Below are 51,841 nucleotides of genomic sequence, written 5' to 3'. Positions count from 1 at the left end.
AATTTCTCCCAAAGACTAAAAGACGTTTTTATACATTTAATATTAAAAAGTATTTTTTATTTTTTTAAATTTTGTGTCGAAGTTGAACTGGGTGATTTTTTTACACTGGGGTAGTACTAAAAAATGAAAAACAAAATTCCTTTTCTTCTTAAAAGCAGACAAGATTCATTCTCATCTTCTCCTCATATTTTCTCCATTTGTTGAGTTTGAAGTTCTGCATTTTCAATTGTCAATATTGCTGAATATTTTTCCATTCTATCCTATGATTAATCCAAATTTAAGGTACGTGTGAGAGTTTACATTATTTGAAGTTGGAAACAAAATTTGTGGTTAAAGTTGGAATGGTTTATCTTTTGTTTGAAATAATGCAAATAATATAATTGTGGTCGATTGTTTCCTAAGTTTGTGTGGTAAAGCTTTACTAAATTAAAATCATCTCCAACGGTATATGAAAATGACGTTTCTTTTCCATTTGGTAGTTTACGATGATAACAATATTCAGCAATATTGACAATATTGTTTCCAAATTTCAACATCACTTTCCTGCCCAAAAAAAGAAATGGATTATGCCTTGTATTCTGTTATTGTTCCACTGTTTGTGTTCATTTTCTTTCTTCATAAGTGCTTCTTTACTACTTCCAAAAATCAAAATAAGTTACTACCATCTCCAACAAAGCTTCCAATCATAGGAAATTTGCATCAACTTGGATCGCATCCTCACCGTTCTCTCCATGAACTATCCAATAAATATGGTCCAGTCATGCTACTTCACTTTGGCAGTAAGCCAGTGATTGTTGCTTCCTCTGTTGATGCTGCTCGCGATATCATGAAAACCAACGATCTTGTTTGGTCAAATAGACCTAAATGTAAAATGGCTGATAGACTCATGTATGACTCCAAGGACGTGGCTTTTAGTCCGTATGGTGAATACTGGAGACAAATTAGAAGTGTTACGGTGCTACACCTTCTCAGCAACAAAAGAGTCCAATCATATCGTCGTGTGAGAGAAGAAGAAACATCAAACATGATTGATAAAATTAGGCAACAGTGTGATTCTGTGATAGACTTGAGAGATGTTTTAAGTTGTATGTCTAATAATATAATTAGCCGCGTGGCTTTAGGGAGGAAATATAATGATGAGCAAAGTGGAATAGATGCTAAGGCCACTCTAAATATGTTTGTGGAACTTTTAGGTACTTTTAATGTAGGGGATTATATTCCATGGCTTGAATGGGTCAATAGAATCACCGGTCTTGACACCAAAGTGGACAAGGTGGCGAAAGATTTGAATACATTTTTGGAGCTCGTGATTGAACAACACATTATTAGGAACGAGAAAGGAGAAAATCGAGCTGGTGAAGCTATAGACTTGGCGGATGTTTTGTTGGAAATTCAGAATGGAAATGAAACTGGCATTCCTCTTCAAAGGGATTCATTGAAAGCTCTTATTTTGGTAAGAGTAATTAAAACTCAATCATGTATGAATGTTAAAACGCAATCCACCCTTAGTTTTGTTTCTTTCTAATTATATTATTATGCATAGGATACGTTTTCTGCTGGCACGGATACTATATATACAGCGTTGGAGTGGACTATTACAGAGCTATTGATGCATCCAAGAGCCATGGAAAAATTACAGAATGAAGTGCGAGAATTAGCCCAAGGGAAAGCAGAGGTAACAGAGGATGACTTAGGAAATATGCAGTATCTGAAAGCAGTGATCAAAGAGACTTTCAGGCTTCATCCACCGATTCCACTGCTAGTTCCTCGAGAATCAATGGAAGATGTAAAATTACTAGGCTATCACATACCTGCAAAAACTCAAGTCATTATTAATGCTTGGGCAATTGGAAGAGACCCGTTGTCATGGGATGATCCAGAGGATTATCGGCCAGATAGATTCTTAAATAGTAATATTGATATCAAAGGATTAAACTTTGAGGTGATACCGTTTGGAGCAGGCAGAAGGGGCTGCCCGGGAACTGTTTTCGCTATTGTGGCAATTGAGCTAGCAGTAGCAAGGATTGTGCACAAGTTCAATTTAGCATTACCAAAAGAAAAAGAATTGGATATGACTGAATGCACTGGACTCACTATTCGTAGAAAATCACCTTTGCTAGCATTGGCTACTCCATGCTCTACTTAATTAGTTGATATTTTTGCCATATGAAATAAGTGTATTGGTCTGCTCTCTTATTTTAACATGTTTCACCGATAGTATGTCAAAAAAAATAATCATAGAAATGGATGGATTGGAATATTGTTCATTTTTCTTATTACATGGAAAAAAATTATATTTACTACTCATAAAATTTGCATCTGATCAAAAAGTCCAAAATTTATCCGGAAATGGGTAAAAACAATATTCCTAAAATATGCGAAATAGAACACTTATATCCTCCATTATATTTCGGGATAAAAAAAAATACCACATCGTTATCGTTATCACGCGAGACCACAAATACTCTCAATAACTACATAATTTTTTAGTGACGTGGCAAGTCAATTCCTCCACCTAAGCATTCTCAACTAGGATTCACTACAAAAAACCTTGATCTTTGGCGGCGAACTAATTTTTCAAAATAAATAACTTGCACTATCAATATTAAAAACATCCAATCTTATAATGAAAATCATCAAAACTACTTCTCGATTCAAATCTCCTACTTCATAATGCATCATTGGTACATTTTATAATACATATGACATAAAAATAAAATATATAGTGTCTTCAAACTCTTCCTTAATCGATATCATTTTTGCTATTTTAAAAACCAAGAAGAAAAAACACAAAATTAGAATTTAATGTGAAAAAACCTTTAGTGGTGATATTTTGGGCGTTTTGGTGACTTTGTCGCCGCTAAAGGTCTAATTCTTTTATAGTAAATCCTAGTTGACAACACTTAAATGGGAGAATTAGTTTCATTTGGCTTGCTATGTCACTAAAAATTTGGAGTATTAACTCTTGAGGATATTTAAAGTCTTTTAAAATAACATTGGAAACATTTTTTATTCCAAAATTTAATAAATGATATAAATAATCTATTTCGCATAGTTTAAAAAAGAATTTTGATCATTCTCACTAATTTACTTCATTTATCTCAAAAGTCCCATAATACTTGTCAAGAACATTTTTTAACCAAGTAATTTTAGCACGTGACCTTTTCCCCGTCCTTATATCTTGACTTTTTCTTTTTTTCATTTTTCTCTTTTTTCTTCAATATGGTATGGACCCCAAATTTGCTCCTCAAATAGCTATTTCAACAATATTTTGTGAAAAAAATGATAAAAGATGAATTTTGGAATATTATAGATATTTTTAGTATAGTATTTAGAATAATATAATGTAGTATTTAGAATAATTATCCTAAGAAATATCTAGATATTCAAGAAATATCTGAATATTCTAGAAAAGTTACCTTGAAAAAATATCTAAAATATTCTAGAGATTAAATATTTGAAGTAATCCATACACTAACCCAAAACAAATTAAAATGTAAAAGACTTTTTCCATAACAGAGTTTTCTCATCCGAAATACACATTCTTCCTTCTTAACTTTCTCTTATTTAGTTGAATCTTTCGATCTTAGTTAACGATCTTGGGCTAGCAAAAAATATAGCGGAGCTACAATGTCCTGAGTGTATTCAATTTGACACCCTTTGGCAAAAAATTATACCGTATATATAAATAAAATGCTACTTGTAACGACAAAATTGAATAGATTGGACACTCTGAACACATCAAGAATCTATGGCCTAACGACACGAGGCTATCCTATCTCTCTTATTTTACTATTAAGTTTAGTAGCTAATTGAAAATTTAGCTTATTTCTTTAATTTTCTAAGCTAATTAAATTACATTTTAAATTAGAAATCTAGATTTATTAGCTAATTTAATTTTCAGTGAATTTGACTTTTTATTTTTTTTTATTAAAAATTAAAATAAAACTTAAATGTAATTATTTAATTAAATGATAAAAAAAACCCTAATCTATATCCGGATTTTCAACTATACATTTTAACTTTACGAGAGTCCTATCACCGACCTGAATTGTCTAAAACTGATATTATTACCTCTCGGAATGTAGAGTGAACACGAAAAACAAATGTTAAAATTTTAATTTTTAATATCTTTTATAAATATATGTATTTCTATTTATTTTTCAAATTTATTGTCTTTCTTCTCTTTAACAACAAAGATCAAATTCTTACACCAAATTCACCATCGTTACTTTTACACAAACTTATAAACTCTCATATAAAAATTTAGAAAAAACAATCAATTCAATTAAATATAACATGTTTTTCAATCATCCAAAAATGAAATATGAATAAGATTTGAAAAAATAAACGACAACCTAATTCTTTTGAGCTACATAAGAAAACTCAATTTCTTTTGAGCTTGAATTTAACCTAATTCAACAGAACAAGACCCAATTGAAATTTCTTCGAAGTTTCAAAACTTCAACATTATTTAATGGTAGATTCTCCACAACTTCAAATCATTTGAAATTTTGAACATAAACTCAGAAAACACTAATCAACAAAGATCTAATGTAAAAAAATTCATAAACAAGAATCAAAGAAAATTTTAAACAACAAGAATCAAAGAAAATTTTGAAATTTTGGGACTGATTTTCTTTTTTTATGATATATTTTTTAATTATGGGTGAATTTTTTGAACTCTGCAAATGATGTTTGAATTTTAGTTTTTTTGAAAAAAGAAATTAATGATATAGCCGAAATTTGAGATGATTTCGTGAAGAATTGAAGATGTTGAAAATTTGGGAGTTGTTTATGTTTCTCATGTGTTCTTAATGTTTTTAAAGAAAAACAAACAAAAAATATACATTTGATCCAGAAACACCAATAGAAAAGTGTTAAATCTTGTTTAGTGTGTAAAAAATGACTTGGCAAAATCAGAGCTAAAAAAAATGGCAAGGATGAGCCTTTTATTTAACAGCAATGATATAAATAAACCAAAATTTTAATAGATACAAAAATGAATCTTTTCTAAAAATTCAATGACATATTTGAGCATTTTTTTTTTATAACAACCATAAAAGATTACCCGTACAAATAAAGAGCTCCTATACCTGGTAACAGGGATTAGGCCTCCTACAAAGTAAAAAACTTAATTACAAAGTAGAAGTTGAACAAAACTCCTACGGTTTTGTGTTTTCTTTGAATTACCTGTAACTGTAATCTCTCCATAATCTCCTTTTTGATTTGTGTTGCTGCCTCCTTTGTATACAGTCTTGCCTTTGAACTTTTTTCAATTCCTGGCTCACCGTATGTGATATAAGATTGCTCTACAGGTAGCTGCAATAGTTTCTTTCTTAAATTTCTTCTAGTGCGTCAACATTATTCTTTCCAATGTCTACATGATCCTATTAGTTTGCAACTCTATCCTTGTCCATTGTTTCACCTCTTCCCATAGCCTGTGCCCACTCACACTTGACGAATAAGTGTATTGTAGTCTCCATGACCTTCTTATCACAAAGACAGCAATCAGTGTCCTCCACCAGAATGTGTAGTTTCAGTTTTCTCTCCTGCGTGAGTAATCTTCCTTGTACAGTCAACCCACGTTATGAATGTATGTTTAGGTAGAGCCATAGAGGTCCACACTAGCTCAACTGTTCTCATACGTGGTTGTTGTCTAATTAGTAACTCCTCCGTTTGTGTGAGCATGCATCTTCCTTGGTTATACCAACACTGCATTTGGACCTTGATTGCATTTAGTTTCTTCCAATACCAGCAACAATCTGCAGGTGTTCTATGATTCCATATTGTTGAAAATAGTTATTTCAACAGAATTTTACATCTATGTCCATGTAATATTAGTCCCACACTCCAATTATATCACACTTTGTTGAGGGGAAAACACACACACCGTCAAATTGCTACACAAGGCTTCTTTTTGTAATCAATTACATACTTACCATCTAGTCGGATGGTGAAACATCAAACGTCAACAATTAATACATCCAGCTTGATGTTTTTGGAATATTAATATTACTTTTTACGGAACATGTTAAAACAGGAAATATTGAATACAAGAATATAAAAAAAAAAGAGAGAGATACCCAACAACTTTATGGACTAGTACACATATTTATTTCATATTGTGAAAATATTAACTAGACCATGGACTTGGAGTTGCCACCACAAGCAAAGGTGATTTCCTACGAACAGCGAGCCCATTGCATTCAGTCATGTCCAAATCCTCTCCTTTTATCCCTTTTGGTAATGCAAAATCGAATTTGTAGACAAGGTTTGCTAATGCTAGCTCATTCACCATAATGGCAAACGGAATTCCTGGGCAGCCCCTTCTACCAGCTCCAAACGGAATCAACTCAAAGTTTAATCCTTTTACATCAATATCACTATTCAAGAACCTTTCTGGCATGTACTCCTCTGGATGATCCCACAACAATGGGTCTCTGCCGATTGCCCAAGCATTAATAAGGACTTGAGTTTTAGCAGGTATGTCATAATCAAGTAATTTTACGTCTTCCATTGATTCTCGAGCAACTAGAAGTGGAACCGGTGCATGAAGCCTGAGGGACTCTTTGGTCACTGCTTTAAGATAGTGCATATTTCCTAAGTCATCCTCTGTTATCTCTGTTTTCCCTTGCCCTAATTCTCGCACTTCATCCTCTAATTTTTTCATAACTCTTGGATGCCTCAAAAGCTCTGTCATTGTCCACTCCAAAACTGTATACGTTGAATCTGTGCCAGCAACAAATGCATCCTATGCATTATAAAGAAACACAAATTGGGACAACCGTCCACACTAAGTAATATATTAGTAGTACGAATTAAAAGAAAAAATAAAACAAGACACGCACTGAAGAAGGAAAATTTACCAAAAGGATAGCTTTCAATGAATCTCTTTGAAGAGGAAAGCCAGTCTCCTTGCCATCTTGAATTTCTAGCAAAACGCCCAAGAAATCTTTAGCTTCACCTGCACTGCATTCTGCTTTCTTATTCCCAATCAGACGTTCTTCAATGACGCTCTCTAGAAATGCATCCAAATCTTTTGCTACTTCCTTTACTCTAGTGTCCAGACCTTTAATTTTATTGACCCATTTAAGCCACGGGATATAATCCCCAATGTTAAAAGTACCTGCAAGTATAAGAGTTTCTTCTAATAGATTCTTAACAGCAATTCCACTTTCCCCTTCATTGTATGTCCTTCCTATATTCGCTCTGCTGATTATGTTATTAGTCATACAACTTAAAACATCTCTCAAGTCTATCACTGAATCACATTGTTGCCTAATTTTATCAATCATGTTTGATGTTTCTTCTTCTCTCACATGACGATAAGATTGGACTCTTCTGTTGCTGAGAAGGTGAAGCACCGTGACGCTTCTAATTTGTCTCCAGTATTCACCATACGGACTAAAGGCCACATCCTTAGAGCCATAAAAGAGTCCATCAGCCATGCTAGATTTAGGTCTACTTGACCAAACGAGATCGTGAGTTTTCATGATATCACGAGCAGCATCGACAGAGGAAGCAATAAGAACTGGCTTACTGCCCAAGTGAAGTAGCATGACTGGACCATATTTTTGCGATAGTTTATGGAGAGAACGATGAGGAAGTGAACCAAGTTGATGGAGATTGCCTATGATTGGAAGCTTTGTTGGAGAGGGTGGTGATAACCTCTTTTGTGTGTTTGAAGGGCTAAAGAAGAACTGATGAAGAAAGAAAATGAAGGCAAGCAGAGGAACAAGAAGAAAATACTCCATTTTTTGTTTTACAAATTATGTAGTACTGAATACAAATAAAAAATATTGGCACTCAGTTACAGTTGGATAGCGTTATCTTTTGTGTCATTCAATCAACAGAATTGTCAATTTTGGCTACCCGAATAGAGAGGAGCATCCTTTACTTAAAATATTTGGATGCTTACGCTTAGAATGATACTCAATTTGAACTCAAATTAAATCGCGTCTTAATTGAGCACCCAACACCTATAAAGTCTAATTAGATATTTTGTTTTAAAAATATTCAATATGATTACATACTTTGTCTTCCTCAGTCTTAATTGAGCACCCAACACCTATAAAGTCTAATTCATGTTTGTTATTTTCCGAGAGTTCAAAAGTTATTTCAAAATTACGATTAATTTATAATTTTAAAAATTTAGTTGGTTTCCTACGTTTCTATTTACTTATAATAAAATATTTGTCTCAATAACTCTAATTTATTTATTTTTCATTTTCTATAATTAATGTTCTTCTAGTGTAATAATGTACAAATATTACTCTTATTATGTTATAAAAGTTTAATGTCATATTATTAACCCTCTTAATTACTGTGACTTTTTATTCTTAAGAATTTATTATGTTAAATGTAATATTTATTTAAAATGTGAAATATATTTTTTAATATTTTATGTTTAAGCCAAATAAAATTAAAAGAATTAGGAATTGTGTATGTGTCATTTTCTTGAATCTTTTTTTCGTAATTAATTCTCTCTTTTGTTCTCTTTTATGTTATTTTTAAATTTTACATTTTTTCCCAATATATGTTGTACCAAAAATAATTGGATATCTAAACCTAAGTATAATAATAATTATAATAATAATAAGTACGAAATTAACTAATTAAGATTTTTAAACTTTTCTTTATTTAAAATTTAATTATTAAAAAGTTATTAATACAAATATTAAATTAATCTAATATTATACAATAAAAATAATTAAAACATGTGATGATTGGGTCATGACGAGGACAAGTAATAGTAATTGTGGATAATGATTTATAATAGTGTTGGCTAACTATATAGTCATGAATACTAACTATTAATAGCAATCCGAGTTATACATTGCCGAAAAATTATACTAAGAATATAATTTATAAAATTACAAATAAGCATAAAAGAACGATTAGATTTAAAGTTTACATAAATATATAAAAATTATACTAAGAAAATCTCAAATAAAAAAGAAAAAAATGATCACAAGTTTACATTTAAGTAGTTCTAATATTACCCAATTCTTATTACCTTCACTTTTTCTCTATAAAATTTATTTTTAATTTTTAACTTTTCGAAGTTCACATATATTGATTTCTTAAAAAATTTCATATTTAATCTAAATATTTTTCATAGTTTCTCTTTTATAAAATTATGTGATTACAAAAAATTCTTTTTTATTAAAGTAATTATTAATATTAATATGTAATTTTATTTTAATCGTTTTCATAACCACGCGAAGAAGCGTGACTAAGTACACTAGTTATCTCATATGGGTAAACTAATATGGATATCCATCCATATTACCCATAATGAATCGAATATCCAACTCATTTAAAAATGGGTAAAAAACGAGTAATACATATAATACCCATTTAAAATGGATAGTTAAATCGATAAAATGAGTAAAGACAAACAAAAAAAGTAATAAAGGGTTGGATAACAAGAATTTTTATTTTTTATTTTTAAAAAAATCTATAAAAAACATGAAACCTTTTTTTACATTTAATTTGAGATATGGATGGTAAGGCTAGGTTGGGGGCCGGGGGTGGGGATGGGGTACTGGTAGGGGGTAAGAGGGTGGGGGAGGGGCTAGTAGGGGGTAAGGGGTAGGGGATTCTAGGGGGTGGGGTGATAATTTTTTTTAAACAAAAAATTTAAAAAATATTTATGAAAAAATTAAAAAAATTGTTAATTTTTTTTGGGATGCGGTGTTGAGGGGGTGTGGGTGGGGGGCTGGGGGTGTGGTAATTTTTTAAAAATATTTAATGAATTTATATTTTAAAAATTTAATGAATTTTTTTTTAAAAAAATTAATGATTTTTTTTTTGAATGGGGTGGGGGCTGGTAGGGGGAGTGGTGTGGGGTTTGCGGGTAGGGGCCAGGGGTGGTAATTTTTTTTAAAAAAAATAATTAAATTTTGTTAATTTTTTTCGGGAGGGTGGGGTGGGTGGGTGGGATGGGTGGAACTTATTTTTTTAATTTTTGTTTACATTTTCTTGGGAGTGATAGTGGGAGGGGGAGGGGGCTGGTATGGGTAGAGTTAATTGATAAAAATAAATAAAATTTTTAAAGCATTTAACAAGATCTCTAATATAATATGAGTAACATGGTTATCCATATTATTCATTGGGTAAACTCGTTTTACCTATTTAAAATATGAGTCAAGTTGGATAATTTTTCCATTTTTATTTAATGTATTTTTCGATCGACTCATATTCGACTCAACTCGCTCGTTTGTCACTATTAATCATAATTATTAATTTTGATCTTTTAACATTTAATTATAGATTACTTCACAAAATGTTTCTTAACTTAGATTTTTAACTTAAAAGCCACTTAATTATTAATATTTTTCGCAAAAAGACATTCAACTATAGGTGTTTTACTTTCAAACATACAATAACTCATTACAGTTTCTACAACCTTCTGCACACCACCAAACAAAAGTTCGGCCGCCAAATCTAGAGAAACAATGACGCTTCGGTCAGGTAAAAAGAAGAAGAAATTAACTTAAGTTTAATTATTGTATTTTATTGTCTTGGATAATAGAAGTTATATTGGTTGTTTGAGTTAGAATTAATGGGAAGTTATTGGGTAATAAATAATTAGTATGTAGTTTTTGGATTGGAAAAAAAAAAAGAGGAAAAAGAGTCAAGTTTTGGAGGTATTCACCACGTGATAGGTTCTCACGGGAAATAACGGTATATTAATAATATCTCATATGATTACTTAATGATCTTTATCATAGTTATTTGATTTTGATCTTTAACATTTAATTATAGACAATTTTTATAAAAAGTCTCTTAACTTAAATTTTTAGTTTAAAAAGCACTCAATTGTGAACAGTTTTCACAAAACGTTATTTAACTTAGATATTTTACTTTTAAAGTAACTTAGTCTATTTAATTATTTTTTTAATAAAATTTGTTGATATGGAATTTTTCTTAAAATTTAATTTTAAAAAACAATAAACATCATTTAAATGACTGATCCATGTATACCGATCATAACTAATCCGTTTTTATTTTTAATTTTTTTGTTATAAATAAAAACTACATGTCAACATCTTTTTTTTTGAAAAAAAATGATTAAATAGGTTTAAGTAACTTTGTAAGTAAATAAAATATCTATAGTTTGAATGATTTATTGAGATATTATTTCTAATTACATACAAGGACAGAGATATTAAATAGCTGAATAGAGATATTTTGTACGTAGATCGAATATTATTAGAATTCTCTCGCTCCCCCACTATCTGTTTGTTGTAAAGGAAAATGAAAATAACAAGCTTCTTTAGCAATCACTTATATCCCAACTAAACCCGACAAAACTTTACTTCGACATGATTTATTGATACAAAATAATATTTTATAACTTTATAAAATAATTTTTCAAAGTTGAGTAACCTTTTGAGATAGTACCTTGACTTAATAAACCCCCTGAAACTTAAAAAGATTTTTAATTTAGATACTCGAATTAAAAAATATTTTAATTGAACACCGTAAAACTTAATAAAGTGTTTCAATATGATACTAGTAATTCAAATATCAGAAAAAATATTGTGCGCGCTTTTATCTATTTATTAAATATTCCCTCCATTTCATTTTATCTATTACATTTTTACTTTATATTTGCGTTAAGAAATATATAACTTTACGTTTTTATTCTTATTTAATGATTTCTTTAGTCAACTTTATAATAAATGATGAATACATTTTCAAGATTAATGTACACTATCAAGGGTATAATAGACAAAACATGATAATTTATGCATAAATTTTATAAAATGACAAATATTGTGATATAACTATTTATATAAATGAATGACTTATAAAAATGAGATGACCAGAATAGTTAAGTTAATCATATAAAATTCATTTCGCTCGGTAGGCCATAAAACTCAAGCATAATTCCACTTGACGTTGATGCGTCAAACCAAAAGAGATGACATGAAGAACAAAACAAAAGGAAAGGTATTTTTTTTATATAGACATTTGTATTATCAGTATGCATTTGCCATATGCGCTCTTTCATTTCAGTAATATTGTCTCACATTTTAATTTTCTCATTTTAATATAATTTACTATGCTCAAGCAATATTTTTTAATATTTCCATTCTGATTTTTTTTTTTCATTTACGCGTGCAAAATGTAGTGTTGTGTTTGGCTATAATTGAGAATATGATTATGCGCGTCTTTTGTACTTGATGTGGATAATCGTATTATACTAAAAATAAAAATCAAGAAAGTTTAAAAAATTAAATTACAGAAACAATTCTTTAAAATTTTTATGGACTATAACACAACACCCTTTGTAAAAATAGAAAATTTGAAGAGTTATTAAATGCACTAATTTCAATAATGTGGATAATGAACCATATTAATGCTTCTAACTTCTTGGTGAAAAATAAAAATACAGATCTGAGACATTTTATTTCTCCTCATTCTCTTTCTTCCATTTAATTCCTACCTAAAGTTTTAAGTTTTTCAATATAAGTAATTGTTTATTTAAAGACTAATCTGTACAAAAAAAAAACATACATAAATCTTCCTTTTTGATTAGTAGAAATATATCTACAACAAATTTTGATTATTCCAACAAAATTCTACCTCTATGGCTCTGTAATATTAATTGAACACTTCAAAATACAAGGCTAGTTTTGCAATCAGTTACTATATCCTAAGTTCCTAAACCTGGGAAAGCTTTAGTTGGATAGTTAAAAATATCAAACGACAAGATGATTTATTAGTGTATGCATGAAATAACACATATTTTAGTTCTTTAAGTGTAGAATAGCTTGATGTTATAGGCATACAAGAACATGTAAAAAAAAAAAAAAAAAAGAAATCTTGCAAACAACAACATACCAACACTTATTTCATATCGTAAAATTATTAACGACTAGCTAGACGATGGAGTAGCCACCGCAAACAAAGGTAATTTCCTACGAACACTGAGCCCATTGCATTCAGTCATGTCCAAATCTTCCTCTTTCGGTAATGCAAAATTGAACTTGTGCACAAGCCTTGCTAATGCTAGCTCATTTATGATAATAGCAAAAGTAATTCCAGGGCAGCCTCTTCTGCCAGCTCCAAAAGGAATCAACTCAAAGTTTTGTCCTTTGACATCAATATCACTATTCAAGAACCTCTCTGGCCGGTACTCGTCTGGATCATCCCACAACAATGGGTCTCTGCCCATTGCCCAAGCATTAATAAGGCCTTGAGTTTTAGCAGGTATGTCATAGTCTAATAATTTTACGTCTTCCCTTGATTCACGAGGAAGTAGAAGTGGATTCGGTGGATGAAGCCTGAGGGACTCTTTGATCACTGCTTTAAGATAGTGCATATTTCTTAAGTCATCCTCTGTTATCTCTGTTTTCCCTTGCCCTAATTCTCGCACTTCATCCTCTAACTTTTTCACAACTCTTGGATGCATCAAAAGCTCTGTCATTGTCCACTCAAGAGATGTATACACTGATTCTGTGCCACCAACAAACGCATCCTACGCATTATAAAGAAACACAAAGAATAATATGAAAATAACATATGGATGTACTGTTGAGGATATTGAAACAAAGGACTTTCATTGAATATCATGTTGATTGCGGATTAACTGATGTATATCCTATACATGGAGAAATAACCATGTCTAGTAGAATTGATAGGACTATTGTCAATTTTGCCTAGTTTACGTAGAAATATCAAGAAGAATAACTTCACAAAATTCACTCAAATTTAGAAAGAGGTTCACACACAAGTAATAACGTCTCACAAATTCTCCCCCTAACAAAACTGTTGAAGCCCTTAGGACGGATCTTCTTCATACACAGATGGTTAAAAGAAAATTAAAACAAGAAATGCTCCAAGGAGGGAAAATTTACCAAAAGGAGAGCTTTCAATGTATCTCTTTGAAGAGTATAACCAGTCTCCTTTCCATTCTGAATTTCCAGCAAAATGCCCACGAAATCTATAGCCTCACCCACACTGCACCCTCCTTTCTTGTTCCTAATCACGCGTTCTTCAATCACGCTCTCTAGAAATGCATCCAAATCTTTAGCTACTTTCTTCACTCTGCAGTCCATACCATTGATTTTATTGAGCCATTTAAGCCATGGAATATAATCCCCAATGTTAAAAGTACCTGTTAGTACAAGAAGTTGTTCTAATAGAGCCTTAACAGCTATTCCACTTTCCCCTTCATTGTATGTCCTTCCTGTGGTCACTCTACTGATTATATTATTAGTCATACAACTTAAAACATCTCTCAAGTCTATCACTGAATCACATTGTTGCCTAATTTTATCAATCATGTTTGATATTTCTTCTTCTCTAACACGACGATAAGATTGGACTCTTGTGTTGTTGAGAAGGTGAAACATGAAGATGCTTTTAATTTGTCTCCAGTCTTCACCGTAGGAAGTAAAGGCCACGTCTTTAGAGCCATAAAAGAGTTTATCAGTGATGCTAGATTTAGGTCTATTTGACCAAACGAGATCGTGAGTTTTCATGATATCACGAGCAGCATTGACGGAGGAAGCAACAATCACTGGCTTACTGCCAAATTGAAGTAGCATGAGTGGACCATATTTATTGGACAGTTGATGGAGAGAACGATGAGGAAGGGATCCAAGTTGATGTAGATTGCCTATGATCGGAAGCTTTGTTGGAGATGGTGGTAATAACCTTTTTTGTGTGTTTGAAGGGCTAAAGAAGAGCTGATGAAGAAAGTAAATGGAGGCAAGCAGAGGAACAAGAAGAAAATACTCCATTTTTATTTTACAAATTAACAAGTATTGAGTACAAATCAACAATATTTGGACTCAATATATACTTCTCTTTTTTTTTTCAATATATACTTCTCTTCTTGTTTTTTTTGGTTGGGTCGGTCAAACGCTAGTTTGAACTTTTTTTTAAATTAGTGTTACGTAAGTCGAAAAGAGATAGAAAATTATTTATAAAATAAAATTCAGGAGCATAATACGATTTTAGTATAGTATAAATGCGTCTCTGAAATTTCGGGTATAGATTGAGAAAGTACTTGTGCATTTTTCCTTTTAAATGTATAGTTAAATCCAATTATTTTGTAATATAATACTAACAATTTCTGTTAATAAGTTTTTATGAAAAATTACTCTCTTTCTTTATTAGTAGCATTTATTTAAGAGTTTAACTACTATCCATCGACGGTGGACAAAAAATTACACGGGCATATTATTTTTGAAAATATTTAATTTTTTTAATTAATATATTTTAATATTATTAATATTAAAATAAAAATAATAACAGAGTGTTATATGGTAACTTGAATTATAAATTAATTGTACAAATTTAATTAGGATTCTTATTTGTCTTACCAAAAATAAAAAATACATAATGTCCGTGTAATTTTTTTGTCCACCGTTGATGGATAGCAGTTAAACTCTTTATTTAAAATAACTTTTCCTTATTAATAACATGATAAAATTACTCCCTTTTCTTATTAATCACATGATATAATTACTCCATATATATATATATATATAAATAAAAGAAAGAGAGTATCTTTTATATTAATTTACCACATTTATTTTATGCGTTTTCATTGTTATTATTAATTTAGATCCTTGCATTCTGTCACAAGAATTTGGTTTGGTATTTTAAATTCATAACAATTAATAATCTTATTAATCTAAGATTATTTTTGCCTGTGCCTTATAATTATTAATTGTTGATTAGGTATGCCAAATTAAGCTGCCTTTATTTTGTAAGGAAAGAAAATCTATTATCTCTTTTAATTCAATAATTTTGTTTTATTGGAAAACATTATAACTACAATTTAAATTTATTTATATATGGAGTTCTTTTTTAACTTAGCTTTATGAATCACTTTAGAACTAGGATTCCCTTAACCAATTAAGGAATGTTACTTGCGTATATGTCTCTCTTAATTTAGGTTTAAGATCGATCGATGTTCCAAACATGCCATAGGGGAGGGGTGATATTATGTTTAGGCTTAGATTTTTTTTTTCACTTATAAATATGTGATGATAGGATCACATTGGGAATGTCATTAATTTTCTTTTCAATATTTTAAATATTTAGTTAAATGATTGTACAATTTTGTCAAATGTTTAAAATTTTGAATCAAAGTACTTAAGAATTTATCATCTCCAAATAAAGTTTTTTAGGACAAAAACCAACGATTTATATCGCAAAAAATGGCTGATATTTTACTAAGTTAAAAGCAATCTCAGTTAAGTTATATAACAAAGACATTGACTTTTTTTGCATAACTATAAATAGTTACTAATTGACTAACTACAAAATTTACTATCAATACTATAGATTATGTCTACTCAACATGATTAGTCAAACTAAATTTATATGATAATTTAATTCCTAAATGAGATATGATTTTTTGTGAGTGTTTTTGTGTAGAATAATAAATTTTCACCATGGTTCATGTAACCTTATTATTTTTCTTGTCCTGTTTAATCACCTTATCGTTACTAGTAACTATCGATATAAACCGGTCAAAAAATAATAATTTAATATTAACATGAGTTATAAACAACTGTAGCAATATTATTTCAGTTCCATAGGTTATTTTTTTAAAAAAAAATTAGGTATAAACAGTTTGAAAAAAAATTAATGAGAATTCTTAATTTGTGTTTTATATCTTTTGTTATTTTTTATTATGTTTGCTTAGTTTATGAAAATCTATTTTGTTTGCAATATCTTTATTGAAACTTGTGTAGTATTAGTTCTTTCTCATCTTCGGTTCAACTCTCCTAGTTCTTGATAGCATTAGGATTTCTTTAGCTAATTAAGGAATTTTCCATACGCATGTCTCTTTATTTTGGTTTTGAATGAAAACTTCATTGGTTTTGAATGAAAATTTCATAACAATATAAGTTAATGAATTTTTAGAAAAAATATTTATAGTTGAATAATTTTGAGATTATAAAAAAAAAAAGTTAAATAATTTTGTGTGAGAACAATTCTTAGTTGAATAACTTTGATTTTATAAAAGAAAGTTAAAAGTACTTTATAAGAACTTTAAATTGACTGACTTAGAATCTAAAGGTTACAAAAGAAAGTTAAGTGATTTCATAAGATAATAAATGTTAATTGAGTGAACTTGAGAAAAGTTATTAGATAAACCTTTAGTGATAGTTTATATATAAGATAATAAATGTTAATCAGGTGAACTTGAGAAAAGTTATTAGATAAACCTTTAGTGATAGTTTAAATTTAACAAGTCCAAAATTTACCTCATTACTCACTCTGCCACTTATTTCTTGTCTTTTTCTGCTTTTTTTCCTTCGAACGGAATGGACAACAAATTTGTTCCATCGAGTGAAAATAGCTATTTCCACAAAATTTTACCTCTATGGCTATGTAATATTAATCCCACACGTCAATTATATCAGACTTTGTCCAGGGAAAAAACCCCACTGTCAAAGCAAAATATCAGGTTTCTTTTTCCTCTTCTTTTATGTACGAAAAAGAGTTAAAATTGCTTTTGAATTATGTAAAATAGATCACTTGTACCTTTTGTTTTATTTTGGAATTAAAAATGCCCTTGTTGTTATCTTAAGAGACCACATATACCCTCAAGAGTTAACACCCCATAATTTTATTGACTTGGCAAGCCACGTGGGACTAATCCTTCCACATAAGCATTGCCAACAAGGATTCAGTACAAAAGAACTAGACCTTTAGTGACGATAATAGTCGCTACAAAAACCCAAAAAATCGTCACTAAAAGTTTTTAACATTAAATTTTAATTTGGTGTTTTTTTCTTTTTTCTTTTTTAAAAAAACGAAAATGATATCGATTAAGTAGGATTTTGAAGACACTGTTTTATGTTTATATTATATGAAAATGTATAAAGTGTACAATGATGCATTATATAGTAGGAGATGTGAATCGAAGTAAGTTTCATGATTTTTCGTAATAATATTGAGTGTTTTTAATATTAATATTGCAAGTTATTTATTTTAGAAAATTAGGTTGCAATCAAAAATTAATTATCATACTTTTGTGTTGAAAAAATAGGTTTTACTATTAGTCGTCACTAAAAATCACTCATAACCTTTAGTGGCAATATTTTGAGATTTTGTGGCAACTTTGTTGCCACTAAAGATCAAGTTCTTTTGTAGTCAATCTTAGTAGGCAACGCTTAGGTGGAGGGATTAGTCCTATGTGGCATTCCACGTCACTAAAAAAAATTGGGGTGTTAACTCTTGAGAGGATTTGTGGTCTCTTAGAATAACAGAAGGGGTATTTTTAATCCCAAAATGTAATGGGGGATATAAGTGGTCTATTTCGCATAATTCAGGGGCAATTTTGACCCTCTTCCCTTTTATTTATAAACTCAAAAGTCAATTAAATTTAGAAGTTTTTTCTAATCTTTATTTATACTGAAACATAACTAACAACATCTTGACGAGAGGGGCTCAGGGGTGACTCGACAGTATAAAAAAAAAACATGTGTCTTAGCCCTCCAAATTTAAGGGGCTTCATTTTGGAGGCCTCATTTTTTTTAACAATAGGTTATAGATTATTATTTTTTAACAAATATTGAATATTATTTGTAGAAAAAGTAAACATCTCATGAAAAATGAAGGGATTATTAGAAGTAATTTGATATATTTTGAGTACTATATCTTCTGAAAAATAATTTAAAATAAGAATAGTTATATCATGAGCCTATGAGGTGAAAACTAGAAGAAATAAATTATATAAAAGTTATTAACAATGATTTTTGCTTTAGGCCACTAATATGCTTGAGTCGCTCCTGGAGGGAGTTGCTCGAATGATAAACACCCCTCACTTTCAATCCAAAGATTGCGAGTTTAAGTCACCAAAAGAGTCTGAGGGGTAGGAGCTCCCAATGAAGGGGTTTAAAAAAAATCTAACATCTTATTTATAATAGTAAGAAACCAAATTAAAGTACAACTAGAAAATATGTTCTTATATGAACAAAGATAAACAAATCCTAACTAAACATTAATTAAATAATACCAAAAATAACAAATTTTACACATTTTAGGATTCATACTTATTTTAATACTCTCCCGTGACTTAAAAGTCGTGTACTCTTGCCTTTTTCTTTTTGTCATAATTGTTGTGTTGGAAAACACTTTTGTTCAATCTTCAATTTCATTCTTGTCGTTGTTGTTGTATTACAAAACTTCACTTTAATCTTCAATTGACAATTATGGAGTATTTCTCTTAAATTCTCATTTACTTTTTCTGGGTTGTGTTGGAGTATCTTCTCTCTAATTTCCAAGTAGAAATTAAGGAGTATTGAATGAAAATCAAGAATATTTGGACGCAATTATCTCTTATAAAATGTGTAGTCATAGTTTGATCATGTTATCTTTTTTGTCGTGCCATTTATAGAATTGTCGCTCATGTATAATGAATATCTTGTCAAAATATTTGGGCTTATTACACCCCCTTAAGCTTAGAAGATATTTAATGAAAAGATTACTTGAATAAATCTCTTTTAAAAAATAATTATTTATTTTAAATATATTTTTTGAATTATCATCATTTATAACAATATATAATAATATCATATATTTTATTGGATTTCTCTTTCTCTTTTGCCTCTTTTCCCTTTTTTTTCTCTCGCCTTTTTAATTTTTGTATCTTTTTCTCGCTCTTTCTCTTTCTTTTTTTATATTGTTGTTTTCCCTTGTTTTTTTTCTTCTTTTTGTTGCACATTTCCCCCTCTCTTGCTTTGTTTGCCCTTTTCTCTCTTTATTTTCTTTCATAATATAGTCAATTATTTGTGGATTAAATATTTTTTATCAATAATTAATTAATTAGATATAAATATGGAGTTGTTTTTACAAATTATAAGCTTGTGAGTCAATTTTTGAATTTGAAAAAAATCTAAATCATGCTTTTTGGAGAATTTGAAATAGCATATCCGCTGATAATTTTATATTGGGATATAAAATCGGATATGGAAACACCTACTAATAAGTTAGCTATAAAGGATTAACACTCTCATTTTCATACTATTGTAATTCAAAAACATTATTGGGCAAATTTGTCGTTGAAGTGAAAATAGTTATTTCAACAGAACTCTACCTTTATGGTTCTGCAATAGTAATTCAAACACTTGAATTGTTGAAGAAAAACATGAAAAAGGCAATGCTTCTTTTGCAATTAGTTATTCAAACTCTAATCCTCGCACTTCATCCTCTAATTTTTTCACAACTCTTGGATGCCTCAAAAGCTCTGTCATTGCCCACTCCATACGTTGATTCTGTGCCAGCAACAAACACATCCTATGCATTATAAAGAAACACAAAGAACGAAATTTAGTACTTTTACAAAAATAAATAAATAATAATTTTCGTTGGTTGCGTTATGCTAAACTTGTTCCTATATATGATACTTTTTCTTTGTATTTGTAATTTTGTTTTAAGAATATATTTGATTGAATAGTGTATTTTTTGCTTTAGAAAATGAGACAAATACAATCATAAAAATAGTGTATAAGACATACAAAACAATTAATGCCTACAAGATATTCTCATTTCAAATTATTAATAATTACATTTTAAATTTTAAATATTTGTAAAGAATCATTCTTACATGTGCTTATCGATAAACTCTATAGTTTTTAGACAATTTTCATCAAGATTATCATGAGATCCAAATTCCAAGTAAAAAAAATGATACACCAAAATGCTTACGAAGTTGCAAGATGTTTTATCCTTTGACCAAATATTACTTCTATTAATTTTTTAACAAAAAAATGTACAATATGTTTTAACAAATTTTTAATTGTAAGAATACTAATATAAACATTTTGACTCTCCATTAAATTAAAATCTGACTTATTTAATTAAATATTAATATTTTATTTATATAATTACATAATTTAAATACCAATCATTGCACTTTAAATCTTAGTTATTTCCTTCTAATAAGTTTTTTATTTATAAATTTGAATTACTTAATTGCATTCTATTTAATGAGAAGGAGAATTTCATGTTTTACTAATTAATGTCAAACATTTTATCTTCTTGAAATGTATAAATATTAATTTAATTTCAACATTTTTATGAGACAAAAAAGACATTTTAAGAAAGTTAATCATAAAATAGTGTGCCTCCATTTTTGTTTTTGCTATTTTATTTTATCTTTTAAAACAAATATATAATTTCTATATCAAAATTATAATAAAGGCAGGACTAAATGTAAAAATAAATTCTTCAAGTTAACTATCCATTACAAACATCTTTTTAAAAGTTAAATTGTTTATCATTTTGTTCATCGTTATAAAGTAAACGTGCAACGCACATGCCTATATACTAGTTATTCTTAAGAACGTAAAGTATTCACTATTCATGGGGCAACTTGGAAAGTTGGCGTCTACATATATCTGTTATCTGTGCAATGGAATCAATAATTTGATTAAGTTGTAGGTGTTATTGATTTGATACAAGGCTTCTTTTGCAATCAATTATAAACGTGACACATCTTTTAGTCCTTACGTGTAGAATAGCTTGATGTTTTTGTCATACAAGAATATGTCAAAAAGAAGAAATTTTGCAAACAACAACATAACAGGTATGTGCAGAACACCCAAAAAGGAAGCAGATTGTGAAATTATTAACGACTAGCTAGACGATGGAGTAGCCACCGCAAACAAAGGTGATTTCCTACAAACAGTGAGCCCATTGCATTCAGTCATGTCCAATTCTTCTTCATTTGGTAATGCAAAATCGAACTTGTGCACAATCCTTGCTAATGCCAGCTCAATTACCACAATAGCAAATGCAGTTCCTGGGCAGCCCCTTCTCCCTGCTCCAAATGGAATCAACTCAAAGTTTAGCCCTTTCACATCAATATCACTATTCAAGAACCTCTCTGGTCGGTACTCCTCTGGATCGTCCCACAATAATGGGTCTCTGCCGATTGCCCAAGCATTAATAATGACTTGAGTTTTTGCAGGTATGTGAAAATCTAATAATTTTACGTCTTCCATTGATTCTCGAGGAATTAGTAGTGGAGCCGGTGGATGAAGCCTCAGACTCTCTTTGATCACTGCTTTTAGATACTGCACATTTCTTAAGTCGTCCTCTGTTATCTCTGTTATCCCTTGGCCTAATTCTCGAACTTCCTCCTCTAATTTTTTCATAACTCTTGGATGCCTCAAAAGCTCTGTCATTATCCACTCCAAAGCTGAATACGTTGATTGTGTTGCAGCAACAAACGCATCCTGCGCATTATAAAGAAACAGAAGAACAAAGTTTACAAGTTTTAAAAATAATAACATGAAAATTAACAAAATATATATATATATATACTAGTTCTGCAAACATGCTTTGCACAGTTGACCTCTGTTAGATATAAAATTGCTCAACATTGTCTAACGTACTCCTATGTCTTTTTGTGCATATAAAATAAATTTTTTTAGTATTTACTTTCTCCCTAAAACTTAAATATGAACAATTTTTTGGTGAATGATGAGCAACTTGTAAGGCTAGAACTAAGCCCCAAGACTGAAATTTCTTGGGACATAAATACTCCAACAATAATTAAAAATAAAAAAAATGAATGAAGAACACAAACCAATAAGAAAAATAGTGATCAATAAAAAAATATTACTAGAACTATTAGATTATGTGTTTCTCCAACAACCATGATAATAAACAATGAACGAAGGCACAAATCAATAAGAAAAATAGTGACCAATAAAACAATACTCCTTATAGAAGAACTATTAGATGATGAAAACAAAGTGTAGTGGATTAGTATTTTTTATCAAATTTATAAATTGAGAAATTAAGTACACGAAAGGTTTGTGCATGAATGTGTTTAATAGTAGAAGCTAAAAAGTTTTAACAATCAAATTCATTAAGAAATGGAAAATGATAAGTTGTAACATCTAATCATGTATTTGGTCTAGTTTAATTGCCATTATTGATTTAGTTTTAAAATTTAGTAAGATTTTTTAATTTAAAAAATTGACGAAGGGCATTTTCGTAATCTAACTTTAAGCTTAACATCTTCTCACTTATAATAATATATGATATACATATATACTATAAATGTTATAGACAAAATATTTTGATTGACCAAGTTTTAAACTATTCCATACTACATATATGGACTAGTCAGAATATATAATTACAAATGGAGCTGATATTTGTGGATTACATACCGTCCAAGAAAGAAGTAGGTTATGGAGCAAACTTAGAAATTTATATATAGACTATAATACAACATTGATTGAATATCATGTTGATTGTGGATTAACTGAACTAGAGCCTATACATGGACAAATAACCATGTGTACAGTAGAATTGAGAGAACTATTGTCAATTATGCCTCGATTACACAGAAATATCAAGAAGAATAACCTCACTAAATTAAGTTAGAATGAAAAGAGGTTCACATAAGTGATAACGTAACACTTGTGTCCCCTAACAGTCACAGAACTCATAGAATGATGTTATCTTCCGGTGCAAGACAGATACGTAAAAGAAAATTAAAACAAGACACACACCAAGGAGGGAAAATTTACCAAAAGGAGAGCTTTCAATGAATCTCTTTGAAGATGAAAACCAGTCTCCTTTCCATCCTGAATTTCCAGCAAAACACCCAAGAAATCTTTAGCTTCACCCGCACTGCATTCTACTTTCTTGTTCCTAATCACGCGTTCTTCAATCAGGCTCTCTATGAATGCATCCAAATCTTTAGCTACTTTCTTCACTCTGCTGTCCAGACCATTGATTTTATTGAGCCATTTAAGCCATGGAATATAATCACCAATGTTAAAAGTACCTATAAGTATAAGAAGTTCTTCTATGAGAGACTTAACAGCAATTCCACATTCCCCTTCATTGTATGTCCTTCCTATGTTCACTCTGCTGATTATGTTATTAGTAAGACAACTAAAAACGTCTCTCAAATCTATCACTGAACCACACTTTTGCCTAATGTTATCAATCATGTTTGATATTTCTTCTTCTCTCACACGACGATAAGATTGGACTCTTTTGTTGCTGAGAAGGTGAAGTACGGTAATGCTTCTAATTTGTCTCCAGTATTCACCATACGGACTAAAGGCCACATCTTTAGAGCCATAAAAGAGTACATCAGTCATGCTAGATTTAGGTCTACCTGACCAAATGAGATCGTTGGTTTTCATGATATCGCGAGCAGCATCAACAGAGGAAGCAACAATCACTGGCTTACTGCCAAATTGAAGTAGCATGACTGGACCATATTTTTTGGATAGTTTATGGAGAGAACGATGAGGAAGCGATCCAAGTTGATGGAGATTGCCTATGATCGGAAGCTTTGTTGGAGAGGGTGGTGATAACCTCTGTTGGGTGTTTGAAGGGCTAAAGAACCACTGATGAAGAAAGTAAGTTAAGAGAAGCAGAGGAACAAGAAGAAAATACTCCATTTTTGTTTTACAAATTATGAACCAACCTTAAGACTAACTAGTTTAAGTAGCTTTGGGAGAGAATTAACTTAAACCACAGTTAAGATAAATCAAATCTTGGTAGCTAAAATATTAATGTAATACCTGTCAAATGTCTAAATGGCATAATACATACAGATTCAAGGTGTGCACAAATAGACAGTAAAACTTGTATAAGTTGAACAAATAGACAACATTACATAACATCCTACATACTCTTCCGTTTAAAAAAAAATGACCCTGCGTGGTGTTCTATGTCTTGGCTAATTGGTTTCAAATGCCCAGCAAAAGCTTTGATGGCCGGCGTGCATGCGGGTTCAATTCCCTGTGATTGCACTTTTTATTTTACCTAATTTATTAATGCAATATTATCAATTATTACTACACCTAATTTATTAATACAATATTATCAATTATATACACCTAATTTATTAATATAATATATTATCAATTAAAGTAATATTTAATATTAAATTAGAGACCAAGGCTACAACTTCAAAATTTAAGGAAAACATATAACTTTTTGTTTTACCTAATTTATTAATACAATATTATCAATTATTATTACACCTAATTTATTAATATAATATATAATCAATTAAATTAATATTCAATATTAAATTAGAGACCAAGGCTGTAACTTAAAAATTTAAGGAAAACATATAATTTTAGTAGTCAATTGATCTTTTAATCTATTTGACTTTCGTTTTTTTTTTCTTTTCATTGAAATTTTAAGTGATTATTTAATTTAAAAGTTAATTGGTAAATCCTATTTTTTTTTTTATAAAACTACTAAAAATGAAAAAGGTTCCATATAGAATTTTTTTTATATGAAAACTCGTTCTATTCTACTATTAATTTTTCATGTCTCGTTGTTAGTCCTAAAGATTCGTGAAATTTTGAAGCATAAAGTGATTTCATTCTAAATGAATTTTCTCTTTTTTCAAAGCTTATTAGTACTATGTAGTTTAATTTTAAAATTTTGGTATATTTTTTTGTTTAAAATAAATTATCTTGAAAGTAACACAGTTTAATTTTTTTAAAATTATGTATTAAATTAATTTTATTTATCTATGCAATTCTTGGACTCCCTTCGTAAAAATTTTGGCTACATCACTGCATTGGTGGTTGACTTACCCAAAGTTTATTTGTTCAATAATGAAAGTTTTAGATCTTTAACATAAATTAGCATATCCTAGTATGAACAAAAGAGGCCAGATATATTCTTGGTGGCTCCAGTTTTATCAATTATTAAAATTTTGCTCACTTGTTAACAATTCCATGCAGTAATCACGTTTATTAAACAAAGAAATGAAGTATATTTTATTTCAATAGTCCTTAACGCTCATGTGATTTTTTCAAGATATCAACAGGGTATGTGAGGATGACTTGGACAAAATGCATTATTTAAAAGCTGTAATTAAGGAAACATTGCGATTACATCCTCCAATTCCTCTGTTAGTTCCACGAGAAGGAATTTCTTTTTATAGCAGCTTTATCTCGTACTCTATTTTTTATTTAGATTTATTTTTTAAATTATTAATATATAAAATTATGTAATGATAAAAAATAATATTATCTATTTAAATATTGTATTTATCAAAGTAATATAGTATAATATAATAATATAACACAATACAATTTAATACGATATATTTTGAAGCAATAGGTAACAAATATTCTAACAAAATGTAAAAACCAAGTAGAATTTTATGTCATTTTTACGAGAGATTTTTATTTTACATAAAATAGATTTGAAAAAGATAATTTCTTCTATTTAATTAAGTGGACTTAAGAAATTTAAGAAAGAATGCGTGATTTGCTTCTAAATTGATGTATCGATATATATATTTGAAAATATTTATATACACATAATTAGATGTATCGATACTAGGGGCGGATCCACGTTGGGTCTAGGGTATTCACTCGAACACCTTCGATAAAAAAATACACAATATATATAAGGTAAATTTTCTGTATTTTTATAGATGCATATATTTTGAACCCTCTCAATGAGAAATAAAAATAGATGGCTCAATGGTAAGACCCCTGAATGTTAAGTCACACGCTCTAGGTTTGAACCTCTGCAACAACATTTATTTATTTTCCATTATAGTTTATGTTTTTATTTTTTGAACCTCCTGAACGAAAATTTTGGGTCCGCCACTGATCGATACATGTATTATATATATAGGGAAATGCACAAGTACCCCTAGACTATGGCCGAAATCCTAAAGACACATCGTAACTAAACTAAGGTCATATTACCCCCCTGAACTTGTTTTTTTTTTTTTGTAATTTTGTGTACTTTTTTGGCTTATGTGACATCCAAATATCTCTCACGCGCCTCAATTGTGTAGGGTCACAGAGTGTGCCACGTAAGACAAAATGTACACAAAATTTAAAAAAAAAGTTCAGAAGATAATATGACCTTAGTTTAGTTAAAATATGTCTCTAAATTTCAATCATAATCTAGGGGACACTTGTGCATTTTCCCATATATATTTCCCAACTAATCAAAGAATATATATGTTGACAATTCAAGCACAAAAAATCTGACATTGTATAGAGATAACAGCAAAAACTAATTAAATAATAGGATATATATCTTAAAAAGATTTGTTTAAAGGGGACTTTCGCATATCGCCAGTCAAAAATAATTTAATTACGTTCTATAATTATAATTTAGTAATTATGATTTGTAACTACTTGTTATAAGGAGAAGAGTGACGAGTAAGATTGGGAGAGGGAGGAGAGAGACGAGCTATAGAGGTAAATGTATATCGATTAACTGGTATACTTTGTATATCTGGCGAGCGAGATTAAGAAAGGGAAGAGAGAGGCGAGCGGATTGGGAGATGGAGGAGAAAGGCAAGCGAGAGGGCAACAAAATGTATAATTCACATCTCATTTGTATAATTCACATGTTTTTGTATAATTGAGTAATACAAAGTCTGAAATTATACAAGTATGATAAAACTCAAAATAACGAATTGATACAAACATAAACATATGAACTTTAAACAATTATACAAATTGTATGATGCATATTACATTATTTAAATTAAATTATACAAAATTTGAAGATGTACATGTTTATACAAACTTAAAAAGTTACACCAAAAAAGATTGAAGGTATATATGGTGATAAAACTGAAAAATCAAAGGAAATGATCGTCATATACAAGTACAAATCATCGTATACAAATACAAATCAAACAAAAATTGTTAGTTGTGAATTATGCAAATATGGTGAATTATATAAACGTGACTAATTATACAAACTCAAAATCAACCCATAGAATTAATTATTAATGTTAGTCATGAGTGATAATTATAGAAAACTATAGTTAAGTAGTATAAGTTTGCTTAACGACATAAAATCTTGGGAAACTTACATAAATATACAATATTAAGAAAATATTTATCATTTATAGCAATAATAATTTTTTTTCATAAATATACAAATTTAATTCACTTTATCATAAATATACAAATTTAATTTATATTACAGAAAACAGTTTATAAAAGATATATAATACAAGTTTAATACATATATATTGCATGCATATTCACTTTTAATATATATTGCAAATTTATCATAGTATTGTTATTTGTTACTATAAATGATAATAAATTAAAATTATTGTTAATCACAATTAAATGATATAAAATATTTGGTTATAAAATATTAGAGAGAAGTAACTTAACCACGGTTAAAATAAATCAAATCTTGGTCGTTAAAATATTAATAAAATACCTATCGAAAATCTAAATGCACGACCAGACGTAATGGAGAGAACACTGCTGGAGCGAGTAATAGTTATGTGTTTGATTAGTCAATTTGAAAATCTTTTTGCAAATATTAGAACTGTAGTTTGTTGATTGGCCAATATTTCAAAAGTCTAAGTGGAAAAACCTACATTTTTAGCTTTTGAAAAAATGTATTTTGTTTCTATAATAAAGAAGTGATCTATGTCACTAATTTTCTTCAAGAAAGTGGTCGATATCATTTTAAAATTTGTTAATGAAACTTGTCGAAATCATAAAATCTTTTCTCTAGATATTTTGAAGTTTTTTTACGAATATTTTAATCTCTGAAACAGTAAAAAAATGAGTGATATGTTTGATGGTAATCACGACATATAATATATACAGTTATACAATCTGACTTGCGTTTTAGATTGGGGATTCTCCAGAAGTTGGTATCTTAGGGTGAAATTAGACAATTTTGTCCAGATTAGGGGAAATCTTTAATGGAAGGGTATATTTGATAATACGGAAAAAGGTTAAAAATACCCTCAACGTATTTCAAATGGTTTAAAAATGCCCTCCTTCCACCTTTTGGTTTAAAAACGCCCTCAACGTTTTTTTAAGGTTTAAAATTGCCCCTTTTTAACAGCCTGCTGACATGGAAAAAATGACATGGATTTTCTTTAAACATTTCAAAATTTATGACCCACTGGTCTAAAAACAAATTTCTAAGTGCAAATCCAATTGTGGCAATCCCTGCACGGTTGAAATGATCTTGGCCAAATTGAAAAACTTGCAGGTGTAACCCAAGGTAGTACTCTGAATTCTTTTTTGGATTACTCAAGGAAACTAAATCTACAGGCACCTGATTTTGGCTAAAAGAAGATAGCATAGACTTCTGAAGTGACTCATAAATGCTTGTGTTTGTCAAGTCAGAAAAGGAATGTGCTCTGAAGAATAAGTCGCCTGTGTACGGATAAGCACATTTACAGGTAGGGCTAAGAATTTGATCAAAGCTGCATTGTGTTTTAAGGCAATTATCTTGTGGAGTTGAATATCCAAAGTTCGTCTGGGAATTGCCACATTAGTCTTCTGATCCTTCTTCATAACAAACTGGATTATGCATAAGTCTGCCAAGTGAACAAGTAGAAAACTGGGATTCTTAAACGACTAAATTGTATTCAGAAGAATCAAATGTCCTAACATGAATGATCCAGCATTTCTTTCTCATTTCTAAACTGGAAGGAGGGCATTTTTGAACCATTTGGAATACGTTGAGGGCATTTTTAACCCTTCTCCGTTGATAATATCAATTAGTGTAAGCGTATATTTGATCAAGTAAATAACGGAGGATAAAGAGTGTGTTTGGTACGAAGGAAAATGTTTTTTCAATTTTTCCATGTTTGGTTGGGACAAAAGTTTTGGAAAATATTTTCCAAATCAACACATTTTCCTCAAAATTAAGGAAAATAACTTCCCTTCAAAAATTAAGGAAAACATTTTCCATAACTCTCCTCCAATTTCAAATTACATTTTTTTTTTTGGAAAAACATCAATTTTAAAAAAATATTTTCAATTTCAAAATTTTTATTTTTTCACCTGATCCTTGACCTTCCCCCACCGGCCAGCCCCCCCCAATCCCTCTCCAAAAAATTAATTTTGCTTTTTAAAAATATTTTCAACTTCAAATTTTTATTTTTAAACTCCTACCCCCTCCCCCGGCCAGCCCCCACCCACCCCAGCCTCCCAAAAAATTAATTTTGTTTTTTAAAAATACTATCAACTTCAAAATTTTATTTTTTTACTCCTACCCCCTCCCCTCCCACTCCCCACCCCACCCCACCCCACCCCAAAAAAATAATAATTTTGATTTTAAAAATATTTTCAATGTCATAAATTATTTTTTACTCTAGTAAAAATAAAAGATGTCTCTGAAAAATATTTTTCATTCATAAATCAAACATTAAAAATCATTTTCGGAAAATATTTTCTACTCACCAACCAAACATGAGAAAATAAGTTCAAAATCTACTTGTTTTCCAGAAAAATATTTTCATGGAAAACATTTTTCATGGAAAACATTTTTCATGGAAAACATTTTCCTCCGTACCAAACACACCCAAAGTTAAATAATAAATGGATGACTTTGGGCAAAACTTCATCCTAAATATAACATAGGTTTGTCGCTAAACCAGTTTAACGATTGATAGGCAATGAATTACCAAGTAATAATGTTAATCACGAGTCATCGACAAATTTCATAGCTAATTACTCCTGTAGTTATTTATTTTTGTAGCGTGTAAAATGAACTCTTGCCATGTTAAAGTAAAATCCACCAAAACGCACATTTTTATTATTTTTTAAAACACCAAATATTCACTACGTCTCTATATATGTGGGTGCAATGGAATGAATAATTTTATCAACGTGTAGGTGATATTAATTTGATTTCATTTTCCTACTAAGTAGTAGCAAAAAATGGATCTCCCCTGTCCCTGGTATTCTCTTCTAATTCCCCTGTTTGTCTTCATTTTCCTCATAATTCATCAATGCTTCTTTACTACTTCAAATACCCTAAATGTACTATTACCACCATCTCCAACAAAGCTTCCAATCATAGGAAATTTGCACCAACTTGGGTTGCATCCTCATCGTTCTCTCTATAAACTATCGAAAAAATATGGTCCAGTCATGCTACTTCACTTGGGCAGTAAGCCAGTAATTATTGCTTCCTCTGTCGAAGCTGCTCGTGATATCATGAAAACTCACGATCTCGTATGGGCAACCAGACCTAAATCCAGCATAGTCGATAGACTTTTTTATGGATCTAAGGACGTGGGCTTTAGTCCATTTGGTGAATACTGGAGGCAAGTTAGAAGTATTGTGGTGCTTCACCTTCTTAACAACAAAACAGTCCAATCTTTTCGTTGTGTCAGAGAAGAAGAAACAGCTAATATGATTGGAAAAATCAGGGACGGATGTGATTCTTCGAGTTCACTGATAAATTTGGGTGATCATTTAGGTTCACTGACTAATAACATAATTACCAGAGTGGCATTAGGGAGGATACATAATGAAAGGGAAAGTGGAAGAGCTGTTAAGGCTCTACTAGAAGAACTTCTTGCACTTTTAGGTACTTTTAACATTGGGGAGTATATTCCATGGCTTAAATGGCTCAATAAAATCAATGGTATAGACAACAGAGTGAAGAAAGTAGCTAAAGATTTGGATGAATTTCTAGACAGCGTGATTGAAGAACACATTATTAAAAGAGAATACAGCGCGGGTGAAGCTAAAGACTTTTTGGATGTTTTGCAAGAAATTCAGAATGGAAACGAAACTGGCTTTCCTCTTCAAAGGGATTCATTGAAAGCTATCCTCTTGGTAAGAATCTTGTATTTCCTATATAAATGTTAGAGCGGATAAAAGTCCTATATTGGTTGGGTTTTGGACAGTTGGTCTCCTATTATGATCTTTACACATAACAATCTATTTTAAGTTTTGTGTTTTATTTTCTATCACAGGATTCGTTTGCTGGTGGGACGGATACAATATATACAGCTCTAGATTGGACAATGGCAGAGCTTTTGAGGCATCCAAGGGCCATGAAAACATTACAGAATGAAGTGCGAGGATTAACTCAAGGAAAATCAGAGGTAACAGAGGATGATATAAAAAATATGGAGTATCTGAGAGCTGTTATCAAGGAGAGCTTCAGGCTACATCCACCGAATTCACTATTAGTTCCTCGAGAATCAAGGGAAGACGTGAAATTATTAGGCTGTTATCACATACCTGTTAGAACTCAAGCTATTATTAATGTTTGGGCAATTGGAAGAGACCCATTATTATGGGAAAATCCAGAGGAGTTTCGGCCTGAGAGATTCTTAAATAGTGATATTGATTTTAAAGGACTAAACTTTAAGTTGATTCCGTTTGGAGCAGGCAGAAGGGGCTGCCCAGGATCTACTTTTGCTATTGCGGTGATTGAGCTAGCATTAGCAAGGCTTGTGCACAAGTTCAATTTTGCGTTACCAAAAGAAGAAGATTTGGACATGACTGAATGCACTGGCATCACTACTCGTAGGAAATCACCATTGCTAGTTATGGCCATTTCTACTTAGTTAAGAGTTTTTTCTCCATGATCTTATTCGCCAATATCATCAATTAAACTAAGTTATCAGTATTGCTAGTAGTTAATAATTTCACAATATGTAATAAGTGTATTGGCCAACTCCCTTTTTGGGTGTTAATTTGTATGTTGTTTTATGCAATATTTCTTGTGCGTGGTATTTTGACGTATTGGTTTCCTTCCTCAAATAATTGAAATCGTAATACATCATCCCAATTTTACCATCACAAAATGAGATTGAAATTGAAAAAAAACATCATCCCAATTTTACCATCACAAAACATAATATAAACATCTCAATCCTTACAACTCTTGTCATTTTGAAATAGTCATGGTGAAAACTTGCAAGTAGTCGTCTATGGTTGATCGATAATAAGACTGGAAGACCCAAATTTCGATTTATTTGTATCTCGGTACTCCTCTCGGTAGCTGCAACAAAAACAAAATGGATCTCCCCTGTTATTCTCTTTTACTTCCTCTGTTTGTTTTCATTTTCTTTCTTCATAAATGGCTCTTTACTAATTTCAACATTTCCAAAAAAGTTACCACCATCTCCAATAAAGTTTCCCATTGTAGGGAATTTGCATCAACTCGTTCTGCATCCTCACCGTTCTCTCCATAAGCTATCGAAAAAATATGCTCCAGTCATGCTACTTTACTTTGGCAGTAAGCCAGTGCTTGTGCTTCCTCTGTTGAAGTTGCTCGTGATATCATGAAAACTGTGAAATTAGGTCTTAGGTCTAACTTACACCTCAAAAGCTAGCTCAAAAAGAGTAGTATTGTCTAAGCCTTATATGGAATCCGCCAGTGGACCCTAATCTGATACCATGTGAAATTAGGTCTTAGGCCTAACTCACGCTCCAAAAGCTAGCTCAAAATGAGGAGGATTGCCCAAGTCTCATTAACCGCCGATATGGAACTTTTATCATTCTTTAACAAAAACTCACCATCTTGTATGCTCAAGCAGACCTAAATCTAGAATGTCAGATAAACTCGTTTGTGGCCTTTAGTCCTGATGGTGAATATTGGAGAAAAATTAGAAGTGTCACTGTGCTTCACCTTCTCAGCAACAAAGGAGTTTGATCTTATAGAGATTCATTGAAGGCTCTCCTCGTGGTAAGCATCGTTGCAATATGTACAATAGAAGTACTTGAAAGCTTAGGTTAATTAATCTTTTCCTCAATATTATTACTATTTTTTTTTCTCCTTTTAATACATAGGATTCATTTGCGGCTGGTACGGACACAACACATACAGCTCTAGAATGGACAATGACAGAGCTTTTGAGGCATTCAAGAGCAATGGAAACATTACAAAATGAAGTGAGCGGATTAGTCCAAGGGAAAGCGGAGATAAAAGAGGTTGACTTGGGAAATATGCAGTATCTGAAAGCAGCAATCAAGGAGAGTTTTGGGCTTCATCAACCGATTCCAATATTAATTCCCCGAGAAAGATGTAAAATTTCTAGGGTATCACATACCTGCTAAAACTAAAGTGATTATCAATGCTTGGTCGTCCAGAGGAATTCCGACCAAAGAGGTTCTTGAATAGTGATATTGATGTGAAAGGTCTGTTGATTCCGTTTGGAGGTGGTAAGAGAGGCTGTCCAGGAAGTACTTTTGCTATTATGGTGAATGAGCTAGCATTAGCAAGGATTGTACACAAGTTCAATTTTGCATTGAAAACACTGGAATCACTATTCGTAAGAAATCACCTTTGCTAGCAATTGCCACTCCATGTTCTAATTAATTAGTATCAGTTTTCTTCCCATCTCCATTTTTTACTGTCATATCCAATACCACAAATAATGAAATAAATGTCGAACACTCAAGCTTTTTCATTTACCTCTAATTGTTATCACTGTATCTTCTTCTAATTTTGCGCCATGTCAATAGTATACCAATGGGGGAAAAAATCAAATATGTTATTAAACTTTGAGAAATGATTTATTTATGAAGTTAATATCGGAGATAGTCACACAACTATCTACTCTTATTTTAGAAACTCACTCAACTTTTTATTTTCATTCAAAAGTCACTCAACTATTTACTTTTATCGTAAAGTTAATCAACTATCAATTGTTCTCTCAGAAAGTCATTTAACATATTTAATTAATATTTTAATTAAACTTTGTTGATATAATTTTCTATTTAAAATTTAAAAAATACCATTTAAACTATTTAATGACCGGCCTCACTTGACCCGAACCGTTAAAAATATAATATACCCATTTTATTTTACCTATTCTCCTACTTTATTCCACTCTCTTCTCCGACTCTTTCTCCTCTTCTCCTTTGCGTCTTGCAGCCTCTTCTCCATTCCAGCCCCAGCTTTTCATCAAATGATGTCTCAAGTAAAAGATCCGATTTTTCGAAAGATTGCAAGAAAAAAGGTCTAATTGTTCTTGTAATCTTAACAGGGAGGGGAAATGATGCGATATACTCCTTAACTCTGTAATAGCTTAAATATTCTTGTTAAGACTTATGAAAGTCTCATATATATCGGTCATCTAATAAAAGTAAACAAAATATGCGAGCTTTCATAAGTCATAACAAGGGTATACGTGAGCTTTAATTCTTTATGATCGGTGTATATGAAGTCCTTTTATAAAGGAAGAGTATATAAGAGTCATTTATTTAAGAGATAATTGTATAGAATGACAAACTAATAATGTAAAATAGATATAGTAGCTACCATTTGATTTATTTGTGTTCCATAGCAAATTGTTTGTCAGTCGCCTCTCTCCCTCTCTCGCTTGCTCTCTGTCGCTTGCCTCTCTCGTTTTATACAATAGAATTGTATAAATTGTGTTTCTGTTTGTATAAATCGAGAGAAAATTGTATAAATACATGCAAATGCATATATCTTTGTCCTATACACTTATAATTATACAATACAAAAATTTTCCTGCCAAATTCTCTTTTGTCTTTCTCTCTTTCTCATTTTATACAAATTCAAATTGTATATAATTTTCTCTCTTTTTCGTTTTATACAATTCGATTCAATTGTATATTACCTGTCCAAGTTTCTTTTGTCTTTCTCTCTTTCCCGTTTTATTCAAATCAATTATATATAATTTCTCTCTTTCTCGTTTTATACAATTCGATTCAATCGTATACAAATTCAAATTATATATAATTTCTCTCTTTCTCGTTTTATACAATTCGATTCAATTGTATACAAATTCAAATTTTATATAGGTATACAAACACATACAATTAAATTGAGAGGCGAACAACGATTTATACAAAATGAGAGGCTAACAACAATTTATACAAATGGTCTGTTAGCGAAATCATACAAATCTAAAAAGGAACCAACGAATTATATAATTGCTTCTTTGTATATATTTATAGCGAAATAGACATAGCTTTCAGTTGTATATGTACATATCGCGAATTATACATATATGTTTGTTATGTGACACAATTATGCAAACTCTGCTATATCATACAAATTGAAATTTTGTGTTTGTTGTATGTGAAAGTTTTCCTTTATTTAACTATATATGGTCACTTTCATAAGATCTCAATCCTCCCTAAAAAGGTATAATGCTGATTGAAAATTTAAATAAATACATTTTAATTAATAAAAAAGTTTAATTAACTTTTTTATCATAGATAATTAAAATAGTTTCTTTCAATAAAATAATCTTAATTTAAAAGTATAGTTCTAATTTGACTCTAAAAAATATTTTTTTTCAAAAAGATCAGTAAAATATAATTTGCTTATGAAAAACGTTTTTCAAATGAGTCACTCAAACACAAATTATTATTTTTTTCAAATGCACTTTTAACCATTTCAAAAGAAGTGCTTTTAAAAATAAGTTATTTTTAATAGCAATATTTCATAAGCTCTACTTATCAATCAAATTGTGAATTGTAACGTATTGAATTCCTTCATATTTGATACAGTATACATCTATGCAAGAGTGCACCTCAAAACAAAAGAAAGAGAAGATTACACAAAATATTAAATTAGCTAATTGTGTTTAATTAACTTAAAAATTATCTGAAGAAATGATCTAAGAATACCCTACATTTTCTAACTGCTACTATTGATATTAATTTATTAGTTTGTCTACTAGCTTTATTTTGTCTAGACATATATGTACTCAAATGAAATTTCTCTGTTTCTGTACATAATTATTTTGACCAAGAGTTTTAAGACGACAACATAGTCACAGAGACTTCTTAGTAGGCCAAAAAGTCGGTTTCTAATAATATATGTAATATAATAAACAAAGTTATAATCGTTAATAAATATATATACGTATATAGTTTTAGCGAGTGGGGTTAGAAAAATGATTAAAATAATATAATTGGCTTAAATTAAAATTTTCATATCAACAAAATTGAACGGAAAAGAATATTCAATTGATTGAGTGGCTTTGTGAATGTAAATTTTGAATTATAGAATAAAGAAAAATGACTTTGAATAAACATTTAATTGACTGAGTGATTTTATGAATGTGATTTTTGAATCATAAAAGAACAAAAAAAGACTCTAAATAAATTAAGTGTCCAAATTAATTACCAACAACTCCCACCGAGAAAACTTAGTAATCCGTATATCAGAAAAAATTAAAAATACTCGAAAAGATGGAAACTTTTGACTTCGTCTTATATATTTTCTGACTTTGTCAAATGAGTAATTTATGAAATAATAGGAGCAATAACTAACATTTTTGTATTATTAATATGTTGGCATAACTTTTAACTAAGCAATTAAGAGTGTATTTGATACGAAGGAAAATATTTTTTAGAAAATGTTTTTTAATTTTCTCATGGTTGGCATAAAAGTTATGGAAAATGTTTTTTCAATTCAAATCATTTTTGTCAAAATTAAGGAAAATGACTTTTCTTCAAAAATTAAGGAAAACATTTTTCAAAACTTTCTTCCAATTTCAAATTACATTTTTTTTGGAAAAAAACATTGATTTTAAAAAAAATATTTTCAATTTCAAAATTTTATTTTTTCATCCGATCATTGACTTCCCCCACCCCCACCCCAACCCCTCCCCAAAAAATTAACCTAGTACCCCCACCCACCCCCAAAAAATAATAATTTTGATTTTAAAAAATATTTTCAATTTCATAAATTATTTTTTACTCTAGTAAAAATAAAAGATGTTCTTAAAAATATTTTTATTTATAAATCAAACACTAAAAATCATTTCCAAAAAATATTTTCTACTCACCAACCAAATATAAAAAAATAAGTTCAAAATCTACTTATTTTCCAGAAAAATATTTTCTAGAAAAACATTTTCTATGAAAAATATTTTTCTTCGTACCAAACACACCCTAAACGACTACTTGTCTCTTTAGAATGCAGTACTATTTAAGTTTGTCATTGATCATAAGAAATTAAGAACTACTTAGACTTGTATGGGTGACCTCAAAACTGAGAATCATTATGGTGATTGTTCTCTTCATTTACTAAGTGCCCTCTCAATAATACCTATTGTTTGCAATAAATTTTAAATATATGGAAAATAAATAAATCATACAAATAAAATATGAATAAACATGATTTTACTAATTAATATTGTGACTATAAATCTGTTCTTCCCTTGATTTTCCTCTCCTAAATTTATCCATGATTTGAGGACGTGGCATATTTCTCAAACTCCTCTCCTAAAATTTATTCATCATTTGGGGGTCGTTAGTGACGTATTTCTCAAACTAGGATGATTTTTAGAGAGTGTTTGAAATCGATCTCTTTATGGAATTTTCGAGATGCCTTTTAAGAGAAACCCTTTATATAGGCATAGACATAAAGTAGGGTTTAGGATTTAGTAGCCTCCAAGAATTCTAATTTGAGTTGAATTGAACGCATCTTGTCGAGTCTCACTAAATTTCAATGTCTACAAATGTCTCTGCTTCAAAGGCTTGTCGGAGTGTAGACTTGATGAACTCAAAGACGAGTATTGAAGTACTCATTCTTCCACCTTTGCCGCTTCAGATTTTCATATTTGATTTAAGAGAAAAAAGATGAAGGAGAGATTTGATCTGGGTGTGCCAATTTGTTTGCAACAAATTTAAACATAAATTTATTGATAAAAATTGTGGGTACAATTTGTAGAGTTACAACAAAAACTGAACACTAGAGTCCTACAAAATTTTGAATGTCTACGTTCTCTTAATTAACGTTAAGCTCGCCGCACAAATGCCAAAAGGCAACAAACAATCTAAAATATGTTTCACTTTCGTAAAATTTGTAGTTTACCGCCTATTTCAAGGACCAGCTTGTACAAATAACGTTTCTCTTTTAATCTTTATTTTTGATAAATCGTCGATTCAAACTTTAATTAGTTGTTTAACCTTGCAAACAAAGTTTCTCAAATATTATGTAATTCATGTCCATATTATTGAAGTTTTTCACTGCCAAGTGCTAACCACCCTTATAGATATGCATATTATCAATTTGAATTAGTTTGGTTCCTTCTTTGAGATAGTAATTTATTTCAAAGTTGTTATGTAATACGTAATATGACCAGAAAAAAAATCTTCTTGAAAACTATAGAATACTTGAATAATGTCTATATATAGTTGAAAAAAACAAGAATAGATCATTTTCTCCTTTAAACATCTGACGTTTTTTGCTACGTTTCAACTACAATAATATAAGTTTATCACAGTTGTTGGACCCACTAAAGTTGAAATAGATTTGCAAATATTACTTCATTATTCGCAAATAACATTTCAAACATGTAAATTCCAGGGGAGGCTCTATTCTTATATATAGAAAAACGTTTTTTTTTTCATATAAAAACAAAGATTCAACTTTGCATTGACGTCAAATAATCTTTTGAGAAATATATTATCAACTTTGCATCTTAAAACAATTTATAAGAGTATACTTTTTTAAAAATAAAAAACTATTAATTATTATTCAAAAATTTAACGCCTCAAATTTTACTTTTAAATTTTGACCTCTAAAATGTTTGATCCATCCAAGTTCAAAAACATCATGTGCACTCAAGATGTGCTGTTATGTCATATAAATTTGTTAGTATATGTTTTTAATTACTAAATTTATATTAAAGAAATGAACCTAACCAACCCACCATTAAGGTGCTTAATTAAGTCAAAACATAGGATGTTTAAAAAAATGAACACACACAAAATTTTGCACTTGACTATGTCTATAAAAAGTTAAAATTCCAATTTAAATTCCTTAATGTACACTATATATAGTCTTCTTTAGAAATTCAAATTTGTGTTAAAAATTCTATCTCAATTCCCCTAGTATACTTTTGTTCTCTATTTTGAAACCAAACACAATAGACATGAATATGAATATGTTCATCTCCTTACAATGGCTAGAAAATTGTACAAATTTGTCTTATGTTTTAGCCCTTTCACTACTCATTTCCTTTCTTGTTATGAGTCTCCTCATGTCTAAATCTAAAACCAAAAAAAATCTCCCTCCTTCCCCTCCAAAACTACCATTTATTGGTCATATGCACAAACTAGGTGTGTATCCTCACCGCTCTTTACACAAATTAGCTCAACAATATGGACCTTTGATGTTCCTTAAACTCGGGAGCGTAAATACTCTTGTTGTTTCCTCAGCTGAGGCAGCTTCTGAGATCATGAAAACACATGACCTTGTTTTTTGCGATAGGCCTAAATCCAATGTCAACAAGAAACTTTTGTACGACTTTAAGGATGTGTCTGTCGCGCCATATGGTGAGTACTGGAGACAAATGCGAAGTATATGTGTACTACAATTGCTTAGTAACAAAAGGGTTCAAGGTTTTCGCGTTGTGAGGGAAGAAGAGAGTGCCTTGTTAGTCAAGAAAATTAAGGAGAGGTCACCGGAGGCAGTGAATTTGAGTGAATTGTTTATGACACTAACAAATGATGTTGTGAGTAGAGCAGCTTTTGGTAGAAAATATAGTGGAGGGGAGAGTGGAGAGAAGTTTAGGAAGTTGATGAAGGAATTTGTGGGAATATTAGGTGGATTTGATTTTGGGACATTTTTACCCTCACTTGCATGGATTGATAGAGTGAGTGGTTTACAAGCAAAAGTGGATAGAGTTGCTAAGGAGATGGATGAGTTTCTTGAAGGAGTAGTGGAAGAACATTTAGATAGTCATAAAAGAGTGAAGGAATTGTTGGGGGACAAAGTGGAAAATGAAAATAGAGAGGATTTTGTTGATGTTTTGCTTGGGATTTATAAACAAGACATGGTGGATGGCTTTTCTATTGACAGAGATGGCATCAAAGCTCTCATTGTGGTAGGTTTTCTCTCTCTTTGCGTGCGTGCGTTCTATCAGGTCTGCTATTATTAACTCTGTTTGAATTGTATAATCAACACATCTTAAAACTAATCAAACGGTTAGATATGCACTTTTCTCAACTTAAATTATATCATCAACATGTTCCACATCCTTAATTAGGTTACATGGAAATTGATTTGGATGGTATCATTTAACATACTAGACTAAATGAAATTAAAGATGGATTAATGCTTTTACAAAGATAAAGCCTGCTAGTTAAATTACGTACGAATATAATAGCTAAAATAGAGTGCAAATTAGTAGGAACTACATAAAGAAGTTGCACATGAGATATTTCATCGTTTCATCAGCATAGTTAGCATTTTGCTTTACTTCTTTTCTCATACAAATAACATTAGATCCATACCCTACTCGTGAGATTGCACAGGTCTGTTGTATGAATAACATTTAGTTGTAACTCCTCCAACATACTAAGGAGCGATTAGGGGTAGGAAGATTAATAATTACAAATATAGTATTGTTTTTATAGCAAATATAATATATTGTTGATGCTTTAGATGACACTCATACTCCATTATTCTTTTTCTATATTATTAATCCAGGTAACTGCTAGCTGTAGATGTATATATATATATATTAGTAATAGAGATACGATGACAGCAAAAATCACCATTTTATAATAGAACAAGGGAAAGGACTTCTTTAATTCGGACCCTCTCTAGCTATTATAAATATTTTTGACGAAACACATGGTAGCATATTCTTCGGTGAATATTCCTATGGCATCCACACGATTTTTTCAACAAATCAATATAGTATAATAATATATGCTTCCATAAGATCTGCGAAAACTTCTCATGATCATGATAGAAATGATGTCATTTATCACCAATAATACACTAATGTTGCGAAAGCCGAATATATAGAGAGTGAAGGAATCACAACTGCTATATCTAAATGTAGCTAATAAATAGTAAATGAGACAACAATAGAAAGAACGCCAGAAATTAACGAGGTTCGGCAAACTTTTGTTTTCTTTTGCCTAGTCCTCGGACACAACCAACCAATATTTATTTCACTCCAAAAGAGTACAAGTGAAATACTACAAGAGAGAAAGAAGAACAAATGTCTTAGGAGATGAGAAAGCAAGTGAGAGGTGTGTTATAAATGAATTAGGAGCTACCTGTTTATAGGAGTGAATTCTTCTTATTGATGTCATCCATGACATCACAATATGTCAAAATGTCAACATTTACCTTATGAAATCAATTTATGGTTCACCTAAATTTCACCTACAAAAGGTGTGCTATCTTGACTTTTCTATCAATGAAGAATGATCCTCCTAACTACCGTATTTTTTCATTAATCCATTTTTGAATCTTGTCAAATTTAACAACTAATCATAATATTTTTGGTGATAAATCACATCACACTTATAACTCGATTCGATACTTTAGGTAAATTTCAGGACTTAGATAAACTACATCATAATCTATATCTGGTGTTTATTGTAGGACATATTTGCGGGTGGAACAGATACAACTTACACTGTGTTAGAATGGGCCATGACAGAGCTTCTAAGGCATCCTGGAGCAATGAAAAAACTCCAAAACGAAGCGAGGGGAATAGCTAAATCGAAAAACGAAATGGTATGTGAGGATGATTTGGACAAAATGCATTATTTAAAAGCAGTCATTAAGGAAACATTGCGATTACATCCTCCAATTCCTCTGTTAGTTCCGCGACAAGCTAGAGAAGATGTTAAGGTAATGGGGTACGATGTTGGTGCTGGTACAATGGTTATAACGAATGGATGGGCGATCGGAAGGGATCCTGAAATTTGGGATGATGCAGAGGAATTTAAGCCGGAGAGATTCTTGAATTCTTCGATTGATTTTAAAGGACATGATTTTGGATTGATACCTTTTGGTTCAGGAAGAAGAGGATGTCCTGGAATTTCATTTGCAATGGCTACTAATGAGCTTGTACTAGCAAATGTTGTGAGGGAATTTGATTGGGAATTGCCAAATGGAGCAAAGGGGGATCATTTAGATATGACTGAATGCACTGGATTAACTATTCACAGAAAAGTTCCTCTGTTTGCTGTTGCAACTTCAAACACCTCCTAGTTTTTCACTCAACCTTGTTTGGATCGATGGTTGTATGGTACCTATGGTACGAACGGTACTGTACTGTGTTGTTAGTTTAAATAGGACGTTTGTTTTGATTTACTTATATTATATTGTATCATATGGTTAAATCCATTCTAAGGTAATGACGAAAAGTCGTGTTTTGTCTCATGACATATTTGGTGTGATTGCGTCGTTACCTTATTTTTTTCATTATTTTGTGTTTACTTATCATTTACCGTACATTTTTATTATAGTTATACATTATACTCTACTTTTCATATAGGTTTATCCTTCAAACTGTTGGTGTATGACATATGTAACGACGAAAAATAACACAATCTATCTTAAAAGTCTTATATTCATCAAAAAAAATATAGTAATATAATATATATTACGATATAATATGTGCATAACGTAGTGTATCTTGAATACTAAATATACATATCTGTACACAACATATACAATCACAATATATAAAGAGTATATAATTTGATCATATTGATAAACTAGATAATCCAAGGTACATTCTTGTAAGTTTTCCATTTATTAAAGTTTGAAAAAAAGAGAGAAGGTTTTAATTAGGAATAATTACCTAAATATATATCTTATTTTACCATAATTTCTAAAAATTTCCTACCATTTATTTATTTATTTTCAAAAATCCCTCTCGAATACACCACTCTCCTCTCGTTCATACATCCTTGTCCCCATTTCGCGTACATCCCTCATATATATATTCGAACGGTTGTTGATGTATTCGAAACTCCAGTGATGTATCTGAATGTCTTATCCCCTCTCTGATACATCCTTCACCTATGTATCCAGACGTCCAGTGAAGTATCCAAAGCTCATAAATTTTAAAGAATTTTTATAATTTGAAAAAATGAATTAGCATTATCTCTTAATACTATGGAATTTATATAAATTATAGTATTTTAATTAGCCTATTCCTTTCTTGGCATATTTCTGGGCCAGAAGCAAGTGAAGTAACTCTCTTTTTTTCAACTTTCCAAAAAAGAAAAAAAAGTAACTCTCTTTTATCTAAGTCCGTTTTAATATAAATTTGGGCTTTAAGAAAAGAGAGTTTTCTGGGCTTGGTCACATTGTGGATGGCACAAATATGAGAAAATTTCTAATTTATGCATGAAATTGGGCATTGAGTTTAACATTATAAACTTGCTATTAAAATAATAATGTTGCTTTGTTAGGCAATTATTCTAAAGTAGAGTTTTAAGAATTTAATATAAGGCTTATTAGATTTTCCCATCAAATATCTGCTTTTAAGAACACAGTTTTAAAACCTAAGTATTGAAGTTAAATAACTTTGTAATAAGTGAATGAAATTTGGACAAAAATTCCTAGCACAACTACGAACAGTGAACTTCTTCAGACTTGTGGATTTGAATTTAACCAAGCGCTACTTTCTCTTCAATAAATTTATATGTCTAAGCTACGGTTAGTATGATATAATTGAAATGTTTTTTGAAACACCTAATAGTTTTCTAGTTAACTTTAATATATGGAACCATACCTAACTAATTTGATATGAGAATGATAAATACTTATATATTATTTTTTACCTTCCACTCTCTTTTTGAATGAATTTCACCTCCTTAGAGTGTACTCCTATAAGATAGGTAAAAAGAGCTAGGGGGAAAATATGTTCAAATTCGATTAAAAATTTTATATAATATAATAGGTCATATTTAAGAACTTGTTATCACATTATAATTAACAACCAGCTGCAAATAAAAACTCAGGGATATTTATTATGTGCATAGACTTTATAAATACATTAAAAATTATAACTGTATTTCTTATGTATTTACAGAATTTGGAGAAGTAAAGGGGGGCCCATTTCTCGTAGGGATCGTTTGATATAGAATATAGGAGATATTAATCTTGAGATAAAATGTAGAATAATTTTTTTATATATTTAAATAGAAATATTAATTACTTTTAAAATTACAATATTACACGATTAAATTACTAGCTAATCTCATAAAGTAATTTCTTTTAACAGTAATAGGAACAAAAATTTCCGTGGATCAAAAGTTAGTGGTAATTATGGAGTACTAAAGTAAAGTAAGAAAAAGATACCAGTCGTTGATAGGACTAAGCAACTAAGCAAACTAAATTATTAAAAATTGAATAGACAAAGACAAATGGAGTTTATAAGTTTGGACTTTAATCTCAAATTAATATTATAATAAAATAATAATTAAATTTATTTATAATATTTCTAGATATTTAATAGCTTTGTTAATAAATAAAGTAGTGTTGAATAAAAGACGGAAGATTCCCTATCCTTTTTGTTTTGCCAAAAAGTTGTCACTAATTGGATTACTTTTTATCCTATCCGTTCATTTATAGAAAACTTACCTAAATGGAGTATATCGAAAAAGTATTATCATTTATAACAATAATATTTCTTTTTACTTAATCACTTTTAATATATTTATAATATAATTTTAATATATTACAATAAATAATTTATAATTACATATAATACAAGTTTTTTAGATAATATATTTATCATACATTTTAATAAATTTATAATACGATGTATCAATTTCTTATCAAACAAGTATAATATATAAACAATATATATATATATATATATATATATATCAAACAAGTATAATATATAAACAATATATATATATATATATATTTATATGTAACATACCTAATTTATTTTTAATATTTTTTTATGACAAGGGAAATCTGCAACCCGTACTAGCCAAGTCCGATGCGACGTTCTCGACCCAAAAGGCAAACCCCTTACTTTTGCTGATAAGTGGTTTTATTAAAGAAGGTGTTACTTAAATAATAGGGTATAATTGTAATTAGTAAACAAGTTAGTTAGGAGATTAGTTAATTTGTTATTCTATTCTCTTATATGTATATATATATAGATAGGAAGGGAGAGATAGAGTGAGTTCGGTTTTTCTTCTTAACTCAGCTGTAGCCTTCAATCCAAGAGGCTTCCAGATTACTGTTAATATACTTCTTCTTCTTCATACTCTCAATCTACATCAATTAACATGGTATCAGAGCTTGTGCTGTAGATTCAACCAAAGCTGGTTCAAATTAGATCTGAAAGATTGGGAAGATTGAAGAAGCAACAATGGCAGTCGTTGACAATGAACTCCCAGAAAAATTGAGTCATAATCATCCATTGTTCTTGAATAACATTGATAACTCAGGTGTTATGTTGATTTCGATCCAGCTATCTGGATCAGAAAACTTCTCAGTATGGAGCAGAGCTATGAAAATAGCCATTCTAGGAAGGAACAAGTTAGGATTCATCGATGGATCTTGCAAGAAAGAAGCGTATGGAGAAAACTTAAAGAATCTGTGGGAACGGTGCAATGCCATTGTTCTATCATGGATTATGAATTGTGTATCAAAAGAGTTGCTTAGTGGAATTGTTTACTCAACTAATGCAGCAGAGGTATGGAAGGAACTGTGTGAAAGATATGATAAAGTGGATGGGAGTCGAATCTATCAATTACATAAGGAAATTGCTACAATCAGTCAAGGTATGGGCACTATATCTGTATATTTCTCTAGATTGAGGGAGCTGTGGGTAGAATATGATATCTTGGTTCCCATGTCTAGTTGTGAGTGTCCTGGTTCTAGAAATTTCATTACGTTTATGCACAATCAAAAGTTGTTGCAATTTCTTATGGGCCTAAATGAGTCTTATGATCAAGCTAGAGGCCAGATCTTGGTGATGATACCCCTTCCTTCACTAAATAAGGCTTACTCAATGTTGATTGAAAGAGAAAGCCAACGTAGAATCACTCAAACCACTAGTAGTGAGCAGGTGGAATTGCATGCAATGTTTACTGCCAGAAACTCATCTCTACCCAAACAAAGATCTTCTAATGTTCCTAGCTATGATCCAAATGTGTATTGTGATTATTGTAATAGAACAGGACATACTCGAGCTGTTTGTTTTCAACTTCATGGATATCCTCCTGGTCTTGAAAGAAGAAAGAAAGGATCAATGTATGGAAGAGGAAGAAATCAAAATGACAAAAGGCAGTTTCATACAGCTCATAATGCTGTTAGTAATGATCAAGAACAAAAATACACTGAAGAGTATTGTTCTAATAGAGAGGAAAGATCAAGCAACAACTCTTATAGTCAAGGTCACAATGGAAAGGTAGCCAGTAGTGATTATAGTAGAGGAATGAGTGTTATCCAAGATCAGTACAGTCAGATACTTCAAATGCTTGGACATACAAATTCTAAAGGAGGAGCAGAAGGATCAAGTTCACAGTCTAACAATGCTGGAAATGCTAATCTAGTTCAGGATTATTCATCCTCAACAGGTAATGACATTGCACTTACAGTAGGGAATAAACAACAGGGGTGGATTATTGACTCAGGAGCTACTAATCATATGACATCCTTACCTACTATACTTGATTATCAACAGCAAGTGTTATCAGATAGACCTAGAAGAGTGTATTTGCCAAATGGAGACAATGTCAAAGTTACTCACACAGGATCTTGCCATTTGACTTCACAAGACACTATAGAAAATGTGCTATTAATTCCTGATTTCAAGTTTAATCTGCTGTCAATCTCAAAGCTTACCAAGGATCTAAATTGTGTTGTTTCCTTCTTTCCTGACTTTGTCATATTTCAGGACCTTTACAGTGGGCAGGTGAGGGGGATTGGTAGAGAAAATGCAGGTCTCTATCATCTACCTATTCACAAAGTAAGTAGAGGCAAAGCAGAAAGTCAGTCTTTTACAGCAGAAGAGGATAAAGAAACTCAAACTTCCTCATCCATATCAGATTCAAAAGTTCTACTATGGCACCAAAGATTAGGCCACACTTCACCTAGTGTCTTAACACAAGCTCTCAAATTCTCAGTTACTCAATGTTCCAAGGAAATAAATACTTGCACAATCTGTCCACTAGCTAAACAACATAGATTACCTTTTGTTCATAGTAGTTCTGTGTCTACTCAAGTTTTTCAACTACTACATATTGATGTATGGGGGCCATTCAATACTGCTACATATGATGGTAATAGGTTCTTTGTAACAATTGTTGATGATTGTACAAGAATGCTGTGGTTATTCCTAATCAAGTTGAAAAGTGATGTTTGTGTTGTGCTACAAAATTTCTTTTGTTTAGTGCAAACTCAGTTTCATTCCAAAGTTCAGGTCATCAGAACTGATAATGGTTCAGAGTTTGTGAATGCAGAATGCAACAAGTTGTTTACCAGTCTAGGGATTGTACATCAAAGAACTTGTATTCATACACCTCAACAGAATGGCATAGCTGAGAGAAAACACAAACACATCTTGGAGGTAGCTAGAGCAATAAAGTACCAAGGTCATATTCCAATAAAATTTTGGGGACACTGTGTCTTAAGTGCTGCTTACATTATAAATAGACTACCTACACAAGTGTTACATGGTAAATCACCTTATGAAAAGTTTCATAAGCAACAACCCTCACTTCAACATCTGAGAGTATTAGGTTGCTTATGTTTTGCCAAGAATATGTATATTCAGGATAAGTTCCAACCAAGAAGTGTAGTTGCTGTTCATATGGGTTATAGTGAAAATACTAAAGGGTATATACTATATGACCTGAAGAACAAGTATTTTTTCCTTAGCAGAGATGTATTGTTCAGAGAATCTACATTTCCTTTTGCAATCTCATCTTCTACAGCATGGCAATTGTTTCCTACCACATTCTCAGCAGATGTGGTTACAGATTCTACAAAGTCAACTACAATTGAGGATGGATCTAATATGCCTACAGTAGATGTGTCCATTACAGAACAAAGAAGGTCTACAAGGAATAGTAAAGCTCCTCTATGGATGAAAGACTATGTAGCTACTGCAAAACTTAAGTCTGGAGACAAGCCAGCTTACTCTATTGATAAATATGTTGCTTATGATCACTTACCTACATCATACCAAACATTTCTGTCTAAGTTTGGAAATAATGTTGAGCCATCAACATTTGAAGAAGCATGTTCTGATCAGAGGTGGGTAGAAGCTATGACTTCTGAAATTTCAGCCTTGGATGCTCAGCCTTGGATGCTAACAACACCTGGACTATTGTTTCATTGCCCCCAGGAAAGAAGGCTATTGGATGCAAATGGGTGTTCAAAATCAAGTATTTAGCTTCAGGTGAAGTGGATAAGTTTAAAGCTCGATTAGTTGCCAAAGGATTCAATCAAAGAGAAGGTATTGATTATCAAGAAACCTTCTCTCCAGTAGTAAAAATGGTCACTATCAGAAGTGTATTAGCACTTGCAGCTACTGAGAAATGGCATGTTCACCAAATGGATGTTTCAAATGCATTTCTTCAGGGTGATCTGCTAGAAGAAATGTATATGACACTACCTCAAGGTTTTCAAACTCCTAAAGAATTTAATGTGCAGGGGGAGAAACCAGTGTGTAAGCTCATTAAATCTTTGTATGGCTTGAAACAAGCACCTAGACAGTGGAATGTAAAACTCACAGAAGCACTGTCTAATCTTGGTTTTGTTCAAAGTCATCTAGATTACTCATTGTTTACAAAAAGGACTGGTGTATCTTTGGTAGTAATTCTGGTATATGTAGATGACATGATGATTACTGGAAATGATCTGAGTTTGATAAAGGATACAAAGAGAATACTACTGAATACTTTCAAGATGAAGGATTTGGGAGATCTAAGATACTTTCTTGGAATTGAGTTTGCCAGGTCACAAGAAGGCATTGTAATGCATCAAAGGAAGTATACTTTAGAAATCATTTCTGAAGTAGGATTTGGTGCTGCTAAACCAGTTAGTACACCTTTAGATCCATATGTTAAACTAACTACTAAAGAGTATGATGATGTGAATGGAGAGAATAAAGAAGACAAGTTACTAGAAGATGCAACAATGTACAGAAGATTAGTTGGCAAGTTATTGTATCTGAATATTACAAGACCAGATATTGCTTTTGCTACACAAACACTTAGTCAATTTCTTCATCAGCCAAAACAATCCCATTTAAATGCTGCTCTCAAGGTTGTAAGATACATTAAAAACCAAGCAGGACAAGGAGTATTACTGTCCAGTAAGAGCTCCAAACAGTTAAAAGTTTACTGTGATGCAGACTGGGGAGCTTGTTTACACACTAGAAGATCAGTCTCTGGATTTATGGTGAAGATGGGAGAATCTTTGATCTCTTGGAAATCAAAGAAACAGGCCACAGTCTCTAGAAGCTCAGCTGAAGCTGAGTATAGAAGTATGGCCAGTGCTATAGCAGAGATTACATGGATAGTAAAATTGTTCAAAGAATTGGGAGCTGAGATTCAAACTCCAGTCAGTATTTACAGTGATAGCAAATCAGCAATACAAATTGCTGCTAATCCAGTGTTACATGAAAGAACAAAACACATTGAGTTAGATTGTCATTTCATACGTGAGAAGATTCAACAAGGTTTAGTCGAAACAAAGTATCTACATACAAAGGATCAAGAAGCTGATATGCTAACTAAAGGATTAGGAAAATCTCAACATGAATACCTGTTATCCAAGTTTGGAGTAATGAACTTGTTCATGCCTTCAAACTTGAGGGGGAGTATTAAAGAAGGTGTTACTTAAATAATAGGGTATAATTGTAATTAGTAAACAAGTTAGTTAGGAGATTAGTTAATTTGTTATTCTATTCTCTTATATGTATATATATATAGATAGGAAGGGAGAGATAGAGTGAGTTCGGTTTTTCTTCTTAACTCAGCTGTAGCCTTCAATCCAAGAGGCTTCCAGATTACTGTTAATATACTTCTTCTTCTTCATACTCTCAATCTACATCAATTAACAGGTTTCAAACTTAAAATCTCTAACATGAAAGTCTTAAGCTCAAACCATTAGGTCACCCCTAAAAATCACTTTTAATACATATTGCATATTTAACATAGCGTTGCTATAAATAATAATAAATAAAAAGTATTAATAAAATTAGTAATTTATTAAAATATACCCATTCAAGTAATTTTTTCTTATTTATATTTATCCATTATACCAAAAATAAATATTTGTATTTATTTATTCATATTAAGAAATCAAGAGATGATTTATTATTTAGTTTTTAATTTGCCATATTAATTATAGTCATTTTCTAACATTTTCCAACGAATTGAATTTATCATAATCATAGGATAATATAATAAAATTATTATTTTATTTATTTCTTCTTAATAGACGTATCGAGTCAAATACTAAACAAAAAGAGAGTACATTTTACAAATAATTCTTTCGTAGATCATCAAAATGCATCAGTATACTTCTTATCCTCAAATATAGTCAGACATATAATTTTACACGATATATGAGTAATTAGTTAATTTAACAATCAATAATTTGTTAAAATCTTAAAACTTACAAGCAAAATACTTCAAAATGCATATTTTAATAAACTGAAATTTGGTATTTGGGAGTTTGATATTAATCAAAATCGCATTTCTCAAAATGTTTTCAAGGTCATCACTGATGAATATCAAAGGTGACAAGTGCATATTCTGATATGGTTCAATAATTGTCAATTAAAAGAAAAAGTCAATAATTGACTTATTTAAAAACTTTAAGAAAATGACACTTTTAAAATGTTAATTTATACTCCGATATAAATTGCCAGCTAAAAAAAAAAAGAAAGGAAAAAGACACCTAAACTCTAGTATAATTGGGAATTTTTTGGCTTATTGAAACATAATTCATATTCTTATACAATAAGTTCAAAGTCATTATCACGTACTATAATATTTTTGTGAATTTAATTTCTTTGTGTTTATATGATTGATTTTGTGAATTTAATTTCTTTGTGTTTATATGATTGATTTGATTGATCATACAATTTGTCCCTTTTAATTATATGGAAAGTAGGAAAAGTATAAACAGACCAAATCAACAATTTTAGTTGACTAGTACGACTGTAAACTTCTTAGAAATAGGCTTATCACAAGTAAATTAAATAACATGAAAACAACGTTTTGGTTTACTTATTTTAAAAACTTTTATTCAATATTAATTATTTGCATCAAATATATATAATGGGCTTGAAATATTAGTTAAATTCTTGATTTTATATTTTGTCGCCTTTGAGAATTGAGCTACGATGAGG

The 51,841-nt window shown here is 30.5% G+C and overlaps 6 protein-coding genes across 6 annotated transcripts; 3 read left to right on the top strand and 3 right to left on the bottom strand.

Moving 5' to 3' along the window:
• Nucleotides 1-388: 388 nt before the first annotated feature.
• On the top strand, nt 389-2,274 carry LOC101248089 (cytochrome P450 71A3-like). Its single transcript, XM_004236233.5, has 2 exons — nt 389-1,453; nt 1,544-2,274. The coding sequence occupies exons 1-2, from the start codon at nt 560-562 to the stop codon at nt 2,144-2,146; spliced, it is 1,497 nt and encodes a 498-aa protein (XP_004236281.1). The 5' UTR covers nt 389-559; the 3' UTR covers nt 2,147-2,274.
• A 3,697-nt stretch (nt 2,275-5,971) lies between these two features.
• On the bottom strand, nt 5,972-7,953 carry LOC101248960 (cytochrome P450 71A4-like). Its single transcript, XM_004236236.5, has 2 exons — nt 6,870-7,953; nt 5,972-6,754 (listed from the first exon to the last, which is right to left on the bottom strand). The coding sequence occupies exons 1-2, from the start codon at nt 7,755-7,757 to the stop codon at nt 6,137-6,139; spliced, it is 1,506 nt and encodes a 501-aa protein (XP_004236284.1). The 5' UTR covers nt 7,758-7,953; the 3' UTR covers nt 5,972-6,136.
• Nucleotides 7,954-12,714: 4,761 nt separating this feature from the next.
• LOC101249256 (cytochrome P450 71A4-like) lies at nt 12,715-14,810 on the bottom strand. Its single transcript, XM_010320728.4, has 2 exons — nt 13,875-14,810; nt 12,715-13,495 (listed from the first exon to the last, which is right to left on the bottom strand). Exons 1-2 carry the CDS (start codon nt 14,760-14,762, stop codon nt 12,893-12,895), a joined length of 1,491 nt encoding a protein of 496 aa, XP_010319030.1. The 5' UTR covers nt 14,763-14,810; the 3' UTR covers nt 12,715-12,892.
• Nucleotides 14,811-21,389: 6,579 nt separating this feature from the next.
• Nucleotides 21,390-24,628, bottom strand: LOC101260713 (cytochrome P450 71A4-like). The gene is made up of 2 exons (XM_004236499.5): nt 23,535-24,628; nt 21,390-22,226 (listed from the first exon to the last, which is right to left on the bottom strand). The coding sequence occupies exons 1-2, from the start codon at nt 24,420-24,422 to the stop codon at nt 21,624-21,626; spliced, it is 1,491 nt and encodes a 496-aa protein (XP_004236547.2). The 5' UTR covers nt 24,423-24,628; the 3' UTR covers nt 21,390-21,623.
• A 5,986-nt stretch (nt 24,629-30,614) lies between these two features.
• Nucleotides 30,615-32,485, top strand: LOC112941106 (cytochrome P450 71A4-like). Its single transcript, XM_026030046.2, has 2 exons — nt 30,615-31,577; nt 31,718-32,485. The coding sequence occupies exons 1-2, from the start codon at nt 30,672-30,674 to the stop codon at nt 32,315-32,317; spliced, it is 1,506 nt and encodes a 501-aa protein (XP_025885831.2). The 5' UTR covers nt 30,615-30,671; the 3' UTR covers nt 32,318-32,485.
• Nucleotides 32,486-39,431: 6,946 nt separating this feature from the next.
• LOC101249540 (cytochrome P450 736A117-like) lies at nt 39,432-42,979 on the top strand. Its single transcript, XM_026030044.2, has 2 exons — nt 39,432-40,573; nt 42,091-42,979. The coding sequence occupies exons 1-2, from the start codon at nt 39,620-39,622 to the stop codon at nt 42,703-42,705; spliced, it is 1,569 nt and encodes a 522-aa protein (XP_025885829.2). The 5' UTR covers nt 39,432-39,619; the 3' UTR covers nt 42,706-42,979.
• Nucleotides 42,980-51,841: the final 8,862 nt, after the last annotated feature.

The sequence above is a fragment of the Solanum lycopersicum genome, chromosome 3 (genome assembly GCF_036512215.1).
Source record: "Solanum lycopersicum chromosome 3, SLM_r2.1".
NCBI classification, from domain to species: domain Eukaryota; kingdom Viridiplantae; phylum Streptophyta; class Magnoliopsida; order Solanales; family Solanaceae; genus Solanum; species Solanum lycopersicum.
This window is presented reverse-complemented; position numbering and strand designations above follow the sequence as displayed.

Bases quoted from the DNA above. Each gene is read 5' to 3' on its own strand.
- LOC101248089 (XM_004236233.5), top strand. From the start codon at position 560: ATGGATTATGCCTTGTATTCTGTTATTGTTCCACTGTTTGTGTTCATT. The intron at 1,454-1,543 runs GTAAGAGTAATT...TATTATGCATAG, and splicing joins CATTGAAAGCTCTTATTTTG to GATACGTTTTCTGCTGGCAC.
- LOC101248960 (XM_004236236.5), bottom strand. From the start codon at position 7,757: ATGGAGTATTTTCTTCTTGTTCCTCTGCTTGCCTTCATTTTCTTTCTT. The intron at 6,755-6,869 runs GTAAATTTTCCT...TATAATGCATAG, and splicing joins CATTGAAAGCTATCCTTTTG to GATGCATTTGTTGCTGGCAC.
- LOC101249256 (XM_010320728.4), bottom strand. From the start codon at position 14,762: ATGGAGTATTTTCTTCTTGTTCCTCTGCTTGCCTCCATTTACTTTCTT. The intron at 13,496-13,874 runs GTAAATTTTCCC...TATAATGCGTAG, and splicing joins CATTGAAAGCTCTCCTTTTG to GATGCGTTTGTTGGTGGCAC.
- LOC101260713 (XM_004236499.5), bottom strand. From the start codon at position 24,422: ATGGAGTATTTTCTTCTTGTTCCTCTGCTTCTCTTAACTTACTTTCTT. The intron at 22,227-23,534 runs GTAAATTTTCCC...TATAATGCGCAG, and splicing joins CATTGAAAGCTCTCCTTTTG to GATGCGTTTGTTGCTGCAAC.
- LOC112941106 (XM_026030046.2), top strand. From the start codon at position 30,672: ATGGATCTCCCCTGTCCCTGGTATTCTCTTCTAATTCCCCTGTTTGTC. The intron at 31,578-31,717 runs GTAAGAATCTTG...TTTCTATCACAG, and splicing joins CATTGAAAGCTATCCTCTTG to GATTCGTTTGCTGGTGGGAC.
- LOC101249540 (XM_026030044.2), top strand. From the start codon at position 39,620: ATGAATATGAATATGTTCATCTCCTTACAATGGCTAGAAAATTGTACA. The intron at 40,574-42,090 runs GTAGGTTTTCTC...TGTTTATTGTAG, and splicing joins GCATCAAAGCTCTCATTGTG to GACATATTTGCGGGTGGAAC.